Source organism: Scomber japonicus, chromosome 5 (assembly GCF_027409825.1).
Source record: "Scomber japonicus isolate fScoJap1 chromosome 5, fScoJap1.pri, whole genome shotgun sequence".
Taxonomy (NCBI): domain Eukaryota; kingdom Metazoa; phylum Chordata; class Actinopteri; order Scombriformes; family Scombridae; genus Scomber; species Scomber japonicus.
The window spans coordinates 13880310-13952398 of record NC_070582.1 but is presented as its reverse complement, the minus strand read 5'-3'; the positions used below and the strand labels follow the sequence as shown (position 1 = coordinate 13952398).

General features: G+C 40.0%; 1 protein-coding gene across 1 annotated transcript; it reads right to left on the bottom strand.

Annotated features, from left to right (window-relative positions):
* Nucleotides 1-31280: 31280 nt before the first annotated feature.
* Nucleotides 31281-61970, bottom strand: LOC128358434 (contactin-1a-like). Its single transcript, XM_053318709.1, has 23 exons — nt 61916-61970; nt 59912-59950; nt 52572-52698; nt 51508-51686; nt 51023-51118; nt 49853-50059; nt 48311-48410; nt 47767-47948; nt 47337-47461; nt 46752-46869; nt 44608-44755; nt 43579-43706; nt 42689-42861; nt 41244-41367; nt 38681-38842; nt 38209-38358; nt 37572-37642; nt 36570-36804; nt 35388-35491; nt 34738-34927; nt 34520-34632; nt 34244-34400; nt 31281-31364 (listed from the first exon to the last, which is right to left on the bottom strand). The coding sequence occupies exons 1-23, from the start codon at nt 61968-61970 to the stop codon at nt 31288-31290; spliced, it is 3060 nt and encodes a 1019-aa protein (XP_053174684.1). The 3' UTR covers nt 31281-31287.
* Nucleotides 61971-72089: the final 10119 nt, after the last annotated feature.

Below are 72089 nucleotides of genomic sequence, written 5' to 3'. Positions count from 1 at the left end.
TGTAGTTTGTACAACACAACTTGGTTCAATTGACTACTGTTGCCATAATTTCTGCTAAAATGCTTGGCAGAAGAACCTCTGAATGCCTAACTCTTCCGAGAATGACTGGATCTGCTCTTGCATACTGTTGAGAATACAGTCACTCACTGATAATAAGTGTCTTTGTGTGTGTACAGTATGTGTTTGAAAGAAACAGTGATGACTAAAAGAAACTGAAGGCTGGCTGGCAGTGGGTGGTTTAGGGATTTACCTCAAGTCAGAGCTCGAGTGTAACACCATTGTTGTTTGTGGCTGGTCCATAAGGGAAACAAATCTAGGAGGTAGTCGCCTTAACAATTTAACATAACAGGTGCAAGCTCACTCTCAGTCCAAAAGTAGCACAACAAAGCTGACTCTCTAATTCTACTAAGCATGAGTACTCAATACTTTTGGACTTCTGAGTTCACTGATAAGCTCTGCCCATTACCAGCCGGGAAAGAGAAAGAAAGAAATCATTAATGTGAGCCTAATAATGTCAGCCTTATACTCAACCTAACACTTTGTCATCAGTTGGATGTAAATTACTTTATGTTACTGACTATCCTGTTACTAGAAAGTGGCACCGCAAAATGCATTGCAGGCTGAGCGGGGCTCGACAAAGCTCTGTAACATGGTGACTACTTGGTACTCTCAGTTGTTAATTACAGAACTACAGAAGTGCATTTGTAATATTCACTCTTATTTTTTGTCACAGTCATTGTTCCCTAAAAAGACCAGCACTATCAAGATGATTTGGAATTCATCAGTGGCATACATTTGTGCATTAATCATCCCAATTTTATGAAAATTAAAATGGAGTCTCAAACATCCTTAAAAGTAGCAGTGAAGCCTTGTACATGTGGTAACATTCAGAATGCACTCTAGCTACAGTACAGTTTGATTTCAGCCATTTGAAGCACATCTTTCAATGTTATTTTTAAAGGACCATTCAAACTAAATAATGGTGCACATTTCCTGTCTACCCTCCGGAGGACAATACACTTGTTATATGCAGTCTCTTACATCTAATAACTCCAGGTGACAGTAACCCTGTTATAGACCTTTCCATCCATAAACATAAAGGGCAAGCCAATGACATTTCCATTGTAGGCAAGTGTTATTTCTCCAAGGACTTAAAAATAATACGATCCTCTCTTAAATTAAATCTAGTATTTCCTTTTGTCACTTCTGTGGCGTATCCTCGAATGCAACAAAGTCTGCTGAAATGATGGCTGAGTTCTGTCCAGTCGCTATCTCAGGTTAAGCCCCAGACTCCTGATAACAGAGCTAATTGAAGGGTAGTTTGTGAGAGAGAAGAGGGAGATCTGATGGCTGGGAAATGAGGTGACAGGATGTGCATCTGTAATGAGGCTGAGGGGGGAGTGTTTTTAAGGCAAATTGGAATCATTTTAAGAATGGCAAGGTGAAAGGGTGTCGTCTTTTTATCTGTCTTTCGAGCATGAAAGGAGATGAAGAAGGTTTGACAGAATCATTCTTTACATTGATTTCAGAGGACATGGAAAAGGAATGGCTTCCATCAGTGGTACTGAGGGCGAACAAAGACTTTTCAGCTGTGGTGCCTACGACCAGAGATAAATGTTTGACTGAAGGCTATTCTCCCAGCTGTAGGATACTAATGATCTGCAGCCGTCACACTCCCATATCTCTTGTGTACACGAGGCCCTGTGACATACTCGACGCTCCGGTCCATCGGTCAGATCACAGCCATATGTTGTGGGTCCACCATTTCTCTGCAGGTCACAATTATGGCACACCCCACAAAAATAAAACCTATTTTGTGGTGTTTTTCCAAGCAACTCTGCACAACACATTGATCATACAACAGCTCAGACTTGGTAATGATGGTAGAGTGTTAGGGCCTCAGACTGGGTGAGATACTATCAACATTAATATAGCAATTTATTGAACCAAAGAGGATTAATTATGTGTATCTTTTAATCCTCAAATGGAGCTGTGTGCATGCCCCTAAATATGCAGGAGGAATACTCCTGGGCATCCAGTTCTGTCAATATCAAGAAGGGTTAGCTCTCTGTCAAACAGCGTACAGTAAAATTACCTCCTAGTATCTTGGCTTTCTAACAATGAACACACTTGCCCTCCCTTAGGTCTATAAATGAGCAGCAAGCCACTGCTGCTGCCGAGTTAACTGGTGAGAGAGTGAACCTCCATTAGACTTGCAATTACTGCCACCACCATTAAAAAGAAGAAAAAATGGTCCCTCACTCAGCCGCAAAAATCAAATGAAATACAAATATGAGCTTTAACAGTAACCTTTGGCAACAGTGTGCTCTCCTCTCTCTCTGCATAATATCACTTGAGCCAGCAACCAAACGATGCCAGCCATTAAAAACATATCCATCTCAATTAGGCAGTGCATTAAGACTATCCCACGTGAGGAATTTTGCACGGCTACGTCTCTATTCAGACTTATGCAGAAACCTGGCACAGTAAGGTAATGATCCACAGACTCCACAGATGGTAAATGGGCATGCACTGCCACTGATTGCCTAATTAAAAAGAATTCTAACGTAACATTCATATTATTTTCCATTATTTTGCTTCCATGCATGCACAACAGCATCGATACAATCATAGTCATGGCACTGACTTGAATCTGTAGTAGTTCAAGGAGAGGGTCTCTTTTCAGTCTTTATTTGCTTGCATTGACCGGCTGTTCAGGAAATTTACTGCACTTGCACTCTCCCAGCAGTGTGCAAAGACAACTGTGGCTACAAACTTTAAACTAACTATCTGGCACATCAAGGTTAGCTTCAGTGCCTGTCTGCCCAGCTTCTCATTGATTTTGATTAGCCACTGTCCACCCAGGTGGCTACAGGGGGACGGTGGTAATGACAGCCCCTCAGATGTCTTCATGTCATTGGCAGAGCCATCCATCAGCCTCCAGTGCTGTGTAAAAGTGGCTGACGTGCCACCTCTGTGTCTGATGGATGGAGCCTGTCTCTGTACTACCACCCTCTTTTATCCGCTGAGGCAAGCCAATCCCTCTGGATCCGCCTATAATCAGCTAGACCTCTTCTGATCCTCAACGAGAGCCCCCACCCCACATCTATTCATGCTTAATGTCAGATAAGAAATTGTTTGTGTAATATATAGCCTGTGCATGTGGAGTGCTTTTGAAAAATTACAGGTCCCCAACCAGGCTAAGTGCATTTTTCTCCCTTTTTTTCTTTGATAGATGAATTTTTGATTGATTTGATTGCTTATTTAACCTTGATAGAGACAACACAGCAATAGTGAGCTAGAAGTGACTAAAAATAGACTTGCTACTGTTGGTGACCAGGATGACATATAGTAGCATGAGGGGGAGATATAGCAAGTGTGTGGGAGATACGAAATTGTAGGTGGTTTTGTGTCCAAATCCTCTTGAGGAGCAATATGACCTCAAAACGCTTCTCACTCATGCAAGACTGAGCATTATTTATCAGAAACATGCACTTTGCTCACCCCCCGCCCCCCAATCTACCACAAAGCATTTATACAGACTGAAATGCTATCTTCCCCATTGTGTTTCTGATTACCTTTTCTCGATTTTCTTGTGATAACACAGTGTGGTCGTACATCTGGAGACATTGTAAGCTGCTGGAAGTGGGAATGGAGAACAGGGCATGCATCTCCCTGCAGGACCTTATCTAATTTTAGATCCAACAAGTCTTTGCTGTTTGGTCTTTGCTGATCTAACCCTCCAAAGGAACAGAAAGCTTCCCCTGGTAGCAACTCCCAGAGCCTCCGGCTGAAATAGGCCAAAACTACGCCTGCTGATACTTGAATTAAATAGCCACATTTGAATTAATTAGGATATCTTCCACACACAAAGGAATTCCTAAACGTTTTCCTCTTAAGCTTCTCTTTTGTATCAGTTCATGTTGTTTCAGCCAAGCTAGTGGCATAGCTCTGGCATTGTCAGTTTGTGGGTCATTCAGTCCTCCATCCAGAATCAAATATCCATTATTGGAGGGACTGCCACAACATTTTGTACATACATTAATGATTCCCAGATGATGTATCCTAATGACTTTGATAATGCCCTGACTTCTCTAATGTTTTAATGAGGTCGACATTTGTGGTTCTGACTACAATTTCTCAATAACTGAATTGGCATGAAATTTTATACACAGATTCCTGCTCCACACAGGGTGAATTTTAAAAGCTGTGGCACAATCATCCAGTTTAAATTCATCCAATACTTTGGTCTATGACCAAATACATATAAAACCTATTCAATTCAACTCAATTTAACTTTATTCGCACCAGATCATAAAATAAGTTATCTCAGGGCACTTTTAACATAGAGCGGGTCTAGACCATACTCTTTAATTTACAGAGACCCAATATTCTCCCATGAACAAGCACTTGGTGCAAAGAACAAAGTCCCCTTTTAATATAAATAAGCCTCAAGTACAACCAGGCTCTAGGTGGGCAGCCACCTGCCCTGACTGGTTGTGTTGAGAGAGAAAGAAGGAAGGAGGTAGACAGAGGAAAGAAACACACAGAAGCATAATAACAACAATAATAATAACAATATGACTAATTATAATTATACTGTAGCAGGCATGGGTGTCAAGCAGGACCATGTCAACACTGGTTCCCTGTGGCCAGTTTTCTTCTAAAACTCTGTGTCAGATATATTTGGTGATTATTGCTAATTAGCATACTAACATAATGTTTACCATGTTCCCCTCCTAGTTTAGTATACCTGTTTAACATGAACATTTTCAGTGTGGGAATGTTAGAATGCTGATGTAATCATTTAGTACAAAAAGGCCGATGCAAAAACATTGATTATTAAAACCTTCTCACTACACAAAAAATGACACCAAAATACATATCATTTGCTACGGAATACATATGAAAATAAATCCCCACTGTGCTGTCATCAGACATGTCGCTTTCAGCAAAAATGTCCACACATAGATCCACTGCCAGCTGAAATGTCAAGGGTAAGGTTTGGCATGACAGGGAGTGTGATGGCTCTGTGGGAATAGCTCTTCTTCTCAGGAAATGGTCTAATTTATCCCCTCGATAGCTCTTGAACTCTTAATGTCTTTTCCTCAGCTCTAGTTCATGGACCTCCGTAGCCGTGTGAGCCAGACTGGCTTTCTGTAGTCTAATAAAACCTTAAGTGAGCAAAAATGTCTTTCATAAAATGTGTCGGTTCAACAGCTTTATCATCGTGGCTGTAGCAAATGTCAAACAGGAGAGTTTCATTGGCACTCTATCAAAGTCTCTCATAACATGGCCAATAAAACTTTACATGGTCCGTGAAATCATCTGTTTATTACGAATGTAGTTACATTAGTTCAATGTGTGTTGATTTCACAAACCTTTCATGAATTATTGAGAAACATACTTTGTAGAAATAATTTAAATCTCAGCTGTCCCACTTACTAAAGTGACTGAATTGACAGAAAATATCAGATGAATGATGTACGGCACAAACTATCCTAAAACTCGGGCATCCATTCAGACACTAACATCTCCTGGATTTTCAATTACAGACTCAAACCTGTTAAAGTGACTCAGTACTTAATAAAAAAAGACAAAAGAAATAGTTTTTCTCCATTTGTGCTTCCTAGACAATCCTCTCCCTTTGACCTTCATAAGATTACCAAAAGGACACGTTAATTAGCTCTGCAACAGTTAAGACAGCTGTTAACCTGGGCAATCTCAGACAGCAGGCCTCATGACATGAAAAATAAAAACCCACACCAGTGCAGTCAGGACAATAGATCATAAGAGGCATCAATAAATAATTACATTTAAATGTCTCTTAATGAGTGGAGTTTGCTGACTGGGCCAATGTTTATGGCCTCTGATGAAACTGCACACACAAGGCATCCATAATACAGAATGTCATAAAAGATTGGCCTTTTAATAGCTCTCAGTGCTCTGACTGCCATGATAACAGCATCCTCAATTACACACTGACGACATGCTACAACTAGATATGCAAACACACTGATATTTCCTTTGAAATGTTTGCTGTCTCAGCACAGTGGTGTGGTATTTATTAGTTATTGTAATTACACATTTTATGGTATGGGATTTAGGGAAATAAAAACGTTGTTTGTTTGTTTTTTAATTGAAAATCACCCAAATCAGAACAAACAAAGTTTTCTAATTTGTTTCCAGTGGTAACTGCAGATAGTTTTGGTTACATATCTATCCCCAAGATTTCTGTTAAGTTAACGGACTTGGTTGTGTTCAAAATGTAGAGAAATGACATTTGAAGCCATACAGTGTTTCTGGCAAGAGATGTTTCTATTTCCTTTTGTAGATTAAATTTTTCAAACCTGTGACCAGAGCTGTAACAATTAGTTGATCAACAGTAACTACTTGTTTTCAGTCATTTTTTATTAATAAATATCAAAATGATCTGGTTCCAGGTTCTTCAATGTGAATATTTTCTCGTTTTGGACTGTTGGTTGGGACCAAACTAGATATTTTAGGGTGCATCTTGGGAATTGGGAAACAGTGATCCTCACCATTTCTTGACATTTTATAGATCAAACAACTTATGAATTAATCAAGAAAATAATCAACAGATTAACTGACAAAGAAAATAATGGTTGAGTAACCAGTTGCTGCGTTGGCAGTGAGACCCACATACAAACAATACTAACAAAAATAATAATGAGAACATGTGTACTGTATATTTAAACCCATGGGTAAATAAAACCAACACTACCTGCAGGTCTATTACCAATACAGCTAAGTGTAAAAATTATTTGTTGTAATTTGGGTACTAAAACCACCTAAATAACCATCAGTGAATGAATGTAGTAGCTCATATCAAATGAGCTGATTTAAATTTGCCCATTGACTGCCAAATAGTCTGCTCTGTCTGTCTGTGTGTGTGTGTGTGTGTGTGTGTGTGTGTGTGTGTGTGTGTAAAAAAATATGCCACTCTTCCTGAACCTCCTTGACACGACTGACAGACGTGAAGCCAAACGTGTGACTGAGGGAACAAAGAACGTTTAATCCAAGCGTGTTCGACATAAAGGCAGAGGGTGATGCGCTCCTTCAGGTACACTGGCCTCTTATCTACATGGCTGCCTTCTTAATTATTCATCAAGACATGTGTGTGTGTGTGTCTCTCTCTGTGTGTGTGTATGTGTTTATGTCTGGGGCACTGGGACCTGTAAGTCTTTGTGAAATGATGAGCGTGATGACACACATGTAACAGGTGCAGTGACGGCACAGCACAGCATGTGTCCATACACACAGACACATAATCAGACACACACACACAAGGGCAAACACACACACACACATACACACATGTCACTGATAGACAATTGCATATTACAAAGCACAGGGGAGTGTATCAGTTTGATGGTGTCATGCAGGGAACGGTTGTGAAGAAATGAAAAGACAATAGGGTGGCTGCTGTTGGAGCACTGTGGCTCATTTTTTACATTATTATTGTGGTACAAATACACACACATACACACACACACAAATGCATGACTACCTGTAGAACAATGTGCTGTCTCTATGCTGTCTTCTCTGTGGCATCAGCCAGAGTCTCCAGTGATAGCAGCTGACAAGCCAAGAACATCCCGTCACCTCCAAACACACACACACGCATGCACTCGTTTACACAAACACACATGCAGGCCTTTCTTCCAACATCATAGATATTTACCACCATGAATAATGAATGTGGTGCACTGGGACTGTGCTCAAAGCACAACCATGCTGGAGATTAGAGGGGAGTGCAGAGGCGTGTTTTAGTGGAAGCTCACTGAGGCAAAACAACAATAAAGTTTTTAAAAATGGTAAAAGGAGAAAAAAGGGAAATGCTTTGAATGGGTACCAACTTTATTTGAGTATAGACATATTATAAACAGCATACTGTAAGCGGTCCAAGGGTAGCAACAGCCATTAAAACCATTAAATGGATAAGAGTAAATATTCAGCAATGTATACACACTATTTGGAGATGGCTGAATATAATGGTGTATCCTATTGCATATAGCATATAGCATATAACAGGAACTTTGAACTGATCCCTTTAGTGGCACACAGCACACATCAATTGTCACCAGTACTGTATACGAATCAGAATAATTTGAAAGATGCTATAATTGCATAAACAGTATACAGTGGCCTTGTCAAAAATAATGAATTGTTGGTATACTTATACAAAAACTAGCATATTCTAATATAATGTGTTTACAATTTCAATGAATGTAAGAATCACCATCATAATAGCATATCCTATGAGATGACTTTCATTTCAGCTATACAATTGGAGGCTGCTACAGCAAGCTAAATGAAAGCCTGTTAGCAGCTTGCACAGCAGCAAAGTCATTTTCATGTTAAAAAGCTCCCTACTATAGTACCTTTTTTTCTTCTTTTTTTCTCTTCTTGTGTTGCCAATTTTCTTGCTAAATCTGGCAACTTTTTTTCCCTCTCATACAATAGCCTGGCGTCACATCTAGCAACTTTGTTGGCAGCCAGTCACCAATGCTGCCACACATTTACTCAAGGTGTTTAAAAGAGACAGTGCCGCTGTGCTTTTGCTCTTTTTCTATTTTTCTGTACTTTCAACTTGTGCAGTCAATATGGAACATCAGTTCTTGGAGAAATTGTGATAATTGTGGTTTGCTGTATAATACTTCCATTGACAAAGTTTTAAAACAGATTTTACTACACAAGTTCCTTACATTATCATTTCAGCCCAACTTGTAGCCTTCATTATCTCTCACCATCACTGTATTTCTTGCTTCCCACTACAATCATTATATAGAATCACACTATAGTTGATTAGCTTCTAGATGTCACATGTGACCAGGCCTGGGCCTTGGTGCTTCATCCTGCACAAGAACACTCACAGTGACAGGAAGAAGGGAGGACTAAAATAAATCTTAGATGTAACTTGGCTTACTTATGAGACATTAATGTACGAGAATGTCACTCTTACATCTGAATACATGCCCTTATCATGTCATCATACGGAAAGATCAAACGAGAAGCACAAATCCAAAGACAAAACTAATCCTGTCATGGCTCGTTGGGTTAAAAGATGTGTTGCAATTTTCTCCACAGACACAGATTATGTTTAATGGTCTCTCATCTGCTGATGAGAACATTGCTTTTCCATGCACAGCAGGCCAACACTGAGTGTATGAATTATTACATCACACCAAGAGATGTGTGTGTAAAAAGCTTTGCCTTGTGATAGAAACATGTGCTGGAAGAATAAACTACAAGCTTGCCTGGTTAAAGACAAGAAAAGAGGTTACTTACACTTCACTCGCTCTACTAGGAAGCTTCACTCTAACACAGTGAGTCAAACCCCTCCCCCACCTGCTACTGCTGAGGATTGAATGTATGGAAATGTATGAAAAATAGCCCTGGATTGGCCCAGACAGCAGCCATCCATCAGCACAGTGACAGAGGCGAGTCTCCCACTCTATTGTCACGCACTCTGAGTGTGTGAATGAAGACGGTCAGATTTGGGCTCAGATAATACCAACCACCCTAGGCTTTGGCCCTGGGCACATCAATCAGTAGGCGATACAGTATCTGATCATTAGACACCCTCCCCCTACATAGACAAAAGCTGAAAGTATATCAACCAGCCAACCCAGCAGGCCCTTAGGAGAGCATCGCATCCCAGAGACAAGTGCTCCTCACAGAGCAAACAGACTCATAAAATCCCCATAGAAGAGCCAATTATGCCAGGAACCTGACATCTCTTGTCGTAAAAACTACGGAAGGCCGTAACTATCGGACAGAACATGAAATACAGCCAGTTGTTATCACCGCCCATTTGTGGCGATTAAAAGCCACCCTGGAGACCTGTGGTACCGGGTAAAGAGGGCATTTTGAATGCCTTGCTTCACCGTATGGCACAGCTCCGGGAGACCTCCGGAGGGAGCCCCCAGTGCCAAGCAATCCTCTCTGTGAATGCCTGATTTATCACCAGCCGTCCACAGCTAATGTACCAGGCTCTCTGGCTCTCCTGGTTGGCCCACGTTGATAGAAGCCGGCTTTATTATTATCGGCACTGGCATCGAAGACTGAGCAGCTTGTATTATTCATAAGATCACCCACATTTCCTCATCCCAACACGAGATACATTATGCAGAGTGCAAATGCAGGTCTGATTTACGGTCTTTTGTTGTGTACAAACATACACATTGATAAGATGGAAAGATCTTTGAAATAACAATGCTTTGTAATGCAGGGGGGGGGGGGGTGAGAAGAGATAAAGGGTGAAACCAGAATAAAAATTCTATGAGCATGCTACCAAAATGATGAATCACGCTGCCTCTGCCTCACAAGGCACGGCAAGTTCTCTGTCCACAGGCAGCTGACTCAAGACAAAGAGAATAGCAAATTATGGAATCGCTCAATATCACATACTGAATGAGGGTGAGAAAGTCTTATTCTCTCCTCTGATATTCTCATTCGCTACTGGCCTGGTGAATTTTATGTACCACAAAGCAACAGTGAATTATGGACAAAAATAAAGCAATGTCTTTCCATTCTTTCCAGCGTGTATCAGCCTGGGCCAATTACACAGCCCTAAAAACAATGAGGAGTAAAGCTGCCATCTGCAACAGGGGGCCAACTACTCACTGTGATTAGCCACAAACTGCTAACTGACATCGATTTTAGAAGTTGCTCTGTTGGGATGAGGAAATTTCTGTCATTTATATAGAAGGAAATTTTCACAGTGAAGCCAAAGCATTATTGCCGAGGATATAATCATGCACACAAACAGAAAAATGCACAAAAATACATATTCAAGTCAATATTTCTCACTTTCTTTATTGTGCTTTCTCTCCCACACAACTATTATCTTTGTCTTTCTTCATTTCCCCCTCTCTCACTCTCGCTCTCTCCTGCACTTACACACACACACATTCACACCTTAACACCTCAAATCACTCTCATCAGTAATCTGCAAGTGTTCGATGCTCTGATAGTCCACAGCTATTGATTTCACAGTGCAGCAGCACTCAGCGGTCATTTGAAGTGATGAGGGAAGACAATTGCAGCCAAATCATCCCTGGCATTCATTAGGAGGCTAAGCGGAGGAAACCAACTAGTGAGAGTCTATTGAAACTTAATCAACAACTGGTGCAGGCTAATGGGGAGGACAACAGGCAAGTTTGTCTTGAGGTTCCCCCCAGTGGGTCAGTCTGGCTGGTGGAAGCTGTTAAACAACTAAAATCAACACACTGGACTGTTTTCTATCAATAATCTATATTGTCGTTTTTTTAGAGTTTCTCACAAGTTATTCATGTTGATCCAAGCCATCTAGGAGCACATGTACACCCACTTTCTGTGAATATATAACATGAAAGACTTGGCTTGCTGTTATGTGAGTGCTATATGATCCACTTCATACAAGAAGCAGAGTGCATAGCATAGATGAGTCATACTGAAGGAGAAGACAAGATGAAGGAGAGCAGAGCAGAAGAGGGCATTACCACCAAAACCTTTCAAGTATTAAAGAGATGATGCTCCTCTATACTGAGTTTTCCTATACAGAAGAACACCAAAGACCTACAATTCAATGCGAAAGAAAATATATTTTATAATTTAAGAAAGACATACAAACAGAGTCAGGTTCATTTATGTATGTGTACTGGGTATTGTGTACCTGTGTATCTTTTTTTCAGATTTTCAATGAAAAATGAATGGGTTCAAGCCAACTTTCACCTAGATCTGTGTGTCCCCATGCATCTAAAAGTTGTTTCCTGCTGCAAGAAGGTATTCACCCACACGGTTTAAGACCATCTTGCAGCTAACAACTGACATCACCTGGTTGATGAGAACAATGAAAAGAAAATGCATTTATATGCTTATAGTTAACCAACATCACCATAAGTCAGTAAAACACAAGAAACGGTTGAGCCTGACATTTCATCCTTGACCACTGAAACATTTGACAAAACATTCTCAGTTCAAGATGCTCTGTAACCATGGAATTGAAGATGCATGTGTAATTGTTGAAACCTCCATAACAAGCAAGTAAATGGACCTTGAGTTAAGATTGTCTTGTCAAAAAATGGTTAAGTTTGTTTGTCTGTATTTCAATCATTTGTTATATTAAAAATTACTTCGGAAATGCCATAAACTACAAAAATACATGTGCATGCTGTCTCTGAAGTCCAGAGTAAAAGCAAAACAGAGCAAAACACATTTGTAGGAGAATCAAATGCATACAGTTGTCAGATGTGCAGCCAAACATCTAAACAAGTTCTCATGAAACAATCTATTTCTATCTATCCTAATTAGTTTTACAACTACAAATCAACAACCATGCCAACATCTGTAGCAAGTTGCAAATGAGAGATTGCTCATGGTGTGTGCTTCCTGCCACCTGCTGGTCAGATCACACTGTTACACTTACCACATGCATTCAGCTGTAATACCACTCAGGTTTGAATATGGGTAGTGGATACAGATCCCAAGTCAGTGCACCAGCACATTTGCTTTGCTCGGCTTCTACCTAATCTGCCAAACAAACACCACTTAATGAGAAACACATGACGCGCAAAAACAATGTGTTCTCAATGTGGGGAGGCTGCAACAAAGCCAAATCCAATCTGGAGCACTTCAATAGAATGAGATGTAGTGAAAGATTGGCATTGCTCTTTGTTGACGCGGCCAGATGGAGGTCTGGTACCAACACCAGTGTTCTGACCTCAACATGCTGACTCAACACCACCAGCTGTACTGTGGCCCAATAGATCTGGCTCACTGTTGGTGGTAGTTACACAAACACACATGCAGATCTCTATCAGCCTCCTGCTCCAACATGGTGGAGATCAATTAGCAGGAAATGAAGCAGAGAAATACTGATGTATGAGACTCTGCCCTTTGAAAACACACTGCAAAGTCAAACTCATGCATACATGTGCTCCTCAACTAATGAACCAGTGTGTGATATTTACAGCAATACTTCCTTTGAAGGAAAATACTGACATTAGCTTCTCTTAATGCGCTCTGCAAGAGGCTCAATCACCAGAAGTGGTGCTTAAGGAGAACCAAAGTCACCACCATTTCCAATATAAAACATTTTCTTTTTTAATAATAAAAACAGTCCATGTAGTACATATCTCAAGTCTTTGCTCTTAAGTACCTTGCAGAGTTTTTGACCACTAGTAGCATTATGGAGCAATGATTTTAGTGGTGGGTCTTTGAATGCCTGTCATGCTCGTGCACAAGCATGTGGCAACATTTCATTCTATTCCACTAATTGGCCATAATGTGCCATGATACACAGCAACGCACTAGCAAAGGTACGTTGCTGCAGAAGACTGGTAGCAAGCAAACATGAACTGAAACAATGAAGGATTCATACTGTAACATTCTAAAAATCGGTTCTGTAAATGTTTTATGAGGAAGGACAACAGTGACCATAATGAATAATCATAGTCGATTTCTCTGCAAGCTGCAAGCAAAAATAATACACTGAGCCTAGGGCTGGGCGATAAACCGAAAATTTATCGGTACCGAAATTTACGACCATAACCGACGTCATTTTGCCCATGTCGGTATATTCAGTTTTTAACCTCTTAACGCACGCTGTTCCTCCTACGGGACGGGACGGAAGTTAGGAGGTAGCCACACGTTCTTCTGAATGTTTTAAACAGCAACCCTTAAACATATATATTCATGCCGTACATTGTTAGAAAGCTTACCAGCTTAAAGCCACTCAGCTAAGTGAGAAAAGCTATAATGCTACATACCTTCAAAGTCTTCCCTTTATCCACAACGATCATCAAGACTCAGGACTTTCTGTACAGCTCGCCAAATATCCATTCTTGTGAAATATGAAATCCGTTTCCATAAAACCGAAATACTTTCCTCAATATCAACATGTATTTAGTCCAACACGTAACGTAATAACACAAATAACAAACCATATGCGGTCCGCTTACGTCATTTCCTGACCTGCACGTGCATCTCAGAGTACACGTGACTAGATGTATACGACGGTGAGCCTCTCCTGCTTCGGCACCACACACAAGCCAATCGGTGTTTAGGATTAGGCAGTACATGTCTCCAAAGCCAATGAGGACATGTGACCGACGACAACGACAACGTGGGTTTGATTGACAGTTGTTCCAGCCAATGGAAGTATTCGGTGAAATGAAGTTGAAAACCTTTTAGCCAATAGTCTGAGGTTTCCAACGGTGTATGACACTAAGCTATCAGGTTTGGCTGTCCATAAACAAACTCCAAGCGTAACCGGCGAGGAGGAGGAAGAGCAGCAGCTTGTTCCTAAGAAAAACGCGTCTTCAATCGTGTGGCAACATTTTGGTTTTAAAAGGGAAGATACTGCTCAGAAAGATGTAAAATGTAAGTTGTGCAAAAAGACTGTTGTCACCAGCCAGGGCAATACATCTAACCTTGGAGTGGAGCAATTATGCTACCAAAGCCCCATCTAGTGGCCAAACTTTTTTTAGCTCACGGGGTCGTGGTAGTCAGAGCGATAGATATAACATATGTTATATCGCTCTGGTGGTAGTTATCGTCCATTTATCGTTATCGAGGTGAACTGCTCAATATATCGTGATATTGATTTGAGGCCATATCGCCCAGCCCTAACTGAGCCTGTCACTAACTAGTTCCTAAAAGGTCACGCTACACCGGGCAAACACCACTCACTGGCTATTACAGGAAGAAGCCAACTCATTCACTGTGATGAGGAGGACTTGAGATCTGATGTTGTATGTTGCTCGCAGAGTTTTCTCTGTTGCAAACTCTTGTTTTCTGGAATAATAGGATGAAGCAAGTCTTTGAGCCAGAAATAACATAATAATGAATGAAATAATTTCTCTGGAAGAGAAAGCAGTGGTTGTTATTTTGGTTGGAACACTTTGGTCCAGACTGAACTATCTCAACTATTGGACGTAATGTCATGAAATTTGGATGTCGATGGTGTGCAGAGAATGAATACATGTATGTCTTTGATGATCCCCTGACTTTTATTCTAATACCACTGTGAGGTTGACATTTGTGGTTTTGAGTGAAATGTCTCAACTACTCATGGATGCATAGCCATGAAATGGTAAACAGTCTGATTTGTGACCTGCAAAACTAAATGACATTCCCATCAGCCTCAGCTTTACTTTGTGTTTAGTGTTAATTCATTTTGTTTTGTTTTGTTTTTTTGGTGAACATTGTCACGTTAGCATGCCCATAGAGCTGCTAACATGAATACCCTTAAACGTGTTCGTATGATCCATATGTTCATATGACGGGGACAAAGATGTTATAAACTAAATCCCATTCATCTCCAGTGTATTTGTGGTGAAGACAGAAATCTCAGAAGAAGATCGCAAAACCTGCATAAATGAATCCAAAACTATCGTCAATGTTTGATGCCACTTGACATAAGCGAAAATAGATTTGAGCTTTTCTGTCATTTTGATAAACCAACCCAATTCCTGTCTGTGTGTGTGGGTGTGTCTTTTGTATTTTTGCCTAAATTTAGTGTTCTACTGTGTGTATTCAGATTTCTTCCACTCAACAATGCCCGACACAAGCAAATAATGGCCTTCAAAATGAAATGGGAGAGAGGATTCAAAGGGTTAGGCTTGTTTTGATCCCTTGTCTTGGCAGGCACACAGTGCTATGCCAGTGTTTGCTAATACCCTGGACGCACCTGGCATATTACACAGGCTTATCCCTCTCCTCAACACCTCCCTAATGTACCACACTGGTCTCTGACTATACAGTTGTTTCTATGACTATATGGCAGCGTCTGTCCAGATGTAATTAAGCCCTAATCCTCCTGTGGACAAAAGCAGAGACAGCCTTAATTCAGTTTGCAGATGAATGTGCAGCAAATACATTCTGCAGACATGGCGCTTTGATGATTCTGCACCTCCACTGAAAGGCCAAAGGTAATGTCACGGTCTTCTCTGACAAAGGCCATGATGTGTAGCCCAACATGATCCACAGCTCTAAGATTATCTGTGATGGACTCAACAGTGTGAGGCCCCATTTCTTTATGGGTTTATGCTTAAGTGGCTATAAACCTGAAGACAGTTCAGCAGTCATGACCAAATTGCTGAAAGAACTCAAGTAGCTGGAGTACTGACAATCACAATTTCTTCCTCAAAACATTATTTAATCTGCGGACAAATAATAATCACTCCCATATGACAGAGCAATTGACAGGTTAAAATGGTGAAAAGAAAAGGAAGAAGAGCAAAATTAAAAGTGAGGCATGATATTATAATGGTTATTTTATTTCAATTTGCTGAAAATACCTAATTGTTAATTTGTAGGATTTGACAATACCTGACTTTGGCGACTCTTAGTGGTAGCATAAAATATTTAAAAAATAAAAAACACTGAAAAACTGGTAATGCATGTCGATAATGAATCTAACCACCTGATCCAAAGACACTGAGAATATTAATTTAGTTCACTTTAGTTTACAAACTTAACTCATCAAAATACTGTGAAATATTCTGTGATTACATAAAATATCTGTTACAGCTTTGTAGAGACCTTGAAGGGCCATTTCAAGTCCAAACCAAAATTCACATTTTTGTTACACTGTGCACATTTGATCTGGTTAGTTTGGTTTCACATTGCAATTATGTGAATGCACTTAAAGACTTTACATGAAATACCTACATCTGTCGTCATCACCTACATAGTGTCCCCCCTATACCTGACATTTATTGATTTGTAGATAAGTGTGTATCTGCATGGGTATGACAATTTGGCAGGTAGCCTTCTATCCGTTTGAATTAATGGAGAAAAATAAATGAACACATTCAGTACAGCGGACTTTCATAACATAGTCAGACTATATTTCTATTAAAAACTTGGTCTACTCCTCTCTCCATGTGCTACTGCAGCTCATTTTGACTTTTCCCTGTTCTGACGATAGCCTGCGGGAACTGTAATTGGTCCAAAACCCAAAACAATCACAAAAATATTCACACTTGCAATGAACTGCACCGGTTCAGTTTGTTCCAGACCAAGACCACCTCTTTTTGTCAGACCAAGGTTCGGCTGCTTGGTCCAGACTATGGTCCGGGGGAGGTTTCACACCTGTAATTTTGGTTCAGTCCAAAAGTCTAGACCAAACAAGGCAACTGTGAAAGGGCCCCTAGTCTTTTTAATATTTCCTGCATGTAATCTTTTTAAAAAATATACATAAACCATTCTTATACAATAATCTGATCAACCATCAAACCAATCAGCTCGATAAAGAAATACCCCATAATTGCAGTCCTGCTTGTTATCAATCCATGATGATCAAACCATGTTGGTTAACTTGGCAGGAGAGCACCCAGGCAGGTCTAGCCACAACTTTACCTCATTACACACTCATTACAAGCCAGGCTGACAACCCTGATGATTGAGTGGCCACTACTGGGTGTGTGTATATGCACACATGCAGCTGGTTGTGTACACATGTAAGCATGCTGACTCAGGGCTTTCAATGTAATCTCCCTGAAACAGCTGTAGATGAAGCCACATGTTTATGAAGCCTAGAGGAGGTCCATGCGAGTTCAAAAGCCATCAGGTCACTGACTAAGCAAACCCCCCAGTGGTAGTAAAGATGGGAATAGTGGGGGCGACTAGATTTAGCTATTTAGTTTGTGAATCAACTTCACAACAAGCGATTTTCTCATAACACGGACAGCAGAGAGCATCTGTTACATGAGAGCTCTCGTGTGGAGTAGAGCTTTCGTGACACCAGTAATGAGTGGGGTAGGGGGTTTACCATCTGTGCCAGCTGTGTATGAGTTTATGCATTAGAACAGGCATATGTAGATGTATTGCATATCTCTGTCTGTGCGGAAACATGCCTGTACAAATCTTTGTACATGAGTCCAAGTTTTAAACAAAGTAGCTACAACAACAATATATGTCAAACATAACACTCTAGGAAATAACCTGGAAAGTCAATCAGTTTCCATTCAGCCCCCTAGTTTACAGCCTCTTTGACATTAGGCTCTTTTCCAGATGTGGACTGTTGAATCTTGAAGTGTAAGCTCTCACTTCAGTTCACAGAGAAGTCGAACCGGTGAGCTACCGTCATTATGGTGTGAATAAAGCTGAGCGTTCTCCTCCTGGGTAACTGAAATGATGAATAACGGCAGTCACTAAAAGCCTCCTGCAGTACAACTGAGAGGAGATCTATGGTATAGTATAGGACTGAACTGTGATATATGAACATCTGCTACATTCAAACCTATTACAGAAAAAAAAGAACAGAAGCAGCCCACAGAAAGCTTCAACCGATGAAAAATGTTGATACACTGACCAATTTGTGACAAACCTACACAGAAGAAAAAGCACCTATACACACACACACGAAAAAGCACCTATACACACACACACACACACACACACGGACATGCACACACACATTTAGTCATGTGCAAAAACATACTAGAGTTGCACAAAAGTCAACAAAAAGTCAATACTATTGAATGATGTGAGTATATTTATTATACAAGATTACAATGCAATGCACTACATAAGATATCTTAGAGGAGATTGTCCCAAAAAAAAAAAACATCAGTAGCTCAGTCCTTTGTGCCATAGACCTCCATTGTTGTCTAAAAACAGACATTTCATAATATAAATGAACACATATGAGCAACATTGTTGTACTGGGTGATGTGTTCTCGTTGGGGCTTTGCAATATGACCAAAATCTCAAATCCTGACAACAATATATATGACGATAAAGCACGTTTTCTGTGAATTTAATACATTTTGCTGTCATTTATTCAGGCTAGATTGGTTTCCCTACATTGCTTTATAGTACTGATCAGTGTTTGGAAATCAGTGTAGGTGTGAGACTGGTCAGAGTGTGTCTGAGAAGGGGCAGTTAGTCTCAGCAATAACTGACATCTGATGTACTGTACAGGGCTCAGCTCCTGAGTTTGGACAGCTTTGCTACATGCATTTGATGTTGCCATGTGAAGTGTAAATTGCACTTTGCAGTTGATTTCAGTAAATGTATCAAATCACAAACATAATTTATCATCGAAGTGACAAAATCAAAACAGTTCATCTGAGTTCAGGTCAGCAGCCTCACTGTATGATTTACTCTCAAACATCCCACAGACCAAAACTCACCAACATCCCATCGACACTTACAAAAGAGGCCTTTCAGCAGGTAGGGACAAATTTACCCAGAGCGCTACTCTTTATGAGCGTGGAGGTCTTTAGCGTAACAGTTTTCTTTTTCACACCTCCTGCCTAAAACAACAGACCTGGACAGCTAAAGCAAATACATGCAAAACACTCACACACATGTACAAAGACATACACAGCTCAGGACAAAACTCACAAAAAGGTACATGGTTTACTCAACAATAAACCATGTACTCTTGGTTTGGTCCACAACCTTCAGGAATCTGGAATATCCTAATCTCAATATCTGCCTTATTAACTAACACAGCCACATGCCAAGAGCTTTGGAAAAACATCTTGTTTGCCAAACCAATACCTATGAAAATATTCCTTAAACTAATGAAATTCCTATAAATACACACAGAGATAAGCAGGGATAAGAACTTAAACATGCTGTCTAAATGTTGCTAAAGAGGCATTGAATAATTAAGTGCTAATCTAAATCTAATTTTCCTTAACTGATGGTACATCATCTTAATGAATGCAGGCTCAAGTTTGTTTTAGCAGCCTGGTGTGTAAGTGTGTGTGTGTGTGTGTGTGTGTGTGTGTGTGTGTGTGTGTGTGTGTGTGTGTGTGTGTGTGTGTGTTTCGAATTGGAGAGGAAATAGGAAATAGTGAGCAGGGCGGTCCCTCTCATGGGCAGCTGCCATGTAAATTCTGGGTAAATGACGACTCAAACAGAGCAGAACAGGTACAGAAAACACCTCCCGTGATCAAAACCACACAGAACATGACAATCCCGTATTCATATCCCAACACTAACCCCGCAGACGGTGGAAAGGACAGTTTGATCGACTGAATTTCCCATTTTCTTGATCTGTCAGCTGTGACAGAAACAGACAGCAAGTTGTAAACCAATGACTTTATGTTATTTTGCCTGAATACAGGCATCCTGTTCCCTTTCAGGGCAGTGCTTTGGGGAATTGGAGCACAAGGAGACTATAAAACTGTCTAGACAAGCAGTAAAAAGAAGTGTATAACTGTGTGCCCAAGTGATAGGACCATTAGGCATCTGTCTTTGTTTGTGGCAGTTTTTGTCCGTGTTCCTCAGGTAATTTTATGTTTTTCCAACCAGGCAAAAATCCAACATCAATGGTGAAAAATATTCACTTGTTTATCATTTTATTTAGAGGCTCAGTCTGGGCAAGAAAAATCAAATCAACCAACATAAAAGCAGAGGTCATAAATCTATCTTTTCTCTTGTCGCGAGGCAATCTTTTCTTGTCATCTTTTGTTATGAAAGCAAACAAACTGGCCTGCTTTCGTCCCCCGCCTGTCACGCAAGATTGGATTTTGATGACACTGATACTCGAGTTGTGTACTCTCCGCTCTCTCCTCTCTGCTCCTTCCCTCCCTCTTCCTTTTGCCCTTTTTGCTCTCAATCTGAACAAAAGAAGAACTAGCTGGAGCTACTGTACTGCCGCTCTCAGACAGGTGAAAAGGCCTCTGTGTTTCTGTCAACAGCTCTTCTCTGAAGTAGTGCTAGTGTCACAGGCACAGTCACGGTCAACCAAATAGATTTTTACTCTGCTTTGGTAATGGATGGTGAAAAGAACTATCCATTGTGAATTTAAATGAAAATATTTTCCTGGTTTCCAAACTTTTAAGCTGACTCTGAGTGTGGATTTGGGGGACGTTGGCTGCAGACAAGAGGAGTGGGACTGTTTAAACTCCACTGTGGTTTCATTTGTGTATACATCTGGTTTTACACAAACATAAGAGCAAATTATATGGGCAAATGAAGACAACGGTATGTTTTTGCAATGGTGACTAATCCTGCTGCTGTTTCTGTGCTGTCTCTTGCTCCCATTATCCCTTTTCAACATAGCAGAACTGGCTGACTCACCCACAGCCACTGACTTCATTCACTGCCAGGCCAGTGAACAGACAATCAGCTGGATCTAGATCAGTTCATCTCAGAGGTACATGGAAAAAATATGGTGCGACTCACATTAAATCACAGTTGAAACTGCAGTACACTGCCATATGACAATAGTTTTATGTCCCTTTTTTCTCCATTTTTCTCATTTCACACACATGCAATACAGATCTGGTTCTTGGCAACCATCAGGATCAAGACCAACTGGCATCTTTGAAAATGCTTAGATTTGGATCAATTTCCAACAGTGTGCTAGCTTAAACAGTAGCTTCCGAGACCAAGAAGCATTTCATTAGGTAACTATATTATTAGTTTCAGGTTGCTTTGGAAAAAGCTTCACTCAGGACTGGCGCATCCATTGTCCCAACTGTGAGGGATCCGGTCCTGGATGCTACTCTATCAGAGTTTAGGGTAACATTAGCAGCTCTGCTTAGCTCTGTATTTGCTTTGGGAAAGTTAACACTCCAGCAAACCCAGCCAAACTCATTAGCTGAGATATCACGTTGCGATTGCCAAACTCATCAGTTAATCCACATCCCCAGAGCCTCTCGTCTTGGAAAAGTGACACATACTGTTTGAAAATGGGAATAATAAAGCAGAAATCTATTGCTTCTTTGTTTTTTCTATGGTAAGCATGCAAACAGGGTTATGTTTGAATAAAGTAACTGATTTTCTAAATTATATCAGATTTTCCATTTTCCTTAATATACTGAACCATAAAATGAGGGATAACTAGACACCTTACAATACTGCAATGCGCTTTCCATGTCTTCTACATGGTTTGTGAGGCTGCTGCCTTAGACATGTAACATTAGAATCAGTAATGTGCATTATACCATGTATGAAGCCATTAAGTCTTTTTGAGGGTTCTTATTTTAAAAGGTCAGCCAGAGTCCAACTTTTCAAACAACTAAGACAGAATAAGTTTATTATAGCTCAAATCCGCAAGCAATAATTGAGATTTCAGCCAGCAAAATAGATGATCCTCGAATTAGAAGCCCAATTTTGTCTTCATGAATTCTTAGTTTGAAATCAACTACTGTTTAAAAAAAATTAAGGCTGCAAGTCACAATTATTTTCAATCAATTAATGTGCCGATTAAATGAAGTCATTATACAAAATTTCTCAGAAACAATAGCGATGTCTTTACTTGCTTGTTTTATTGACAGTCCAAAAGCTTAAGATATTCAGTCACATTGTCGATCGGTGGTCAATATAGTCGCTGATTAATTTTCTGTCGATCGACTAATCCATTCATTGAATAATACTGAAATCTGCCAGTGGCACATATGTTAGAATAGTAAGTGTGTGTTGCAATATGCAGAGCAACATTAACAAAGTGGGGTGGAACTTAGCAAAGGGTCAATTAGGCTAGCTTTGTAACCACATAAAAAGACCCTGAATGTGACACAACATAACTGCTACTGAGGTGTTTACAAGCCATCCCACTCTATTCTCCACACAGAAAGAAACCCACTCCTTTTCCAGCAAAGGGGATTTTCTACCAAACTGTAAAACTTTCAAAAACTGCAGCCCAGCCCTCAGAAGTATTGGAAAATCCATTTGGAAAGCAAAAGATTAAAACACGCAGTGAGAAAACTATTAAAGACTCATTATAGAGGAGTTTTTAGCTAAGAAAAAAAAGAGAGCTGAAAATAGACGCTGCGTTGCTGCCCAGCGTTGGCAGAGGAGAATGAACAGTTTTCCACATTAATCAAAAGTGAGTCTGTTGCACTCACAGCATGCTGCGGGCAATTAGAGAGATACTTTATGTGACCATTACCACAATGAAACCCATCCACCCTCACCGGCGGCACAAACACAACACAAAGCCCCAGACTGGAGGGTTAACAACACTAATTTTTAAGCTACCTTGTGAGCTTCCTAAAACAAGGGCTACTATTAGATTTGGCAGCCACATTTGGAGGTTTAATAAATAATTCCCTGAAATAACAACGACTCAGGAGTAGTTAGAAACCGTGTCCATATTGTTTAGCTCATCAATTTCATATTGACATGGATGAGGTTATAAGTAATTACAAGAAAACTGCATGCTGCCTTGAGAAAACACATTATGCAGAAGCACAGAAGCAAACAGGCATTAATTGGCAATTAATCCAAGCTGTTAACACACAAGTGAGAGTATTTTGTTGTCTAGTAGAGCTGGAACAATTAGCCCTTTAATCAATAATTAAATCTACAAAAATTGTGATTATGGATTGTTGGGTTTTTTTTTAAACTTTTCCAGTATTTTTTTAATTTTCATATGCAAATGTGTGTACAGAGATCAAGCAACTGCAAAGAGCCCCTCACTCATTCACTGTTTCCATAAGTCGTTGTACTTCATAGGTTGTATTTTATGTAGAGTGCAGAATCAACGAAAATGTCATGTAATTACTCTACTACCCTTTGTTTCTTTCCTCTCTGTTGGTGACATATGATAAGCTATTTTGACCCCCCCCCCCCCCCCCCCCCCAAAAAAAAAAGTAAAGACACAACCCCAACAATGACATTAGATCTGCTGAGACCCAAAGTCAAAGACAAAGCCCACTTTAGAAACATCTTTCAACCCACAAAACAAGAAGACATTTCTACACCTTAACTCTTGAGAAGTCAGAAGCTGTGATGGCACTAAGGTTATTTTTAAATGATCCACTGCTTTCAAATATCTCATTTAAATAGCCATCATGTACCTTCACTGTTCACATCTCTTTACAACACATTCTTTAAAATTGTTACTGAGAAAAAGAGACTCCATTACACTGAATGACAAACAACATGTGAGGAGAGATCCCCAACCATAAGCTTTTCTCATTCAAAGATATGTTACCACTCTATAGCATTTGGTGGGATCCCCAAAGTCAACAAATACACAAAGACAGTCAGTCAGAAGGTCAGTCTGAGCTGAAGCAGCAGATAAAAACTGAGTAGAAATGGGAAGTGTCATAGTGGGTGCCAACAGCTGACATATTGTACTCTCTAAACATTTATGAAAAGACCACAATTGTCAATGTTCCCAGCAGTTGAGCTGAAAATTAGGAAAGACACAGACACAAAGCTGTCAGTCTATTAATGTGTGTCTCTTACCTCTTTGACCTCTTCTCCCTCTGCACATGTTGCTTTCTCTGATACCTGGCTCTGCATGTCAGCAGTTGTCCTCAAGTCACTCTAATGTAGCCAACAAACACAACAGAAGTTTATCAGTCTCACTACAGTCATCCAGTCCAGTCCTGACTCAAAGTGAAATTATAAATCATCATTTTCCCTCATACCTTATAGTATCCGATGACCTGCTCTGCAATGCTGTTTATGTGGACCATGTACTGGTGCAGCCTCCTTTGGTACTTGAGGGCAGCGAGTTGAGCCTCGTTCTGTAGAGTTGACACCTTGGCTAAGAGAGACTGCTCCCTCCTGTTCCACCTGAGCCTCGCCATCCGGGCTTCATGCTCCAAAGCTGCACTCCTCTCCTCCAGAGCATCGGTCACCGTGCGGAGCGCGTCCACACAGCAGTGGTCTTCACCGGGCAGCTGGAGCCCGCATCCTTTCTGACAAACACCTCCACCACGGTGAACCGCGTCCAGCTTCGTTTGCGACTCCATCCCGCTTAGGTTTAACACTTGGGAGATTTGGTGCTTATCTCCGCAAGCGGTTGGGCAAATCATAGTTTGCGTGTCGCGCAGTTAACTTTCCTGCGCAGCACAGAGAGTTAAGACAAAGTTACTTTACAAGTCTGAACACATGACTGCGCAGAGCTGCGGGGCCGCGCCTCTTCAGGAGATGTTGCAGAGTGAAATGTGCCCGAGAAAACTTCACCCTGCTGACTCACCTACCTACTGATCAGACTCTTCAGACCTCTGAGACTTTCTTATCTTTTGTTTAAAATGTATTTGAAATATACTTGATTTTGTTTTGATCAAAATCTAATCTTTATTCAATCTGTGTAATTAGTTCAATTAAATGTTGTGTAGGTGTTGTGATCTGGATGTGCAGTTTAAAGCCTCACCAGTAGAGGTCACCCATACCCCCCACATGCTTCAGTTTGCAGACCAGACTCTTCAAACTGAGATGGAATTGAAACAACTTAGTTTTACCTCTCTGTAGTACACATGACAAGGACATGATTAGCATAATCAGTGTGGTTTTATTGTCCATCCTCCTAAACCCATTAAATTAATTTAGTCCTCTTTCAGCAGATGTTATGCAGTCAGTGAAAAAATGTCAGAGAACCCTGTCTCATGGGGATGATGGTCCCTCTATAGCTAAACCCAGACTGTAACACAATATCTGCGGGGAGACCTTCGCTTTTAAAGCCTTCCTGCGTGAGTCCAGGCCAATCTTACTGCCTGACACAGCATGACATATTGCAGGCATCTCAGAAAGGGCTTCACATTTCAGGTCTCTCAGAAGCAGTCTGGTTCTAGTCTGCTGTGCACCATTTTAAAGTATGTTTTGTGTTGTCTGAGCTGTCAAAGAACAGGTGTAGATTTACAAAGACAATAGCACAATCTGTCCTGGAACTGCACACCTGTCTGCAGAAAGCACATGGCCATGGAGGTCAGAAGAATGTAGTTCTCCCCCTGACAGTCATTATAAATGAAATATCAACTCTAATATTACTTTATGATGTGACATTAAATTAAATGTTAAATTCAATTGCCAACAAATACCTATATTTCCTGGAGGCTGAATGAGTTTAAAGGCTGGAGGATGCGATCTGGTGGAGAAGGCAGTCTCCTGGGTCACACTTGTGTGTGTCTGCGTGTAGGGGAAAGTGTTACACAGCCACCTGGGCTCAGACCTATCACACAGGCCATATGCTTGGACTGATAAGCCACCAGATCAGGAACAAAATCAAGAAAAATGAAAGTTATCTCCGCCTTTTGTTCTCTCTGTGAGCTGATTTCAGTGAATAACCATTAAGACCCCTGATTGAAATGGAGAGATGACCTAAGCTTTATGAGAATCTAAATCTGATTCATTTGGTCCGACCTAATCCGTGAAGAGAAGCGATATCAATCTACTTTTCATCTGCTGGATACCTGATAGAAGACAAAACTCTAACAGCTGTTTCTGTCTGAAAAACTGGACACTGACTGGGTCAGCCTTATCTGTAATGGAGGACAGATTGAAACACTATCTCTGATATATTTGCTGCTAGCTTTGGTAAAGAATAGCTTTTTTCCTGGAGACACAATGGTAAGAAAAAGGACTTGTTGCAAATAGGTGAGAGGCTAATGGAGGGAACCCATAAATCATAGATGACGCTGTAGTTTCTCCTTTTTGATATGTGATAGCTGAAACACTGCCTCAGATATTTCACACATTACCAGTATCTGTCAAATATACTTTAATCCCAAGGTAGACTGACTAAGGACACAAGTGATGTGAGAACCTGCTTTATGAAGACATGTTCCTTTTTTTCTAACAAAGGGTCCATTTTGCAGAGATTTTTATTTTAATACACCTCAAGAGAGTCTACATTATAATACACTTAAGAGCAAAAAGACCCACTAGTTGTGCCGGACCCCAGTGGAGGCTCTGTATGGATTTCATAGCCTTTCTTACAACTTTTGGCGTGTGGGTGTGTGTGCGCGTGTGTGCGTGCGTGCGTGCGTGGATGCGTGTATTGTGTGTAAAAACTTTTAACAGTGGCTTTTGAAGAGATAGTCACTACTATTGTTCTGTATAGGGCTACCATAGCAAGTGTAGGTGGTCATTTCAAAACTTAGGTTGTATTTATTGGTATATTTAGTACTTTCATTGTGTTGTTTATCTGCTGAAGTATGTTATTGAGCTGATAGTGATAAAAAATGACTATTTATAGTTAACATACTGTAACATACATACATACTTTAAATTATCAAAATATCCTTTAAGGCAGGACTTTTTTAGCCATTCAATATTTAAACCATTAACATTCTCCACTCACACTGACAATCAGGACTATCTAAGGAATGCTGACAGTGAAACATAGATTTAAATTGAAACTCCAATGTAGTCTTGGTAAATGCCTGTGAGTTTGTAAAGTCAAACTCACAGTCAGCTTTACCTGTACTTACACACTTTCTCATTCAAGGGAATGAGAGGGTTTGACTGGTACTGTAAATATATTATATTTATTCAGGACTCACACTTGAACTCAAATTCACACTACCCAAGACTCACATGACACCAATAGACAAACAACAGAGCAATATAATAGTTAACTACACTTTTATTGTTCTTTGTCCAGCCAATGAGAGGTTCCAGTTTCATCCCTCATACTGTACGTGCCGTTCACGTCCAGCGAAGCACTGAACTTCAGCAAACAGCCAAACATGCTGCCACTGCCACCAGTGATGCTATCAAATCCCAACCATTGTGTGCGCAAAACTGCAGGGTCATTTCTTAAATTGAATGAGTGAGATTCCTTTAGTCAGTGTTTTTCTCTCTTAAAAGACTCTCCCAAAGACTCGACATGAGATGACTGGCTTAATGTAGCTTAGCAGCTAATGCACATATTAGGCTTAGATCTATTCTGTGATGTAAAGGGATGTCACTCAGGAATGGAATGTATTTCATATGAAGCTGAGAGGTTTGAGAAGTCACTATGATGTTGATTTTCTTGCAAAATAATGTACCACTTTGTCTCCAATGTCATGCATGTAAGAATGTAGAGCCAATGTTTTGGCCAAAATGTCAAAGTTCAAGGCATTCATGCATTTGGCAATGTTTTTTTATGATTTGTTGCATGAAGGAAAACTTGGAAAAGCACTTTGTGGTGGATGTTGATATAGTCACAATGTAGACGCATGGCCAGCATCAGTCACAACAGAAATGAATTAGAGGAATTCCAAACGCAGCATTTTTTCCTCCATTTGAGGGAAATAAACTTTTAAACTGTCCAACCAGAGGTGGGTCAAGACAAACATATATATAATAATCATAAACAAAAATGACAGCAGTTGATAATGTTTATATATCTCTTATCACATGTTAATAAAAAGACAAAAATAATGCAGCGGAAACAATGTCACGAGCTTCAGACAGGCTCTCACTGCTGACATGGATGGCTTTTCTTATTTTTTGTTTATACTTGTACAAGATCATGAAAAATGAAATATACTAGATTACTGTTATACGAGCTAGGCAAGTTGTCTTATTAGAAAATATAAAGTAGCCACAGATGAATCAGACATTGCACAACTGTTGGAGGGCATGAACGTCGCTACTGTTCACTGTAAATGTTAATAGTGACTCTCACACAAAGCCATTAAATGAGAGAGATTAAATGATAAATGTCTACACTAAATAAAATGCCAACATTCTTTACAAAGCACCAGCTGGTACCACTGAGGTCCTAATGATACAGTCAAAACAAAAATGCCTTTAGCTAAAGTTTAGTTCACTAACAGGGAGCAATTTTCAATCTTGAGATGTGGCAAGAATCTTGATCATTGCACAGTTGTGCAAATATAACCAGAGGTGCTAAGCAAACTAAATAACCCTTGGCACACATAGCGGCAGTTTTGCATTTGAGACCACGTCCGATATGTTGTTTACTTCTAGTTGCCACAGTCTGCTTTACATTCAGCTTTGCAAATGTGGATCCATGTGCCCAAACCCCCCGAAAGTTCAAAACAATGTCAGTATGCACACACACTTCGTAACTGATATTCTAATAATAGAGTTTAGGATAGGATTTGGGTCTATGAGCTGAGGGCAAACCAATATATTTTTGTTCAAATCACATAAAACATCCATAGCATATTAGATAGCAAACCATATGACTTAATGAAGACTAGCTTTGAAGCTCTGTGGCTTGAAACGTGAAACTGGACTTTTTTTGTCTTACCAGTACTTGAATCAACACACCCCTACCATCGCAACGCCTTGTGTTGTTTTAATGCAGAGTTGTTTCTGGTCTGAATGAGTTAGCGCTGAGGTTATGGTTAGGTATAGCTGAGATAACTGGTTAGGTTTAGATAAGGTGGGGTTCAGCTTAAGGCAAGGGGAAACACATAAACAGGAAAACAGACAGCACACGTGTCTATGAGGCTGCATTGCTTGTGTAGCAGTTGAGCTAATTTTTGTAATGTTGTCTGGACATTGGCAACAAGGTAATGACATGCTGTTTATCTGAATGCTCCTGCGTGGGCTCAGTTGCTTTTGGGTATATTTTTTGGGGTTGTTTTGGGGTATTCCGTTAGCTCATGCATGCTATTTAGTGGATCACTTGAGAAAACTTTACTCAAACTTTGGTATATGCTTTAAAAGGACAGGAGGCCTGGCTTGCATCTAAGATCAACATGCATTTCTCCACATAGTCTTAGTAACTTTTAGTTGTAGAGTATTTGCCGTTGTGTCAGAATACTAGTAGTGGGTACTAGTACTGGCTTGTAGTGTCTCACCCTCTGTTCATCTGAAAGTACTCAAGATTACTGAGTTACTTCTCAGATGAGAAGGGCTTTATAGCATGAACATGCTGTTGCTTCACATTGGTTAGGTACATTTACTTTAGAATATTTTCCTTAAATTGGGATACTGTTCTCTCCTGCCACATGTAATTCTTAGGCTAGCCAGGATGTTGTCTGAAGTTCATCTCAGATGTGAAGGGCTTAACTAGCATTCAGGGGAAAATGATGTTGCATTTTCTTGTATAGATTTAGGATGGTGGATTGCTGAGGTGTTTAGGGGTTCTAATGCACTCCCTGCTTACAGTTATCATGCAGGGAGGATATTTTATTTTAGGTTATTAGCTCTCTCAACAGAATCCTTGTTCCTACTCAGATTCTTTGAGAGCTCCCTAAAAAAGCAGAGCTGATTCCGCTAAATCCAACTTCCAACTGTATGACCATGTACTATAAATGGTCAGCTCCTTGAAGTTCCTTGGAGTAAGTGTAGTTGACTGAAATGAAGCATAGCGTTTGTTAAGGCAAAGCACTGAAGTCATGCTAGTATCAGCTGATTGGCATGGGCTGTTTTCCATCAAGCATCACAATTATTAGTTTATTCAGATGCCAAAAAAGAAGGACTGCGACCAAATATATGCTGCTGTGCTACACATGCTTTTGTTTCATTGCTTGTGACAGAATGTTTTAGCTGTTTTTGCTTGGAAATGTGTATGAGCTATGTGGCTCTATTGCTGTAAGCTATGCTCTCCATTTAGCTTTGTTGCTGTGCTATTGTTGTCAGATTTGTGATGAGCATGAATTATTGGCATTTATGGCTTCTAAATGATTGCAGGTGATGTGCTATTGGGTGATCAGTTTTCTGTTATGTTGCAGATTATGCTCAAGCCAACAGTTTGATGCTGCAGCTCCCCTCCATCACCCCAACCTCCTCCTTATCTGGTACTGTATGTGATATTGTTGGTTTAACTAAGATTTATTTTATTACATCTCTGAATACACGTAACTGCCCCGATTCTTTGAGCGCTCCCTCAAGAGCAGAGCCTTTTCTGCCACCGTAACTGTATGACCACATGCTATAAATGGTCAATTCCTTGACATAAAGATCTGTGAATGAAGCGGATATATTATTCAGCACGACATAAATTGCTTTTCTCTACGATGCTTGTTAATAAAACCAAGTATGAGAGGTTGAAATTTGCTTTGACTGTATCTCTAACAAAGGATGTGCTTCATTTTTTAAAAGAAAATTGAATAAAATGCCACTGAACTGCAATTAAAGAAATACATAAAGACATATTTATAAATATATACACTTATCCTTCACAGCTGCTTGTTTACATTAAACTATGGAATGCACTGTAGGATAGATTATCCAGATCAAATGAAACCTACATTTCTGAACATACAGCGTCATTATCTGTATCAAAAAGGCAGGCTTCATGATGTAAAAACACTTAACAGCCAACCTGTGTAAAGTTTAGGTTTTACACTTTCAGTCATGATCCATTTTAAAACAAGTTATTGTGAAAGATAAGTGCAGTCATTTATATAAGGCATATTTAAAAAGTTGACAGAACTCCTTTGACACTCCTCCAAAGAGGCTTTTGTGGATAAATAAGGGATGTCCATTTCCAATTTTTCCATTTCTGTGTCATTTTCCACGAACATATTCCGGAGGGGAAGAGTTGGAATATGAAGTCCCAGTTACAGGGCGGAACCAAAAGATTGTGGAAAGAGTCCCAAAGTCCTTATAGGCGTCAACCATAAAGAGTCTCCTTCACGGGATGTGAAGACAAAGATGGCGCTACATTCAGAGGTTCAGGCAGAAGAGAGCCACCAGGAGCAGAGAGAGTATACTGAGAGACTGGGCCGCCATGACACTTCCACCTGAGACACACAGAAAGATGCAAGTATGTAAATTTTGGTTTTACAAGACAAATGCAAACACTTCGAGCCATTGTGTGCAAGACTGATTTAATGCGTAGTTGTATTTTGCAGTGTGTCACCTGGAAATTTGTCAAGCCACAGTTGCTGTAACATGACACAACAAATACGCTGAGTATGTTCACCAGGGGGCACGTGTTTGACCCAGCTGGGCCAAGCATTGCCATTTGACTTTAAGTACTTGCTTATGTATGTATGGGGTCTAACAAGAAATGGAGATATTTGGATCTATTTGGACATCAAATCAGTTATAAATACTACAGTGAAGAATAGTTCAAACAGGAACACCCACAGTGAGATGTTAGATGAAGAGCTGTTGACAGGCTCTAAATGCATTTCAGCACAACATGTTAACAACTTATTTTACCTTCTTCTTTTATCAGCTCAGGCTGACAGGAATGTTTTGCATTGAACAAATTAAAAATCTGAACTGATGGTGGTATGAAATTAAAAGTCAGGGGATCATCAAAGTTATTACAATTCATCCTGAGGGAATAGTGTGTGCCAGTTTCATGACAACCCAACGGACAGTTGTTGAGATATTTCTGTTAAAACCACAAATGTTAACTTCATGGTGGTGTTAGAGGAAAAGTCTGGATATGATCACAAGTAGGATTCATCCTTCAGCCCCCCTAGGGCTGAAAGTCTACCATATTTCATGATAATCAACTTGATAGTTGTTGAGATATTGCATTCTGGTCCAACAGACTGACAGACCGAAATTGCCAAGTGAACTGGACTGACAATTGAATTGCTGCTTATTTTAGGGAAATTTTCTTTGTCCCTTGAGTGTCCCACTCTCATCCATCAAACTGAAGACTATATTTGGATGTGCCAAGTGTGATATTATACCCCATCTGTGTGGAGATCACCTTAAATGCCCCTCCATTTGTCAATGACCTGCATTTGAAATCCCCCACGGCTTAAATTCCCCAGTCTGTGAAATCAAGCTGTCAGGTGGGTCTGGACTGAACGACATGTGATAAGGAAAACCACAGGAGGGGTTTCCTCTGCTCATCAAGATCAATTACAGAGGCTTATGGCCTCCTTTAGCCAGTCAGCCTACCTGTCAGTCCATCAGCCAGAGAGGGGATGGAGTCAGTGGGCTATCAGGGCTTTAGTCATGGACTGTAAAGTTTTCCATCTTAACCCTCCAATCTAAGGCATGAAAGCTGAAGTGACATCCCTGCTCTGGCTCATGGGAAACCTCCCGCTCTGACAAATGATAACCCATCACCAACTCTGAACCTGGTATAATCCTGCTAGCAAATTGCAGGCCAGAAATGAGCAGTCACAGTATGTCACCTCAGTACTATGGATTCAAAATGAGATTAAGTAACTGAAGACTTTCTTTATTTTTATTCCACAGATGTGAAAATAATCCTGTGTGAAGACAGCATATTATTTTTCACAATAATTTCTTCTCAACCAGTACATTTTATTTCAGTTACAGAAAATGACACCCTTCTTACTCCATCAAAGATGAATATTTACTGAAAAGAAAAAACATAGACACTATACACACCACAGGCACCTAAATCCTGACATACCAGCCCTGTTATCAATATGTTTTAATTGCTTCAAAGTGAATTTAATGCAGGTTTCAGTAACAAAGTACAGACTAGGGATGCAACGGTATTCAACATTTTATTGAACCGTTCAATACGCCCTGTTCGGTTCAATACACAAAGATGCCCCGGGATAGTTTGGTACGCTCTTCATAAAACTTTAATTTTCAAAACTTGGTCCTTGTACGTGCACGTTGTACATTTAGAGATACTCAGGACCAGAGTCTTTAGAGAGAGATGTGTTTTCTCTACAGCTCTGTTCAGACCATCTTCAGAATGTCCTATCAGCGCTCTGCATACAATTGGGGGAATTGAGGGGAAAGTAAACTTCTGATGGTAACTACCAGAGACCATAGTGAGTGAACGCAAAATAGAGAAAAAGAAATCTGAAGAGGCACCGTCATCATATAAATCCACTTTGTGAGAACATGTTGGATTCAGCGTTGAGTACAATGACAAGGGCAAAAAGACCGTTGGCTACTCGTCAGGTAACACATCCAACATGTCACACTTAATGTCACCATCACACAGCTGTATCGCTTGTCAGTGTAGCAGCACGGAGAGCTGATTCGTCAGCTAAAATCCAACCGTGTATTGCAGCTGCCTTCCAACCAATTCAGAAAAACCTTAATAAATAACGAAAGAAGAGGGCCTCTTCATAGCGAAAGACCTGCAGCCCTATTCGGTGATTGCGAACACCGGATTCTATCACATGATGAAAACAATTGAAACTCATTATAATATCCCCTCCTGCACACATTTCAGTAACAAAGTAACATTTAATATTTATATTACAGTATATATTTATTATAATTTGATACTGCACTTTATTTTTCATATTGCCTTTTTTTTTTTTTTTTTACAAAAGGCAAGTAAGATAAGTGTTGCCCTTTTATAATACATTTATATCTGTACTTTTAATTATTTTTACATTTAATATTGCCTCTGCTAGTGTGAGTAGTAGTACCCTGTTGATTCAAAATAGAAAAGGCAAAGAACCGACTGGATGTTAGAGTTAAAATAATATTAAGATACCAAAACCGTACCGTTACCGTGGCCCAAAAACCGTGATGCATACCGAACCGTGGGCACACTGTACTGTTGCATCCCTAGTACAGACAGAACAAAGTACAGACATTTAATCTCAGAATGAACATTTCCTGATTTAATAAAAAAAAGGGGAAAAAAAGTCAAAAGGCATTATCATTATACTAAATAATCAAGAAATGAGAAATGCAGGAGTCCATGTGTTACCGGTGATGCTGATTTGTGACACAGCCCCGTCTCCTCCCTCTGTGTGTGCCCGCACCTCCACCACATAGTTCCCATTTGTGAGCAGGGGAAGGTCAATGTACCGCCTACTGGTTGTGTACAGAGTGCCTGTGGAGTGGCCCTCCTGTCTGTAGAGCACCTGGATATACACACATACAGCGTTTAGAAAATGTCAGGTACCTATAAGCTTCTTAATGTTTCACTTCAGAGAGAAAAAGTTAAATACAGCAGTCTTCATAAATGTTAAACTGTACTTACTTTGTAACCGTCTACTGATGCCTCGTTAGCCAGTGGTTCCACATGTTCCCATGCAATATTTACTGATTGGCCCTTTAACTTTTTACCTATTATTTTGGGGGCTCGACTTGGAGCTGGTATAAGAGACAAAAAAATGAATAATAAGATTACTCAAATTTGTACACATGAACAATACATGGTTCTGGGCAATACTAAACTGCTTTTATACATCAACATACGGGCTTTCTTGGTGTGGATCTGGAGGTGCTTGCTGGGTGGCCCGTATCCTGCAGAGTTGAAACCCCGAACCTCAATAAGGTAGTCGGAGTTGGGTTTCATACCCTCTAGTCTGGTTTGGTTCTCCGTGCCAGGCACCACCACTCTCATGGCTCCCCCCTCACTGTCTTCTTGATTCCTCCAGTACTTCACCTTAGACACAAAGGAACAGAGGTGAGATGACTTGGATCCCAAACTGGTGCAACTTGGTACAAACTATGTTTTTTTGCAGCGTAAAGACAGGAAAACAGTCATCACGTGCTCCAAGAACACGAAACATTATTGTAGATACAAGGATAAATGATACAAGTTCTACTCATATGTGTCAAAATTTGAAAATTAAATAAAATGAATGAAAGAGGTCTTTAGAAAAATGGCTATATACATACATATACATACAGTATGTAGGTATGCTTCATAGTAATGTTTCCAATTATTGAAACATTTTAGTAAGTTTAAATTAGTTGTTAGTGTTTCCAGCCATGTGGTTTCTAAATAAAGTAGTCAAAGAACCAAATCACCAAATGTTTTAGATGCTACATGATTCAAGCTGTAGTATGTCACACACACAATGTTACTGTTACTGTATGTTTGCCTAATTTCTTGTACTGACCTGGTATCTATCGATATTGCTTTGTGAGAGAGGCAGCCACCACACGATGGCTTCTGTGGCAGAGAGAGCTCTTCCCTCAACACTGGCAGGAGCATCAGACGGAGCTGAAGAGAGACACAAGGTAGAAAATAGGTTATAATGAGAGAACCGTTTTCAAGGACATGTCCTTCAGAGGTAATGACATTTCATCTGTATATAATTAGTATAATATAGATCTATAGACCATATTGTACATGCTAATAGATCCCTTTCTTTGACCTTTACCTATTTAGCACTTCATAGTTTGTGTCCATTGGCCTTACAAATAAAATTTTTCCCTCAGCAGTGCTTAAGCATTATTTTAATCGTGTGAATTTATCACCATAAGGAACACATCAAGTGACAGAAATGTCTCTCAACCCACATTCCTTGACTGGCCCTTCAGACACTTTTTCGTGACTTATGGGCTAGTTATACACTATGTTTTGGCTATCTCTGCCAGGAAACTGTCCCTGAATGTTAAATTGTCACACTGGGCCCTCGACCAACAACCCATCACTTACTGCCATTGAGTTGAACTCAAACGCACACAAAACAATACTGCTCTGCCAGCATGCACGCAACTACAAGTGGTCGCACGCATGCCTGGAGAGTGGAGCTCTTTGCAGGTTTAACTATAAAATCATAGACACTCGAGCAGCTTGCGTTCCCAGAGTGCATTACCATGGCAACAGGGCATCTCTGTAACCCATCATGTCTCGGTTGCCAGTGGTTATCTCAACTGTCTGTCAGTGGAAGTTAATAACTAGGCTAAATGCTTTGCATCCTTGGGCGCATTATCAGCTTTCTGGTTCATGCTACATAGATCATGATAATCCCCCCGCAAGGAAGACGGAGAGAGAGAGAGAGAGAGACAGAGAGAGAGAGAGAGAGAGGAGAAGATGGGTTCACTTTCAAGAGGTATTAAAATTCCTCACTATACATGAGAACTACGATTAAATGGGTCCTACTCTACTACTATAGAAAACCTGGTAGTGCTAAGTAGCTGACACTGACAGATTGAAATAGCTGAGTGTTGGCATATTGAGGAACTTCTAATTCTACAATTCTGAGACCTAAGACCTTCTAAGACCGGACTGATCTGTGACATTGTTATAAGATCAGTTTGGCACACTGATTGCTGTGAATCTCCTCGCTACTTACCGTCCTGCGCAGAATAAATGACGGCCATTAGGCTATAGGGTCCCTCTCCTTTGCTGTTGAATGCTTTGACTTTGACTTGGAACTCTGTCGAAGGAGGGATGGAGGAGTCTTTGTGGACATAGCGCCTCGCCTGGGGGTCGGCTACTGTAACTTTCCTCCACTGGTTTCCATCTTTCGGTTTGAAGGCCACAATGTAGCCAAAATTAGAGCCGTAGTAGTACCTTTGCTGTACAGGCTGATGAAAACAATATAAAATAATGAATGTAGTGAGGCAGATTTTTGTCAAACACACCTCTCAAACTTGAATGTCAGTAGTGTGAATGAAACTCTTAATCCTGTCAGCATTCACACCATGCATATCATGCATCATCCACTTACACTTATGACATAAACTAGGATTTAGTGTGACACTTTACTGGCTCGACCCTCCCGATCTGTCCTCATGCCTCATCTCCTTTTGTTGGCACTGTGGTTTTATCATTGAACCATATGTCCAGTAAGATATCCCTGTTTTAGACATGGCTAATCTCTAAACACATTGCCTAATCCTCCAGCTACTCAGGAATTGAATGCCTATACCTCAGCAAAGCAAAAAGGTCACGGCAGAGAAATGGTGGATAATGTTTTGTGATAACGATTTGTTTTGTTTGGCATAAAAATATACATGTTCTGTGGTGTGCTGTGTTCAAACACTGTCATTAACTTAATCTGTTGATGAACTACACTAAAATGTATCAGTGACAGATTTCTAGAAATGTTGTTTAATTCTAACTTTGTTTTGAAAAAAATATAAAATTATATACTATAAAATAAACATTATTATAATTATCACATATTTAACATATTCTCTTTAGCCCTAAAATTCTTCCTTATCTTATTTTGGATTAAGGTGAGCTAACAGTAACAGGTCTTCTTTCTGTCTGCTTTTTACATAAAGAGAATCAGATTTTCTGAGCTTGTAACCTTTACCCCCACTTTGCCCAATGGAAAGACCGAACCTACCGTCCACGTGATGATCAGCTCCCTGCTTGTCCCTCCACCCCCACTGACGTCAGAAGGCGCCACCAAAGGACCTACAATGAAACAGCAGCAGTGAAACTCTGAGCTCACATGCTAAGAATCCACACAAACGACGCCAACCCACACAGGCTGTAACCTATCCCTGGCAGCGCTCCTGAAACATCCTTCCTCTGCAAATACAATATCAATGTCTTCCCCTGTGCCAAATGCAACACCTTAATGTCAATGTGGGAACACTGCCACTAAGGGAAGCAAAGAGGCAAAGGTTCTCCTGTTTTGCCTCAAGTCTAGTAGCTTATTCACAAATGATGTTTACTTTTTTAAGAGGGCCTGTGATTTTCATTTTATAATTGAATCTTAGTATAGAGTTTCACCAAAGTGCTCATTTGTTGAGGCTTGTGTGGTCAGTTTGGCAGTGTGCTTCTGCTGTAGGAAGTGCGGCATGATGGGATTTCTGCTGACTCATTTCTACAGCGATACTTAATGTAAGTAAACAGTGCTGTAATAGAATGACAATGAATAAATCTCAGAATGGGAAGCAGGACTGTGGACCCACATTTCCATGACCATTCAGTTACTCTTTATTTCTCACTTATTTTAAGTAAGGACACGATCTTACCTGCTTCCAGGGTTTTCTCTTTATGTGACGGGCTGCTTGGCTCTCCTGTGCCCAGTGTGTTGGTGGCAATAACTCTGAACTCATACTCAGTCCAGGGGAACAAATCCACCACTGTGGCTGTCTCTGCGTTTCCCTCTACATTTGCAGGAGCTAGAAAGAAATGAACAGTTTTCACTTTGTCTGGGATCTAACACGGTAAGTTAAAACATTATACAGTACAAACTGTTCTGTCCCACACTTGGACAAAAATATCCTTAAAACAGCAATGGATTTCCATTTTTGGAACCTATTCCTATATTTTGAGTCATTGTGGCATGAAAAATTACATTTTATCCATCTTTAAGAAACAGTGACCACCATGTAAGCCTACAGTATCACTATGTGGCATGGCCCAAATCATTATAACCTCAAAGCCAGCTCAGCATTAAGGTAGCAGTGTTTATTTGACCAAGAAGTCTGCTGGTGTTCTTACATGTAGTGGCATCCTTCCAGACATCTTCTGAGTAGGAGTCCCTGTACTGGATGGTATATTTGGAGATGGGGCTGTGGTTGTCTGCTCCACGGCTCCACTGCAACGTTACACTCTTGTCATTTTTGTCAATCACTTGCACTCCACCTGGGGCACCAGGGGGACCTGTTGGGAAGAAGAATAAGAGTCAGGTTAGGGTTGTTATAGAACACAAATGTGGGTGCACTGTCCTTTAGTCAAAAGGTCACACAAGTGCTTACTTGTCACTTAAGCAGACAGTGAACTTACGATATATATATTTTTAAAAATATATATATATGTAAAATACAGATAGGGAGAAGGAGGGCGTAGTGTTTTTCAGTCAAGCTCATAGTGAAATTATTGGTAAAAGTCCTGAGCCTTATAACAACTTTATACTTCAACACCAGTCTCCATAAAAACCACTGATGCATATGAAACACAGCACATCAAAGCCCTGACATTTTCACTTTTTAGTCCCTTCTTTAAAAGACATCAGTAAAGACTGATGGATTAAGGCATTACAGCTTAGAACCAATTGACATATGTGAACTAAAGCTTAAGCAACAGCTTTTGAATCCAGTGTTTCTTTTGGTCCTACTGGTCTTCTTGATTCTTTCTTTGGAACATGAAAATGGCCTAATAGAAAACCCAGACTGTGTCAGGGTGAGCCTCCCAACCCACAGCCTCAGAAATCAGCCAGGATTTACTTTTTCCAAGTCATGAATATGAGCCGAGACAACTAAGGCGATGAGGCAGCCAAAGCTGGACAGTCCTTGAGCTTCTACTCTCTGTTAAAAGTCAGGAGTCCTGAAAACTCTGAAGATTTTTGAAATTCAATGTGAAGGATGAAATATTGTGCAGACTTTCTTTGTCTGGACAACACTGCGTCATATGGATGAATGGTTAGCGCAGTGTTTGAACTGATGCCTCAATGTTAGCCATATTTCCCAAAAATCAGGTTTATGAATATTTTCTTTACTCACACCTTTCATTCATTTCACTATTGTTCTAGTCTTGACTGTAACATTACTCTACAATAACACTCACACCCATCACATGAAAACATCTCCTTTCCCTATCTCAAATCCCTACTAATAACCTACAGGTGCAGAGCTGTGTCTTTAGCTTGGACAATCTCCTGAAGCAGATCTACTTCCTCATCTGCAGTGATAAATGGCTGTCTTTCATCCCTCCCTCTCTGCGCCCCGGACCGCTGGCATTTGGCACTCCATTAGGAGCAGCCCAGGGCCTGTGTTTTGGTTCCACTCTGGAAAACGTCACAGTCAGCCGCTGTACGTCCACCTGGCCATCTGTCAGCACCTGCTCTGAAAGCAGCGGCAGTGGCAGCACACCCAGGGCACAACAGGGATCACTGGCAACCAGATCACTACTAGAGTTCTTAGGTTCCTATCTGAAGAGACCCTTTGTCCGCCAACACTGGGCCTGTTTCAAGACCTGAAGGGTGAGCTGTAAGGCAAGCTCTCACTCATCAGGAAGTAGCGTGTGAAAACAAAGCCCAGTGAATCATCTAGGAGGTAAAAAATACAACAAATGACAGACAGAGCTCTGTGGAAGTGTGGCAGTGTTTATTTTGCACGTGTTGATAGCTGTGTGGCTGGAAGAACAAGTACTGAAATTAGCAGTGCTCCATATCAAAACACTGTGGCGAGAGATATAAATCTAAGATGTTATAAAAGTTTTAGTCATCAAATACTCATCACATAGCTTTGCACAACTAATACCTTCACAAATACAGTAGCTCTCAAGAAGACAAGTGGGGCCTGACACTGTTTAGTCTGCTCTACAACTACAATACTTATATGCTTATATACTACATTAAAATGTGTTATAAACCATTAATGAATGTTTGGATAGATATTTAGATTCTAAATATGGAGGTTAAAAAGTGTTACCAGAACTTGTCATCAAGACTCACAGTAAAAGGCACATTTCCCTGAAATAATGTTATAATTTGTCTTCCAACTTAATTTATTTTGCCCGACACTGCAGATGGTTTTGAAATGTAATTTGCAATGTGCTAACATGAACACAAACAATGTAAACTAGAGGTATAGAACCGGCGTGACTATTTGCAGTAACACGCTATCACTGGAGGCTGAATGAATCATCTAGTCTGGATCTTTCCTGAGTGGAAGACGTATACAATTAGTCCTCTCTGTGTGGTGTGTGTCTCTACCTCCTGCATGACGACATAAGCCATTTCCTTCGTTCCATAGTTTTTTCCAGAGCTTTTTCATTCACTGTCTTTTGCATGAAGTATCTGGGTTGACAGATTATCCAGCCATAAATGCTACGGTCTGGTCATTCTGGAGAGATTTACTTCTCCTCAAACATGCACAGGAGAACATGCAGTACTCTGCTATCTGTCTGTTTCCTTGTCTCTCTCTCATTTTACAAGAACTTTCTGCAATTTCTAGCTGTATATTCCTGTTCTGAGAATAAGGGAAAAGAGCATTAGTAAGTTTCTCTAAAAGTGAGACATTACACATAAATGACTGTATGCCGGTCTAATTGCAGCACTCACCCCTGACGACCAAGTGGGCCGAGACGGTAACGTTGTCAACAGGGGTCTGAGCGGTGCAGGTGTAGCGTCCAGCATGCTTCAGTTGGGCGTTTTTAATCAACAGCTCACCATTTGAGCTTCCATTCTGCACAGAACAATGCACCAGAGAGTTAATTTACCAGTGAACAAATCATCCTTCATAATGAGCTAAACATTTCTCGCTGTGTGCCTGCCGAACCTCAAACGATGATGTTAGATATTTCTTTACACAACATGCAAATCATCTTAAAATGACAAAAAAGGACATTTTATTCCAATTACTAAAGTAGTCCAGCAAGACCGGAGCAACTGAGATATCAACCCTGAGCATCCAGCAAAACATGAACTTGTTTTTTCATTGTTTTTCACTTTGATATGTCCAGTTCATGAAATGGATGGTAATATTCTTTTTCTTTTTACTGCAAAAGTCATTTAATTGATCAATTAAGTGATTTCTTGGTTGCTTCGAAGTGCAAGGACACTTCCTGTAGGCCATCAGTGCAATTATAATGTCAATACAACCAGTAGGTAGAAAATGACATGGAATTAACTTGGTACCTCTTGTTTCATTGGGGCTGAATCACTTCATTGATCAATTTAATGACTTTTGCAGTAAAAAGAAAAATTGTGACCGTCTATTACATGAAGCAGACATGTCAAAGTCACAAAAGAACAAGGTCATGTTTTGTTCTACCCCAGGTATGGGTTGAACAAAATTTTGTGAGTTTGGTTCTTGCTTTATATCTTTTCCAATGTCAAGCTCCTCACAATGTTTGCTCTTGTCAGCGTTCTCACTGTAGAAAGGTATAATCATTATGATAATCTTCTTTAAAGCATACATGGCTGCACTGAACTTGCTGTTTGAGAGTTAAATTGGCTTTGCTAATACCACACAAATACTATTAAATGGAACTAGACCCCATTTTTACGAGGGGAAAATCCTCCTTGTGTACAAAAATGGGCTATCATCAATCACAATCATAATATGGTGTTTGGCTAGTGGGCAGAATGACAAATGAGAAATGCTAACCACTGCTTATGGTTAAGGCTGCATCGAGAGAGAGAGAGCATTGTAGGTCATGTCACCAATAATGGATGTTAGCGGAAATTGCTATTAAACTGATATACAATGTACTGCTAGGCTAGGCTATTCAGGGAAGGAATGTGAAATAGCTTTTAGAGTCATATTCATTTAAAAGCATAAAAGCATACTGTACTTTACCCTATCAGGTATTCCAATGAAAATACAGCAAACAGCAACATAACCTCAAATATGATTTGATGTGGATGAACTCCAGGCTCAAGTTAAAGCTGTGCGTCCCTGAGATTTTGTGGTTGTGGTTGAGGGTAAGTAAGCTATCAAACAAAACTCTGATATTTTGGTTCATATGTCTTGAAATAACTACTTCATCAACATGATGTCTCACCGAGGGGCGTTCATAATGTTGGCTGTCCTTGTGTAGGTCAATAACCCGGCCATCCAGGGACCAGATGAAGGTGATGTCCAGAGAAGGGTCATGTGACGCGGCACACTGCATCCTGGCGTCTTCATCCACTTTAACGTCAGCATTAGACGGGGCCAAGAAGATCTTTGTGGACTCTGGGGAAAAAAACACAGGAGGATGATGGGATATCAATGATGAGAAAGAGGCCACTAAAGGAATGGAGCCTGGTGAAACTGTCTTGAGGTTATGGAGAATTTGATGATTCATTAAAGGAAAGATACGGACAAATAACTAGGACAAGGGAGTCCTGACCAGTCCTACTATCTACATTAAAGTAACTGGGGATAAAATAAAATAGGTACAATTCTTCAATATGGCCAGAAGGGGGCAGAAAAGAGCTGCATGTCCTGCAAAACTAGTTTGACTGCAAAAAAAAAAAAGAACTAAAAATGTTTGACAGCTGAGATTGCACGTCGAAAGAATGACAGGCAAAATAACTCACATCAGTATAATTATTTGGTATTCAATCAAATTATCTCAGCAAATTCATTACTCAAGTTTTCTTCTCATTTTACACTGAACAGGGTGAAGATTGAGCTCTTGTCACATCACATCTGATCTAAAGCAATCCCCCCTCGTCTTTGCCCTTGGGGAATAACTGAATATCCACCAGTAGCCTGTGTGCTGTCGTGCTGCTCAGAGAGCCATTATTCAACAACAGCAGACATTTGGAGGTCGGGACTGTTTGTGACAGGAATGATTGCCAGCCAAGACTGACATCAGTCACAGCAACACAAACAGTCCTGGAGACATTCGATAAGAAAGATGCATAGAGAGAGTTATTCAAGCGTTCCTCATTAGCTGAAATTTACCTGTAACCAACAGAGATCCCGTGCTGTTGGCTTTGCCCCGGTCATTTTCTGCAAAGCAGGTGTACCTGCCTTCATCTGCCCGCGTCACGTTGAGGATCTCCAGGCTCCCATCCTCCCAGATTAACACTCTGAGGAGAAACCAGAATTAATTCTTCACATACTGAGAGAAAGAGCTATATGGTATGAAATATTCAGCGCAAAATATGAAGGTCAAAAGTCGAGCGTATGTTATTCCATGGTATTGTGGATGATGAAAAATGATGAAAGTGCTCTGAATATCTGTCTCTTCCCTAATGAATATATAGTTTTCCAAGAAAAACATATGTGAACCTGAATCTACACATCAAGACGCAACATTAAATTGAGCTAAAGGCAAGGCCACCATTTTCCATTCATTTTTATCATATTTTCATATTCATGCATGGCAAATAGCATCGTGCCAGCTGCCCCGTCACCACTCTACACCCTCTCTCATGCAGACAGCCACCATAGTGAGTATTAGGAGGCAAATGCTGCATAGTAATTTGGCCACTGCTCCTCCTCTGTCTGAGTCCCACTGTGGTGACTGGGGGTGTGTTGGGCGGAGAGAGAAGGTTGGGGGTCTCAGAGCTGCAAGATTAGGCTTGTTTTGTCAGTGAGGAGCACAGGCAGGGGTTTACACATCCAGTCTGTCCAGGCTGATGAGGTTGAGAATAAGCTTAATGTCAGTCACTGACAGACAGCATTGACTAACAACAACTGCAAAGACTTTTTGTGGAATATATAGTAGATTTAGGGGTGTAGAGATTATTTAGATCCCTAGAATCACTAGATGTGTCTCGCCACTCCAGGAGCCATCTACTCCAGATCCCCTTCAGAGTAGTGACACATTAAAGTAGCAGGGATTCACAGATACATGCCCTTGTGATATATTGACCCAGATGTGTCTCCTAGAAAAAGGTTGATTACTTTGCATTAAAAACTACAAAGGCAAACCTACCTTGCCTACAAATATATGCGCACATGCCATCGTATTTAGAGTCAGCCTACCTGGTAGAGTTCAAAAGTAATTCAGTGTCTTTGCTCCAGGAGAAGGTGGGCTTTGGGGCTGCTTTGGGTCGACATTGGATCACCACCCGGCCGTTTTTAGCTGCCAGGACTTGTTTCACTGGGTTGTGTTCAAACGTTGGAGCACAGGCTGTGAAGGGAGGGACAGTATGGATTATTCATCACAAACTTAGTAGAATATGCATTAACTGCATGCATGCATAAATTCATTTTACACATTTTACATTCATAAAAATGTGTAGTGTACTGATCAAACAGATAGTGTGTGCTACTTTTAATGAACAGTCTACTTTTTGGACACATTGGGCCAGATGCAAGAACCACTCACATGCACAGATTTGTTCTTAAACCATGCGTACGGGTAATTTACGAGGATTTACCACATTCACCAATTTTCTCGTATTTTGGATTTTCTCTTAGGTATGAACAAAATTTACGAGTGATGCAGACCTGTCGTACCTGTCACACACAACCAACCGGCAGTGTTCCAAAGCAATAAAACATGATTGTTACTGTCTAATTGTCTAATGGCAGTGTGTCATGTCTTTTGGGGGAACTCAAATTTTCTGGAGGGTGGGGGGGTAGATAGATAAGCAAGATATGATAATCAGTTAATGAACAAATAACACTTCCCACAGGGGTATCAAGACCAAACAACACTGTATGACACAATACAGCCAAGCACAGTACGGTAGCTATACTATGCGGAGTGATGTCGTCTATTGTATTTTAGTTTATCAGCACAAATACACAGATAGGTACAGCTGTTGATCTGTTACCCCCATCTCCAACTTCTTCTGCCGGCTTGTCCTGCGTCGTCAGCAGGTCTGTGCTGACAGCAGAGCAGCAGCAAGTGTAACATCAGTGGTTGTCATCAACATAACATTTGTGGTAGAAGACGCCACTGCCTCTGCTCGTCGGAGTCCACTGACTTGGATATTTATTTTTAACATCACTGTATGCTGACTACCACATAACAGAGAAATTAATAATGTCGATTCGCAGGCTGAGTGTATATTATATTGTCAGTATTTTAGAGACCCCTCTGCAAAAAGGGAGAGTAGTTCACACCCTCAGTAATGGGTGTGAACTACAGGGGATGTAGGCAATGGGCAAGTGTATACTATGTCCTGTTCATTAAATTGCACTTCTGAATCCATAATCATGATGACATTACTCTGTTTGCAAAAGTATTAGGCTATTTAGTATAAAGTGCTAGGCTATTTAACAATTTAGGTAGATATGTCAGTCATTTAAATTGGCAATTGAAACTATGATATAATGCACAATATAAATATTAGTGGCTGAAACTACAAAGCAACTTGTCTACAGTTGCTTTTCCACAATGCAAACTGACTATTAATTATTTTTATTCATTTAATTGAAATATTGGTGATCGAAGTTATAGTTTAGCTCCATGGCTGATGACAACACGATCGAGATGTTTTTGGCATCTAATTCATGTTAAATCATTATTGTTATTATTTCTGTGACGGTGGGTTAGGCTTAGGGTCAGCCAAGAAAGCGTTCACAGCATGGGTCATTCTTCCTCATTCTTTGTCTTTCTCTGGAACTTTCATTTCACTACTAACACTAAATAATAATATATGTTTCTGTCAATCTTTTTCTGAGAGCAGGACCTCAGTCTGAGAGCTTGTGAAGTTCTTCTTCTTAGTCTTTAGCGTCATTTTCATGAATGGAACTTCTCTACAACCTGCCAGACGTCTGACCGTATATGGTATTTTGGGGGCGTCATTAATTTTAATTTACTATTCTCAGGACACGCATTCATTTAGAACACGTGGGATTCATCATGTTTACGAATGTCATTTACGACTGTTTCCTGGTGATACGAGTGTTTGATGAATCCGTCGTGGCACACTCGTAAATTCCACCTCATGAAAAAAGTACGACAGATTGAAGGAGAAAAATACGAACATATGCTTGCATCTGGCCCAATGTCTATTTATGTTTTCTTCAACTATGAAAAAAGTGCTTTTTCTTCACAGAATATGACATTGTACTACATATTTCCATGCTTTAATAAGCTCCAATTAGTCGGCTTGAAACGTGACCTTTAAATCACTGACACAGACAGTTGTGCTGCGGCTGTATGTCTGACTCACCAAACACACGCAGCTCTGCACTGGCATAGATGACTCCATGGGGATTTTTTGCTATGCACTGGTACATCCCTGAATCGTCAAACGTCAAGCTTTTGAAACTCATCTCCTTCTTGTCAAGCTGTGGAAAATCACAGGAGTTAAAATATTATCATCCCACATTTTCCTACAGTTCAAGCTCTATCATTAAGCAAATTATTAAAATCAAACTGTTGATTGTTGACATCTACGGAGGTACGGATGACAATTAGATAATTTGACTAGGAGGGGGTTTCATTAATGCATAACAATGTATCCAGCGGCATATATTACACAACCTCCCCGGCTCTGCTGTCACTAGCTGCTATTCTCTTGGGTATAATTCAGGCATGATGACAGTTGTTTCTATGGAGGGTTATACAACCCATGCTGGCACCAACTCAATAACACCAGGTACTTTCTCTTGACATGATGTGTATCCACAGTGCCAGATTTCTGTCACTACTGTGCTAAAGGAACTACCCTGGGCTGCACACTGGACACAATTTTACAGCAAAAACTAAATTGCTTGGCTATAGGAAAGTTACAATTTTTCTGTTTGAATATTACCAGTTCTCCATTTTTTAGCCAGTGGATACTTGGTTTAGGTTTGCCACTGGCTATGCAAGACATGGTGTAGTCGCTACTTAGGTCTTTCTCTGTGCTGCTGATGTGCTCCACCCACTCAGGAAAAGCTGCAAATGAGGACATGAGCAAATGAGTTAGTGTTTAAAAAAAGAAAACTACAAAGCTGTTGAATAATATATGACATGGGGTGATACTTGAGGCATTAAAGTAGGTGTTAGAGCTAATGAAAGAAAAAGCTGAGAAACTACACTAAGTACTAATAAAAGCCACTAAGAGTTGTTGAGTTTATCTCACACAATGTGTATCACAGATAATTAATACTGCTGATATGGACCAAGACTAAGAATATTTGTGTTCACTGTAATGTATCTTAAGATAAGAAGGCTAAAATGACGGATAACAAACTTCTTACCTTCTACAGACAAACGTGCAGTGTGGTAGTCCTTTCCTTTAGAGTTCAAGGCCTCACACTTGTATGTGCCAGCGTCCTCAATCTGCACATTGTACAAGTGCAGATAAGACCCTGCCATTCGTACCTCATGATTAGGTGACAGCTCTCCATCTAACTTCTTCCAGCGGATCTCAGGGACAGGGCTAGAAAGGACAGAGAGAGAAAAATTATACACAAGGCAGGCTTTTACTAGTATTAAATATGCATCATTGCACTCAAGTCAGCATCACTCTGAAGCACGTAATATACATCTTTTACCTCAATGAGTATACAATGAGTTGAAGAGAGTTGTCTAATGTTCTAATCCACACTATACTACACATTTAGGATGACCTACTGTATGTACTAATGTATATACTGATATCCAGTATCACTTAATTTGACCATTTAATGCATGTTGTAATAGCTAAGACTATGTGTGGCCCCCAATATTTTCATGAAACAGCAGTAAAACCCTACAGTGCACTCACAGATAGTGATAAGCACCGGGTTCCCTCACACTTACTTCCCCAAAGCAAAGCATTCCAAGGTGATATTCTGCCCCACCAGAGCAATGGTATCTGGGAACTTGACTTTGAGGTCAGCGGGGTATTTCCTGCTGGGTCCTGGAAAGAATAACAACAGACTAGAGTTATGACTAGAGCAAAACTAATTTCTAGCTGGAAATATTTAGCATAAGGAGAGGAGATCTTGGTTAAAGTAGGAATGGTAAAAACAGATTGTATAAAATAAAACAACACACCAGAAATGAACAATTGGGCTGAATTAAACCAAAAGATACTCAAGTACGTTTGCTCTTTTAGCCAGGTGTCCTACGTTAACACACACAGTGTGCGATTGAGTATTTTTACAGTAAGGTTAGCAATACAAGGATTAAAGAATTTGAGTTTTAACCTTGCTTTGACCACATTCATGACATAGAAGTACATAGGACATGTGAAACCTGTTTACTTATCTCACTGTAGACACTATCCGGGTGTCTAACAGTGGAGACTAAGTTGGCCTAAGTGGGTAGGTCTGTTATAAAATAACACACACACACACACACACACTGCCAGACACAAATACAACATATATAAATACAGACCATGTCATACCCTGAAGGCATCTCACAATACACATATGCACGAGAGAGCCAAAACAACTGATAAGCTCTTAAAACCTCATCTCTCCGGTAGAAGACCACATTTCAGTTTCTGTTCTAACCCTAACCCTCTCCCACAGGCGAAGCTGGCCAAAGTTAGATGACTATTAAAGTCTACATCAACAATGGAATAATTAATTAATTTTGGGAATGCCCCCAAGGAAGGTGTTAAAATAGTGCCTAGTTCTGCATTAATGCCTCTTACCTTACCTTACCTTACCTTACCCGCACAAGCACACAGAACATTAATAAACAAATGCTCAGCTTTAGTTTTTGGTCTCCATCTCTGGGACTGTTGATGTTCTTGTTCATTCTTCATAGCAAGCTGTCTCCATCTAAAAGCACATTCTTGTGTTTCAGTCTACTTCTGAGATCATTTGTTCCTGTAAGACTAATACTAAGAGTCACCATCATGGTGTGACCTTATCGCACCAGAACCAGTCACCAGTGTGATTAAAGATAGGGCTTCTGCGGGGATGGGAGACAAAAAAATCAATGCAGTATTTCACTGCTGTGTTACTTCCTATGGTCAAGTTTATCCCTGAAACTGTTCTCTTTCAGAAACATCTCTAATACAGTATTTTATCTGTAATGACATTAAGCATTTTCATACATTCAAACACATTGCATATTGAGGTGAGAGGTATTCATTTCAGTGCAATACATATCATGACATACTGTTAATTGCAATGTTACTGAGCCCCCTTTATTCACATTGTAATCGGTCCAGTAATTAAACCAACCAATCATTTAAGATCACTGGAATAATTGGGTGCAGGTGACGAGTGTTTACTGCAGAAATAATTCTTACTAATGTAGTAAACTAAAACCATGGCTTCCATTAAATCATTTACAACATGGGAAACTGGAAAGAAACTAGAAAGACATAAGTGTGGTACTAACGTTCAGCCAGAGGCACTAAAGGAATGTAGTTGGAGAAGACGCTCTTGGAAATTGAGGGGCTGGATGCAATGCAGGAGTAGTTGCCGCTGTCTGAGGAGTCCACTTTGGAGATATAGAGATTGCCCGTGCTTTGGGAGACAAAACGCCTCTTGTCCAGTGGGATGAAGGTGGGGAATTCATTGAGGATCCATCTGAATGAGAGCTCCTCTGCACAAAAAGAGACATGACAAAACGCCACCTGTCAATCAAGACCTTGGACCCATAGCAACAGCTTTGGAAAGGGCTGAAGGGATTGGATGTGAAGCTGGCATGGTTTGAATCATCTCAATACATGAGTGATAAAAACAGCACAATTCTTCAGTGTTGAGTGGGGTTTATTATTCAAGCATCTATTAACCTTTCAGATGAAATCTTATAATTCTTTTGACTGAGAGGCATAATAGAGAGATACTATAAGCACATTCGCCTGTTGAGTTCATTCTGATGCTGTAGAGAGAGAGAGAAAAAGAGAGGGCGAGGGAGAGCCATGCTTTCAGACTGTAGTGTTTGATGGATTTGCATTTGCATGAATATGTAAAGTGCGAATACAGTTGTTTATGCTTAATAGCTATAGCTGAGTAATAGCTGCGCTAATAGTACGAGATATAAAGCAGGATAACTAATACAATAATGCCAAATAAAGACACTCAAACACTTTAACAAACCAGTCAGTATAAGTGACAAAAAATAACCTTTGTAATGAGCTAGCTTAAATGCAATATAGCAAATGAACCAATTCTATTATTCTTTTACATCCATGAGGGGGTACAAGGTTTATATCCACAGATGACTGCAAACTGTGGAAAAAAAAACTTAAAACTGATAATGAGACAGTGGCAGAGTCAGTGATGTCATTGTTTTTATACCTTAGAGAACATTAAGAAGGGCAAGTGAATCCCAAGCCAACTCTTTGGTTCATTTCATTATTTCACTAATTGAAGTCCATTACAGGGCTAACAGAGCAGTTGGAATTCCATTTGGGAAATTTAAAATCTTCAGTCCACCTGCCTTACAAGGCTGGAGACTGGGGTGTGGGGTCATAGATCAAAACAGGAAGGATTTCTAACCACTGTGCCACTGTTGCTTCAGGATGAGGGACGCTCAACTCTATCTTGTAGGAACACACTGTACCTGGATAATGTGGTGGGGGGGCACACAGCAGCACTGCCCCCTGTCCCTCTTTGACATACACCGACTCCCGTTCCTCAGATGAGAAAAGATCAAGATCTGAGAAGATAGATTTTTTTAAAAGACAGTTTTAGAGTGAATAGCTACTCAAAATCCTATCAAATATAGCAGAATTTGAGCATTTTGTACAATAAATGTCCATAAAATGTACACTTAAAGGGTTAAGAATTGTATAAAGCTCAACAACTGATTTAGAATTGAGCTGTAGGTTTTAATAGAAAAGTACATTAGCCACGCTGACACCATAGTTAGACAATTCACAAATTACACTTTGCACACCACTTAGGATTTGTCTCAGCCGTGCTTGCAATTTCGGAGCTCTTAATATGCATGAAAGTACAGCTCTAGGGCAGCTCTCTTAAAGTCAAAGCTGCATGGTACTGGACATCACAGCAGGCAAAATGGGGGTTCACATCTGGGCCACTTACACCCGAACTGGACAGAGGCCTCTCGGCTGATGATCGTGCCGTACATGTTGGTGGCCAAACAGGTGTATATTCCTGTATGCTTGTTTTTAATGGGGGTGCTGATGACCAGGTTGCCTCCCACTAAATTGTAGTGGCTGTTTTCTTCGTTCAAGTCCATTTCCTTGCTGTCCAGCAGCCACCTGCAAGGAGAGCAGTCACGGTCAGTACTGTACTGTAGTTTGAAAGCATTAAGGGTCAAACATAATAAGGCAGACTGCTGTGAACTACTGTCTGACTATAACTGGAGCACAACAAACATAAAATCTGTCTGATGGAGATAAAGACAATATTTTGATTGCATTTCGTCCTCCATGGTGCAGTCATCATACCAGCTGATTTTTCTTGCATTAAACCTACTGCAACAATTTACCAATATTCATAAACTGAGGGTAGCTCCATGTTTTGAAAGGTATAGCTGACTGTACTATATATGAACCCTTTCAAACACTTAATACCAGCTGCGGTCAAAGCTAATTCCTTCCCCTTGGACATCTAATTCTGGGCTCTCTGACAGTGAAACAGGATTCATTGGGATGCAGAGTAATATCATTTACATATATTTACATCTAAATTGAAATAGATCATCCAAAATGCTTTAAATTTTGAGCAGTGAAATGAGGTGGTGATATGATGGTTGCCCTGTTTGTTGCGGCAGCAGTAACAACATCTCATTTGTTATTTGGCTTTTCTCGCACGTTGTATTTTTGCATTTAAATGACTGTAAAAAAAATTAGCTTTAAACAAAATGAGAAGAGCAGGTTATTAGAAGACAACATATTTTTGTGGGAATAGCTTGAAAATGAATGATGCAATCATGCACTGTTGGCTAGTGACACACAGACATGGTAAACCTTGGAGGTGAGAGATGGCGAAGGTTAAAACAAACATCTTAGTGACCTTGCCATTTACAGTCAGGCAGGTCCTAAAACAGCCTGACTACACCCTGAGAGATGGTGAGGAATGGGAGGCACACAGAATGCACAGTGGGCAGTAATGAGGCTGGGTTTATGGGAAACATATGTTACTTGTATGTGGCAGGTGGATTGGCTCTGGCCCGGCAGTTCATGGTGATTTTGGCCTCGGGCGACTCCTCGGGGTAGATGGTATCCACCGGCTGCTCCTCAAACACTGGCCCGTAACCTGTGGCTTCGTCTGTAGACAACAAACATAAGAGATCAGGGTAAATAACATCGAACTGGTCAAAGTACAAACAAGAAATATCAAAGTGTTAAATCTCAGCCTCTGTCTGGCAGTTCTGGGGCACTTCCATCAAGAATGAGACAACTAGGCTCAGATGTAACATGAGGGCTGAAAGAAAATCATACTGCCTAGACAGTGCAATTACCCTTGTGAGGACCATGTAATAGTTCAGCTTGGGTTGTGGATTTCACATATGCACACACCTCTAAGGCTTAGTAGATGGTTTCAAATAAATCCCGGTTGTAGCTGTTACTAATCTGATCCTTGAATCCATGAAAAACTCTCTTTCAAGTGTCAGTGCAGAGTAATAAGTCCCTGCTTTATTCCAAATAACAACAATACATTAATTATGACAGAGATGTGCTCACTCAGGTGCCAAACCACAGTGACATATTCATCTGTTGCCAGTGGATACAATATTGTAACAAGCTCATACAAAACCTGGAACTGGAAATGCTAAGTTGACTTAGCATAATCCAAACCCATTTCATACTACATCCTTAGCGCTGTGTAGCAATTGCACAGGCAAACACAGGCAGAGGAGTTTCCTTGATGAAAATGCCTTTCTTAGTTCAATCTGCCTTTTACACCATCAACACGCGTACAATTAGCCCCAATTACTCATTAAAACAGACAGACATCACAAGCAATGGCATGAATGAGACATACACACAATGCCAGCCTATGAATAAGCAATGAGGTGAAATATTCCCAAATGCTGATTATTCTCTCAGATCAAGAGTGTGTGTAGGTGACTGCAGGAATACAAATGAAATGAAGCGTGTGCGTATGTGTGCATATGTGTGTACATGTGTGTATTCCCCTGTGTCTCTTGTGTTCTAAGAGAGCACAGCTGACAACTCAATAGGGAGAAGCTTGCCTTTTCAGACAGTAATATCTTGCTTCTATCCGATCTTCCTAACTAGGCCTGCATAGGTGCTTAGGATTCACTTGGAAAATGTCATATTGATAGATAGTGTGCAACCTTTAGAAACTTGAACAAAAGAGGCTTGTATTCATAATATCCTGCCACCTGAAACTCCAACTTACTACTACAAAAACAGATAAATTCATGCAGAATAATAAGAAAATAAAATGAGAATCCTATACATTCCAGCAGTTGCACATGTGTGAGTGCTTGATATCTATGTACACTAATACTGCATGAACAGCAAGTTAGCTGTACCCTTCTCGCACCAGGACGGCGAACCAGGAGGCAGCAATTAAGACGTTAGGAGACAGAATCTAACTCAAATCACACACTCCAGCAGTCAACCATGTGAGAGAGTTTGACATTGATGCAAATCCCAAGGACTCTGAATTACTGCTGGCTGAGAGAGAATTAAACATACTATAAATGGGGCAGTGTGGGGCTGATGGGAGGCAAATTAAGTGAGAAACTATGTTCTGGGAACAAGGGAGAAAGAAAAAAAAAGACAAAGAAATGAAAAAGAAATAGACTCAAAAGGATAAGGCATACTGTACATTACAGAAAAGGGAATATAGTGACCCTATTCCACTGTTGCACTTCGGTTGCTCTGCATGAGTGTCAGGTAAATGCTTTGCGTGTAAATATGAAATATAAATGTGGGATGAGCTGGAGGAGAGGAGTCACTGAGGCTCTGGTGCAGTGCTGAAATAGCAGCCTGAGTTTAACAGAGCACTGGTACGTCCCTATCCCTCCCCTGTAATGTGGGATGTGACAGATGGTGTAGGGGAGTGTTAAAGCAGGCCACATAAGGCCCAGTGCCTGGAGACACACATAGGCCTCTTCCATTCTGTCTGCTTCATTTCACTCTCTGTCTATCTGTGCCCAACTCTGCCTTACTTGCCTCTTTCCTCTATCCCTCTCTCTAACGTCTATTCAACTGTCATACCCTGCTCCTCTTTTTTATCTTTTTTTGTTTTCCTTCCAAATTCACTTCCCTCTAATGATCTTGAAGTCCTTAGTTTTTAGCCATGCTAGCTGCATGACTCTAGGCAAGGCACTGCTGGTCTGTCTATCGGTATCCATCACTTTGCTACAGACTGAAATAGCTCAACATGGTCACACAATGTATCCTATTGACTTTGTTGGTCTCCTGACTAAGTGCCACCATGAGGTTGACATTTTTGGTAATAAATTGAATGTCTGAACAAGCACTGGAAAAATTGTATTGAAATTTGATACAGATATCTGTTTGCCCCATATGATGAATCCTTGATGATGGGTTAACTTTTCATCTAGCCCCTTATACATTTTCACTAACTAAAGATGTAAATGGGGACAGGCACATTTCACCTGATTTGCTTAAAGCACGTCCAAAAGTGTTTTCTGCTGTTGAACTTATAATATTAATGAAAGAGAAAACACTTACTGTATGTGACTGCAAATGCACATTCATCCTGCAAGAAGATAAGTTTATGTATGACCACAATATTTAAATGGGCTAATGCTGAGACATAATAAAAACATCAGTGATTGAATGATGTTTGGTGAACTTTTTAAACTCATTTGACTGCCTAATTTTAAACAAATGAACAGAATAGTCCTACAGGAAGCAGAAAGTTGTGTGTCTCTAATGCTCTAATCATCACTTTCTCTCCTTCTCCATCTCCCAAATCCTCCCACTCTCAGTTTCCAAGAGAATTCACACATAAACTAATTTCCACTCTCCTCCCAAACACAGAGGATCTCTTTCCAACTCTACACCACTATCTGAATCTCTGTTTTTATTCTCCCTCCTAATCTGTGTGTCTCTCAACTTCTCCTTCTCCCTGCATCAGACCCTTTCCCTGTTTCCTCTTTTGGCACGACTTGACTGTGGATACACAGTCAATGGAGAGATCTTCTCACACAAACACACAAAGAAAGAAAGAGGGCCAGTTATTCGCAATAAAGGCCACATCTGTACAAAGAGAGGAAGAACGATACACACACCCACACAGTAGTCAGACTTCTTCAGACTCTGGGCAGACTTCATTATCAAACACAAGACTCCTATTCAGCTGAAGAGTAGGTAAGTTTAGACTCTCATTTGAATTTGAAATACCATAGCCTGTTATTTTAGGAATCGGCTGTCTTTCCTAGCATCAGTTTCTTATGAGGCATCAATTATTCATTAAGATTTAGTTCGTTGGCGTGGAGTTGCATAATACAATATACAACTACAATCACTACAATTTGTTGAATGTTTTTTTTTGTTTCACAGGCTACAGTTCTGTTTGCATTTTTGATTTAGCAACTAAATAGTCACATTCTGTAATTACACAAAGCCCCAGAAGAGTACAATACTATTGACTTTACACACAGCTGTGTATCTGCAGCTTGTTTGCATGACCAAAAGTGTGTCCAAGTGGGACAGATAACATATTGCTTCCTGAAGGCAACAAAAGCACAGTGTAGCAGTAATTACCCACAAGCCCCTGAGCCACATAATGAGGCATGGTGAAAAACCAAATTGTTTCTATTGTGAAAAATCTACTTTTTAAAAAAGCTTGTTAAATAAATATTAAATAAATAATATTCGATTATTGTGTGTAACTGCAAACCTTTTTGCTCAGGTTTGGACATAAGAATGTTGGTGTTAGTCATTGTATGCCTACTGTAGTGCCAGCTGTGCTATCACAACTGCTGTCAAAAATAAGTCTTGTCTGAAAGAGCTTAGCTGTTAAGACGTGATACAAAATATTACAGGGTTAATCCAAAGGCTTCCACAGGCCAAGATAAAAATGAAGATTATTAATACTTGACGAAATATCAGCCTTTAGACCACAAAAAACCTCAAAAATGTGTAGCGCGTTTCTTTAAGGTAAACAGCAGCCTGGACACAAGTCGCCAATGATGGATTCAAATAGTGACAAGTTTTCGTGCCACTAAAATGATCAACATATTCACAATCAACCTGCTGCTTAATCTACCTCTCAGCTATTTATCCATATCTTCAGCATGACCCAAACACTCATACCCCCCCCCCCCCCCACACACACACACACACCCCTAAATAGACTGTCAAGCAGTCTATGCACACTTACCATGCTGCATAAAACTCAATGGAATCATTTATATGAAAAGAAATGCAGGGGAAGGGATTTCTGCTAGACCAAAAACTGAGTCTGTGGCTCCCTGTGACTGAATAATGTAACTGATAACAGAAACACTGAATTTTAGTCTGTAAATTGATGATGCTGAATGGCTGATTCTCGATGTGCTTAATAAGGTTAACATCAACTGGCTTATTGTACTGATCCATCTGAAGCATTTAGTAGTGTTTGATATATGGCTGGTGAGCTGAGAAGTGATTTGATAAGTCTCTATTGACATTGTGATACTTTTTCAATGCTGTGAAAAGCCTGCAGGGGGTGAGTGTTTGCTGCTGGAGAGTCAGATACTGGATGGAGTACCGCTCTTACAGCAGAATGGTGGGAATTCACATTGCTATGGGCTGAATGATCACTTGTTCACTTGTAAGAAAAAGGAGGGAATCTGAGTGTGTCCCAGCAGGAAGGCCACAGTGCCTACACAATGTTCTGACCTTTAGGGAGTGTGGTATTGACTTTGCCGCCTCCTATGACTACGCCTTCATCTTTATCCAAGTTTGGCAACAAGTTCCATATTATAATCCTAGTCTTTCTTATTTCACATATTTTAGTGTTGAATGACCTTAAACACTGTGTTCTGTGTACTGGACTGATGTGTAGGGTATTGAAAACATTTGAAACAGACTTGGCTATATCATGCTGTATTTCTTCTGCAGACAAGTGAAGATGCAGAGATAATCTACAGTCCATTCTTCACAGAGAAGAAAAGAAAGTGAAAGGGTGAAAACATCAAGGATAGACAAACAGAAAAAATGATTCCTCTCCTCGCTGGTTCCATCAACAATTCAACCTGCATTCAGCATCACAACTTGTTCCCAAGCAACAAACCAGCAAGCCTTACGTTTTCCAATTTACCCCTTGCTGACAGTCTGCCTCCACTTTATTTTTCTCCCAAAGAATAACACACATCGAACAAATCCAGACAGTAAACACTGATACTACAGCAACAACTGCAACTACAAGCTCGAACACGGAGGTACTCTGATTGATCAAAACTCAATCAATTATTCAACCAATCTAAATAAGACATTTAAACTAATGAATACAGGTGTAGTTTTGGCATTTTAAGGTTACACCTTTGAAAATCAATGCTTCAACCTGGAACATTCGATCTTCCTTTTGCTTACATATTTAACTTAGCTACCCCACAACCCCCTATCCATCATTCACAAATGATAGATAGGTTTGTATGGAAATCAAATGGTCAGTGATAAATAAACAATGAGACGTTCAGGGATAAATAATTATACAAATACATTCAGCAAATGCATAAATTAGTCATGCAGCATTACATCATCCATCTCATCCATCATACCCACATAACTCCACAGTAGCCCTAATATGGTTTCAAGCTCTAATGACCATCCTTGACTCATCTGTGGAATCGAGTACAATGTCTTGGATTTTAACCATCTCCATCAGGATTAATGTGCATCTGCAAGTCGGAGAAATACCGAAATAGCAACAGTGGAAAAGAACTATGACCTCCAAATAGATTTTCATTAGTCCTGTCCAATAGTGGACCATGAGGAAAGGGGCCGTCTGTCACTGCCTGCCCCTTAACGAGTCCTGACAGGCAGATACTATTGTGGTTTTACCACCTCAGGGGCTGCAGTGGGCAGCGGCTGGGTAGAGCCGCAATTGAGACCCATTTACATCTGACATACATACTTGTTTTTTTCATTGAATTTCGTAAAACAGCAGAATATAAGAGTGGTACTGTAATTGTATTGACATGAGATGTAGATGGAAAATTCCATGAATTTTTCTCTCTCTTATTTTCTATAATAGCTTTGCTCATCTCCAGTGGGAGACTATTTTAGCATTACACAATGTCCTATTGTCTAACATTATAGGATGCTGATCTGGTGTGGATTAAAATTAAAACAGGAAATTGTGAAACATTAAATAGCTGAATAGTGCAGTTATGTTATGTGTCTTTTCTTGGGAAACTAAGCCCTGTGAGGATGATCATGATCATACATACAATCAACAAACAATCAGTGCCAGGTATTTTTCCATATAGAAAATAAAAAGAAAGTAAAAAACTTAAAGAGCAAATTTTCTGGACAGGGATTAAGTCTAGTACAAGACTAGGCTTGTTTCTCAATGGATATTTAACAGAATCGTGTCTTTAGTCTAGGACCAGTCTTAATCTCTGTCTGAGAAACTGGACCAAAGTCTTCTTCCACTCAAAAATGTGTTTTGTGTTCACTCAAAACACATTTTGAGTGAGGATGATTGATATATGTGCAGAGTTTGACTTGAAGGGTGTTTTCATATTCATATGTTCAAGGGAGAAAGTGCCTCTTTAGTCACCTTAAATCTGAATAAAAGAAATATAAACATGATTTTGTGACATTGCAATTAATTTGAAAACAAATCAAAATCTCGAACACATTTGCAGAATCGTAGACTCTCAATTTTTCAATGAGGGGACTAGCCTTGACCATGAATCACAGCATACTTGCTCCTCTGAACTCCAAGGTCACAGCCTCATGGAAGCGGACAGTGAATAAGTGCAGCTTTTTTTGTCTCTGCTTTGAAGTCCATAAATCGTCGTTGACTACTGGTGATTTCCTGAAGTCACATTTTCAGTTAATTACTTGTTTGGTCTTAATTTGAGTGAGAAGCAAAGAGTCCTATGAATTCCTTAAGGACCCTTCACAAAACATGTATGTAGTCTAGATATTCATGAAAATGACTTGTCAACTCTCCCAGATCTTTGGTTATTAAACACTTTCTTGTAACCTTTTGGTCAGCCTTGAGCTCAAAATCTTATCATAACTGAAACACATATTTCTTTGAGAAGCAGAGAACAGCTCCACCGTGTCCCAAATTCAAATGAAAAAATAGTGGGTGAATGTAGGGCAAAAGCTGTGAATTGTATTTCCATTCAACTTGTGACACTGAATGCATTGAGCAGCAGTCTCTTGGCAAAATTGTGGTGCTGTAACGCCCGTGGTGCATTGTGCAACATTCAGCTGGAGAGAAATGGCAACAGCTTATATTTGCTTTCATAACAAGACAGATTTTTGACCACATACAAATAACAATGACTATTTGGTATTATAATTAGTCTTACCTCCATAAAAGTCAGATGCCTCCTCATGCATCGATGCATCTGTAACAGTTAACAAAGGAAACAATGTCACCATATTTAATCATGACATTGCACATATATGAATTACTTCCTGTGATCCTAAACTTTACAGGTGTATTTCTCTCGTCTTTCACAGGATAAATTGAAAGTGGATCAAAAGGTTCCATCCAGAGGGTTTCTTCAGAGAGGTTCAGGTCTTTGATAGAATCCCTTTCAGCTTCTGAGAATGTGATGAACGGCTGGAAACTCTGCTTTGGACTGAAAAACTACCTTGGGCTAAACGCCAACTGGAATCTACTACATCCTATCCTTCACCATAAAACACAAAACTAACTGTGTTGCTACATTCACTCAACACATTTATCTTACATTTACAGAAAATCAAAAACAATCCCAATAATTGTGACTTTATACTTTACATTGTAGTCTTTAACACTACTACGGCTCAGCTTCACCACAGGAAGCACACACTCCGTGCTGTGCTTTAGTTTTAGGATTGTGTGCGCTTGGCTTTTGTTCTACTGTCATTACATTAACCTTCAAACTTTTTCCTTGTTGGGACTAAACAAAAATGTCAAGCCAATGTTCTCTACCCCCAGTAATGACCTGAGTCTGCTGTTTGGCTGCTGCCTGTTTAGATAGAGCAACCATTCAGTTCAGCCCTGTGTGGTTGGACTCATACTGAGTGTATTATGTATGTGCAATGCAACCATGTACTGTACCATGGTGTTTATGTAAGATTATCTGCCCATTGCTTTTCTGAAGGTGTATGTGAGTGTATTTTGAGCAGGATAGCCTGTTCTTTAGTTGTAGTGCTGTCAAAACCTTTGGTGAACTCAGCAATGATTTAAGTATATCCTGATGGGAAAGGGGGAGGAAGAGAGAGAAAAAGATAAATCCCCTAGATTTCAAGGTCTGTTCGAGGAAGATGTGTTGAATTCTCAATCCAAGCTTCTTTTTTTGGGGAACAGGTGAAAATAGCCAAAAGGTATGGGAGCACAGAGGAGGTTGTATCATTTTTAGACAGGTCATTTTCAGGCTTGCTGTTTTCTGTCCACTTTACTTTCCTTCCAACATAGCTGACTGCACAGGAGTTTCACAAAAAAGGTATGAAAACCTGCAAACTCAAAGCCCTCGAAGGCAGGCGATTGCCAAGCCTGGCCTATCAAACGCACATGAGCTTTTCTACAATGTGTGCCCCTTTTACCGTACATGTGTCTCATACCTTACATGTATCTAGATCTAATTTTATGATATCACATTTACAGCTGACAATAAAATACATGTTTACAGAAGTCAATGAAACAGTTTGCAGCTTGTTGGCACCTTGTCTTTTTTGCTCCCCATGCATGAAAGTACTGACAATTCAATTTAGACAAGTTGCCTACAGTACCACCTGTGTGATTTATTTATGCTTTGAAGCTGGAGCCACTAATCAAAGTTTATGTCTGTTTCTGTAATGAGCATACCTTTATGAGACATATATTCCGCTGATAGATTGTTAACACCAAATGAACTTTTGGCAACTGGATTTTTGGATATTGATACTTGAAAGATGAAATAATATACAAATAAAAAGAGTCAAGCTAGCTCAGGTTCAAACGAGTATAGTTCTTTTAATTTATGGGTACTACTTATTGGAAAGAGAGAGCACACTTCTACTATTGCTGACCTACTTCCAATTTTGTAATGTATCAATGGTGCCAAATAAGTCTATTTTCTGAGATTTACATGGTTTTTATTTGAACTTTAGCTGTGAGCCAAGAAACTCAATGACTTGTGAGGTCATAAAAATAATCAAGAGCTATATATAAAACAACATGATTGGCACACTAAAAAAGGTTTGTGAGTTTAAAGTCTGCTTTAAAGAAATGTGAGGCTTTCATCCAGCAGTAGTAACACAGTATCTCAAAATATATTTTAACACATTCTGTGAATTGTTTTAGTCATTCCCTTTCAACTGAATGTGAGCTGTGTGCTACTGACCTGCAACAGAGGGTGAGAGGAGCAGGAGCTGGAGGAGCAGGGTGAGGTGCAGCATGATGTTGAAGTGAGAACCACCTGGTGGGGTTACAGCTAGAAGCTTAGCTGATGGAACATTAGCAGAACTTCCTGTTTTTCCTTAAAAAGACACAAGAAAATAGAGATAGTCAAATGATGGACAAATGATCTTCACAACAACCATGTTTTTGTTTGCTGAAACTGTAAATTCACAGTATTTACTATTCATTTAGTTTTGCAATATGCATTCACTTGAATGAGGAGGTGTGGCTGGCTGTGTAGCTAGAGGCTGATGACCAGTTGAACAGTGAACTATGTCACCTGTTCTGGCCTAAGCTACGACTTAGATTGTATTTCAGAATGGTTCTGAGACAACAGTGAAAACGGTAGTTAAGACCCATAGCTGCAGCATCTTTACAGTATCTCTGTTTTCTGTCAGCCTCCAAGGCGCAAGCTCATGACAGGTTAACTCTTGATGATTGACATTCAGACAGTTGCCAGAAGAAAAACTGAGCATTGGTTTAGCTGAGCAGGCATCCCGCTGCTCACTCTCTGCCCCCAAGATGTTAACACCACATGAGTAAACACCAGCCCCAGCCCTCAAACTCGCAGCCAGTAACACAATATGAAAAGCAACAGCTGTCTGGGTGAGTAAACATCAGGGGCACTGACGGAGACAAGAGGAGGGGTTATTACTATTATCTCATAATGGATTACTGACTTGAGTTCAAATTCATATTCTACGTATAATTAGTATTATAAATGAGATCATACAGAAAGTAATTGAAGTGTTTAGAATAATCAGTTGTATTAAACAAATAGCATAGGAACTCCATCAAGGAGGCAAAGATATTCTGTAGTAAAAACTTTTTCATTTTTACTAAATGACTAACCCAGTTAATCATTTAATAACTCATAGTGCTCTCAGAAATAACTCAGAAGGGAAATTATTAGATGGGGAAAACTGATGTTCTAAGTGCAGTGAGATAACAACAATGAGTGTGTGACTTCTTAACACTGAGTCTTTTAAGAGATGAGGAGAAAACTCTTTTATTCACACTACGACTTTTGTTACTGTCATTCCTTTTCAGTGCTTCATGGCCAACAATCCTTTTATATCAAAACTCACAAATAAATATAACACCTTTCCCTTGTATTACAGCGCTGAGTGGCAGTTCAATATTAGCCAACCTGTCCATTCATTCATTCAGTTCATGCTGGACGATTGTGTTGATTAGAGTGTAATTGAACATGAGGCAGACAATATTGATTCTTTGTGCACAGCCTGAGGTATCAGCTGGCGGAGACTCAGAGGTGTGACAGGAGGATTGAGATCTCAGCGCTCACCAGACAAATGGAGTCCTATTACAGAAAATGGATAATGATAGAAGAGAGCATGTAATGTGCCAGCTTTGCATGACACAAACACAATAATTCACACATGGACTCGAAAACACAAAAATGAAAGACAAATGGGCAGGCATACTGTACATGCATATAGAAACACTGCATCTACACTGCATGTACAATAAGTTGGACATAAAGTCTGAGCTTTACAGCTGCAAGAAGGCAATACTGAGGGAATTTCATCTTCGTGCCGGCCTGTATCCTAGCAACACCTTTCAAAAGGAGCAGTTTGTGTGCTGCGGGGGGCCTTTTGTAACAGGCAATGAAACTATGCAAACACCCATTTTAATCTGGAACAACACTGCTGTTGTGGAGCAAAGACCTAGGGTGCTCTGCTCATCTATTAAAGACATTCATTTCAGACAAAGTGCAGAAAAAAAGAAGTTTATTAAAACATACTCTTTTCACCCCTCAATCTACTTTACAGCAATATTCCTACTGCCTACTGTAAGTATAATTTCTGTAACTCATAAATCATAAATGATCTTAATGGATGCACTTAGGAGATTAGAGGGAATGACAAGGAGCCTTATTATAGCATCACAGTACATTGTGAAACAACCAATCCAATCTATCACATTAAGAACTGTTGATGAATTGATATTCTGTAAAAAAGCATCAGACCAGCACCACACAGAAAGGCAGCATGTTCTTATAATCAGTATTAATGGGACCTCCTACCTCTCCTGTCCTATCTGAGCAGCCTGAATGCAGAGGGTGATGAGAGATGAGAGCGCTCCAGTCATCACAGTAAATCACAAGACCCATTTGAGACAGCCCTCAAACAAGGCCATTTCTTCTCCCCTATAAATCACACCTAAGACGGTGCCAGAGCTATTACTGCTTTTGGTTTGATTTGGGGTTTTTTTTTTTCTTGTCAAGGATTTTTTTTCTTCCCAGCTTTGCTCGCTGAATTTCAATCTCTTTCTCCCTACATTTACTCCCCTCAAAATTCTCAACCTCATCGCTCAGAATTTAGAAATCATATTGCATTGAATAAACGCTGCAGGGGGCAGATTCAGGGATTTTCCTGCTGCACTCCAATGACCAATACTGTCATTTGTGCTTTTTATCATGACCCCATAACCCCCTTAGGGTGCTATAGGCTAAGCCATTGTGAGTGAAACTCCTCCTTTTCTGTTCTTGGCCTGATGTGTGCTGCATAATCGAGTGGGGAACTTTATAGAAACGTCTTCCCTTATCAGCTGAGGCAGATTTAGTGATGTGGGGGGAGGAGGACTGAAGACAAAAGAGGATAGGGTGGAGGAGAGGATGATGAAGGGGTCAGAGTCGTAGACTTCAAAAACAAGATGTTGCTCTAAGAACCCCACCCCCTTCCCCACCACCGCTGCCACGACTTATGCACGCAGACACAATCAACACAACCACCACAATCAGTCATTAAGATCCGATTTGAGATAATCCCGCAAGAGGAAAGCCAAGATGGGGTTAACTCTGGCTTGGGCTTAATCAGTTGGAGAAGGGAAAATGAGTGCCGTTTAGAAAGAGTGTCAGCTCATGCAGCACCCCAGTGATGTCTCAAGGATGTGAACATATCGAGTATGTAGGAAAGACAGATAGTGCTGTTTAGAGCCAAAACAATTAGTCGATTCATCAGTCAATCAACACAAAAATGAATCTGCAACATAATATTGGATTAACTCTATCAATCATTTACTGACAAAAAAATTAAACATTTTCTCTTTTCCCAACTACTTTCTGTTTTTCTCTGTGTTATATCATTGTAAAGCAAACATCCCTGGGTTGTATATCTCCTTGGGCTCAGAGAAATTGTAACAGGCATTTTTTCTGACACTGTAGCATAGTTTAGCATGAATTGTGGTGGGCAGATTTTGATACCTTTGGACGGAGCCAGGCAAGCTGTTTCCCCCCTTTTTCCAATCTTTATGCTCAGCTAAGCTAACCGGCTGCTGGCAATAGCCTCACATATAAACTGTACAGATATAGTGGTATCATTTGTCTCATCTAATTCCCAGCAAGAAAGCAAATAAGCTAATTCCCAAAATGTCTATACTGTATATTTTGGAAGAGGGTAGGCTGGTTATTGTGTGATTTATTTATTTTTGCCCCTGCTACTCAGTTTATTACCACTTACTCTGGAGCATGAGATGTGAAATCCAATATTAATATATCTGATGATTACTCATCCTAGAATCACAGATTTTGTATCAATGCTGAAAAACAAGCAAGACATAGACAGAAAAATTGATCCAGATTAAATTAAGATGAAACTGTGAGACATTTTGTCTGACATCATTCCTGAGAGGCAGCTGTGACTTTAGTCTGGTTTAAGGGGCATTACTGTTCAATCTCTTTTAAGCTTTATTTATTCAAAGTCAGCTGAAAACAGTTGCTGTTTTTCTGATTCGCATGAAATTATATGCATACACCTAATAGCTGGCCAGTATAACCACTTTTACTGGGGTCTGCTGCAGGGGTTGGGAGCCAAATGGTTGGATCATTTGATTTCCCATTCAGAATCCAGATAGTAAATAGATTTAAAGCAATTTTACCAAAAATAAGCATAGTCCTCTTGATCCAGGCTGTCAACAACATCTCTATTTACAAGAGAAAATCTCATCTGTAGTGTCACCAACTATGTAATGTAGCTTCTCTACAGTTTATAGTTGGTGTAACCTTGCTGTAACCTCATTTCAAACTGTGGTTAGATGTGATTTTCTCTTAAATCGAAAGAAACAGAAAACAGCACACATCTCATATCTGATGAAATCAAACACCTGGTATGACTGCATACTATCAAGCTTTCATCCATTTCATTTTCATGCTGAATCACTGCTATTTTACAGAGTAATGGTGATACATTTATTCTTACCTATGAATTATTTATGATAAAATCATTGATTTTGATTCCAAAATGAGCCAGAGACCGTCTGCATGTCTGTTCAACCCACCTCTGAAAGATACACTCCATCTACACTGGAGTACATCTTCTATCTTTGTGGAAAATAAGACCAGACTTCACTACAGACAGACAGGTTTATATCTCCCAGAAGACCAACAGAATGATTCAATTAAATAAAGGATGTAGACATAGGCTATCCAAGCCTATTACACAGCGGATAAAGCAGTAACCCCAAGACACAAACACACACAATAACACCTGCAGATAAATATGCTCTCTACACGCTCTGTATTGCACAGGTCCCCTGTTGCTAAGCAGGAACTAGTTCAGCACTTGATAGAAAAAATAACTATTTTTCAGCGTGTAACAACTTGATTTCAGCAGAATTCACTTTTCACTTTCTCATTTTAGCAGCAGGCCCAACTGAAATCATGCTCATCTTGTTCTCATCCTAGAACTTACACAATGATACGATTATTTATTATTGCTACCCTCAGAATCAGCTCGAACTAATTATGAATGAGAGCAACACCTTACAAATAATGTAACAAATAATGTTTTCGTTTTTTTTTACAGATGTGTTGTGAGTGAGTCATGGATTCAACACTGAACTAAAAGTTTTAGGCTGTTATTTGTTTTATTGATGTATTGCTTTAGATTGTATTTGTCTATCCCCTGCAAAAACACCCCAATACTTCCCCAATGCACAGAGCCGACACACTCAGTATGAACTATTATTCATGATGTAATCCAGCTGCAGAGGATCCATTCATGGCTCCTTCACTGTGTCACTCTGTCTCTCTCCCCCCCCCCCTCTCTCCTATCCCCCATGCCCCCTCTCTATTTCTCTCTCTCTGTCTCTTAACCAATAGAAGCAGTCATGCTAATGTAAGCTATTTATCCCAACCCCTGCAGTCAACACAATGCCCCCCAGGGCCACACAGACTCAGCAACCTCAACTGACCTGAATATCAATGACAACCAGTCATTTAATCCATGAAAACTAGAGCTTGACTGCTGTATGAATTATATTAACCTCAAATCAGGTATGCAAACCACGTTATCCACAAAAGTAAATAAATAAATTCAAAAGTGTGTATATTACTACATGCTTCCACATAGGATATAAAGTCAACGGTGCTCTGTCCATTTATGTATGGCCTGGCTAATAAATAAATACCTAAATAACTGTTAGATGGATTTCGTTGGAATTTGGTGCACATGTTAACAATGCCTTGAGAATGAATCCTACTGACTGGTGATCCCCTTTTGCTGACCCTTCATCCATCATTAGGTCAAAACTTCTACTTTCCCAATACTTCCTATCAGCCTCAGCTGCACTTCGTATTTAGTGCTACTTGTTAGCATGCCAACAGACTTACTTAAGATAATGAATCTGTTAAATATTACATGCATCAGCAGATCAGCATTATTCTTATGAGCGTGTTAGCTTGCTTCAGCTCAAATCACTGCTGTGCCTAAGTGCAGCAAGCATGACTGAGGGTTCCTGGTCTTGTTATATTAAGGTAATATTTAATAACGCTGAAAGGTATCGACCTTTTGAAGCAACAACCGCCATACTAACTTTTACTTTCTGTCAGGTCCGAGACAGAGCCAGCAGATCTTACTTTATTACTTTTGCAAATCACTTTATATGTAGCTTCCAAATAAGGAGAGTATGTCACATCATACATGATAAATATGCCATGTGGGCAAAGGTCACATGAGACTTGCAAACCATAAAAAAGAGCACTCAGTTTAATTACTTCATGTCACATCTGCTCAATAAAGATAGTGGCTAAGTGGTTTCTATAAGAGAGCAGCGACACATATCGTGGTCCCCATTCAATGATGACCATACACTGTACTTTAAAGAAATGTAATTATTAGGTGACAGAGTGCTGCTTACACTTGATGCCACAGCTGTACAGATAAGGTGGAAGAGCTCAATTAGTCCTTCCAGAAGTATACAGAGAAAAACAATCAATGCCTTCAGATTGCACAAAAACAGGTCTCAGAGGGAATGTGGGAATAAAGTGCATTTATTCTGCATAGGGTAGCTACAATAAATGGAAAATAATAGAAAGATTAATCTGCGTTGAGTCTTCCCCACAACATTCCCCATTCATCGCTTTATTGGATTAGAGGGTGTGAATCCAACATTAGGCCACAGATTAACTTGACAAAGGGAATGTTTAAATGGAATCATAAAATAAGCCACAAACATCCCACTTAATTGCCTCATGGTCAAGCGGAGGAGGAGGTTACCTATTAGTGAAAAACCATCACCACAAAGAGCTATAAATGACACACAGTGAAACAATCAAGGGCACGGAGTGTGTGTGACTGCTCAGTGCTTACCTTGCTGTGGAGAGCTATCATGCCAGTGGCTGTGTGACAAGATGAGCTACTTAACAGCCTGTGTCCCCATCCCCTCCAACATCACTACCCTTCCAAGTGTCCTAAATACTCCGCTCCATTGTCTGCCTCAAAAAACAAGCAATGCTGCGGGATAGAAGCACTCTCTCCAAGGTGCAGAGAGGAGGGAGGGACGACGGGAAAAGAAAAGGCTAATTCCCCGAGCAGGACAGGGAGCCGTGCAAATGGGATGCCACTGAAGAAGCCTCCCTGCAGTGAGAGGGCTCCACAGAGGGGTCTTCTCTCCTCAACTGTGGCCAGGCTGGGGTTTAATCTTTTAAGCCCTCCTGTTCCACTCCACACACACATGCGGAGACACGCTACCGCAAACACACAATTTCACAACACCTCCTCTCTCCCTGTTCCCCAACTGTAAGCACCCCTTCCTGTCCCTTAAAATACACTGTCATCATTAGCCTGGCAACGGGCCACACACATCATCAACAATGTCATAATCATTGTCCCCTCTACTGTTGCAAGGCCAGCAATTTTTCTCCTGGAAAGGATGTCCACTGCTGAGGAGGCCAAGGAAACATATGCTCTGGAAAAAAAGCTTCAAGCAATTAAATAACAATAAGAGCTAAAAGACCATAGCTCTGATATGGATTGCTCACTTAAAATTTGATATACTTCTCTAAGCTTTAAACATATTCTCTATTTCATATTAATTCTGTATTTCCCTTCTCCTATTCTATTCATCTGACTAAAGAGAGCCAAATTGAGCCCTTCTTTGAAGTCCCTTTATCCTCTCTCCCTGAAAAAATACTTAAAGAAGGATTACGTTAACTTTGACTTATTTTTACTTTTATGAATTTAATGAATTGTCTCAAAGCCTACATTTGTTAAAGGTGCAATCTTTCACCTGAAGGTATATCTGATATACAAAACAAAAGAAAGATATTGATCCTATCACTGTGTTGTCACTTCTGAATTAATATTAACATATGGACAAATACCACACAATTCATTTTAAATTGCTGTTACTCTCTGATGCTGTAAAAGCTTTATGTATTAGTAATACATGCAAACAATTAAAGAAAACAGCCTTATATTTGAAATTATTTTCATTAAAGAAACAAACTTTTTTCAATATATTAACTCCATCCATCCATTTTCCATGATGCTTGTCCTCCAGAGCGTTGCAAGGGAGCTGAAGCCAACATTGGGTAAGAGGCAGGGTACGCCCTGGACAGGTTGCCAGCTAATCACAAGCCTGACATATAGAGACAGACAACCATTCACATCTAAGGGCAATTTAGATTTGCCAATTAACCTAACTTGCATGTATTTGGTCTATGGAGGAAACTGGAGATAACCCACACAGGCCAATGCCCTAAATCTTTAACCCAAAACCTTTAGATTTAATTAGATTAGAGATATTTATTGTCATTGTACAAGTATAACAAAATTAAGTATCTCATACATGATACAGTAAAAGGACAGGGAGGGAGACGTCACTAAGTCCTTAATAATATTTATGAATTAAACTGTCCACCAGAGAGCATTCCTTTGATTTCAAATAAGCATTTTTACAGGAAGAGTGAAAGTTCGAAAGAGTTGATTTTTCTGACCAGAGGTTCATCACTCATGCCACTTCCTGAAGTGAAAATACAATTGAAGGGTAGAGAGAAGCTGAGATGAGACATGTGGTTTCACTTCATTTCCATTAAAGCAACACACTGAACCCCAAACTGCTCTTGGACTAACAGTAAATGGATGATATATATTATTCAGCTCCTCCCAGTTGTGAACTCTTACTCAGCCTGTTACATGAAGCTTAGACGGTTTCTGCTGTGTTGTGGGAACAGGAGGGAGTCGCTATTATACAAATTCTCTCGTAGTGCCTTTGGATTGTATTAACTGAGAAAATGCTGAGCAAGAGCTTCAGGGATTTGGTGGAGGGGACACTAAAGCAGGTTTTGGAAGGTTTGGAGTATTGTGAGGCCTAATACAACAAATGTGATTTTGCTTCAGTAAGCTTTAGGTCAGTATTACCACATACACAAGCACAAATGACTTGGTATTGCCTGGACCCGCCTAGCCAGCTGACAACATGATAAATTGTGTGATAATTCTAAAAAGAAACAAAAAAAAAAGGCTTTGTGCTGGGGCAACAAAACACCAAGCAATGAATTGATTAAAGTTATTGAATTTCATGGTGTTTAATCATGCAGAGCTTCCCAATCTTTACAGCTACCGTATCCTATTACCATCTGTCTTACCCAGCAATTTATGTCCAGCTGACACTTTCAGGGAAGGAAAGGCATCTTAATTGATCTTCATTCACTCATTTGGCCTTAGATTACACCAGGGCTTGGGAATGACACAGACAGGGCTGAACTATTGGGAAATTCAGTAAAGGGAAGATTTGCAGTGTTATCCAAGGCTGGAAGTAACTTTGTGGGTCATTCAACTTACATAAGTGATTACACAAAATAAAAGGGATTATGGAGAGCAAGAGATAGAAGCAGTGTGTTTGAGTGCTGAAAGCAGAGAGTGATTGCACTCATACCAAAATGTCAAATCTGAAATCAACAAATGTCTGCGCTTAAGTTTGAGGTCATTAAAGCTAATGGATCAAGTTAAGAGACCAACGGATCATGCTTCAGACCAAATCATATCTAATAGCTTTCAGTTATATCAGTTAGACACTAAAAGGTTAGAAGAACTGGACAAAGGAGCAAAGGGGAACCATTTTTTTTCCTTTTAGCAGGCATTCTCCCTACTAGTCATACAACAGTTAATCAAAAGAAATGCAATTCAAATCTCTCAGATGCATACAGCATGGGGCAGAGCATAAGGCTTGTGTCTGGCTAGTTTCATTGCTCCTCATGTTTTTTTTTTATTATCATTCCAGTGTGATTTACTGGAGACTTCTGACTCAGCAGAAAATCCAACCACTGACAGGAATTAAAGAGGATCATTTCCTCCCCTCTGTCTGTTACACAGCTGCAGTACATTCAGACTTAGTAAACGGAGCTCCACAATACTACTATAAGCACAACAGGCAAAAACAGCTTCAGCATTTACAAGTAATTGTTAGTGTTTGTTTCAGTTAGATGAGGTTCTTGGATGTCTATGAGGTTTGGTTACCACTATTGGAAAGTGTGCATATAGCGTTGTATATTAGGGAAGCATTGATTAGATTTTCCAAAAGTGACATACTGTACTGTAAGCTAACTTTTAAAATTTTAAGTGAGGGCCACTGATCACATTTTAAAAGATTAAGATTCTTCTCTAACAACAGCACATTGTGTAAAAGTGCACAGAAAGCATAAACAGTAAAATTCCAATATCCCATCTGCCGTGCATGAGGAGTTTTCCGTTGCTAGCTTGACTTTCTGTTCAATATATAAACCTCATTCTAATTTGTGATCATAAGCAGTGAAATTAAAAAATCATCATCCATTTCGCCTCTTATCTGTTTACTGCCTTTATCAGCCTATTATG

What these genes read in the sequence shown, in the direction of transcription:
- LOC128358434 (XM_053318709.1), bottom strand. Translation starts at nt 61,970, where the DNA reads ATGCTGCACCTCACCCTGCTCCTCCAGCTCCTGCTCCTCTCACCCTCT. An exon ending in TGCACGTTTGTCTGTAGAAG is followed by an intron (nt 47,462 to 47,766) that starts GTAAGAAGTTTG and finishes CCTCATTTGCAG; the next exon opens with CTTTTCCTGAGTGGGTGGAG. An exon ending in GTCACAAATCAGCATCACCG is followed by an intron (nt 31,365 to 34,243) that starts GTAACACATGGA and finishes TGTGTGTCTCAG; the next exon opens with GTGGAAGTGTCATGGCGGCC.